Source organism: Entelurus aequoreus, linkage group LG05 (genome assembly GCF_033978785.1).
Source record: "Entelurus aequoreus isolate RoL-2023_Sb linkage group LG05, RoL_Eaeq_v1.1, whole genome shotgun sequence".
NCBI classification, from domain to species: Eukaryota; Metazoa; Chordata; class Actinopteri; order Syngnathiformes; family Syngnathidae; genus Entelurus; species Entelurus aequoreus.
This window is the reverse complement of record NC_084735.1, coordinates 6743443-6815531: the sequence shown is the minus strand read 5'-3', so window position 1 is coordinate 6815531 and position 72089 is coordinate 6743443. Positions and strand designations below refer to the sequence as shown.

Sequence of the window (72089 nt, the reverse complement as noted above, 5' to 3'; positions counted from 1 at the left end):
TTAAAATTGGGTTGTTGTTTTTTAGCCCAACAAATTTTTTAGTGTGCAAGAATGGATTGTTGCACCAGATTCTAATTGTATGAGGTTCACACGAATAATGGAAATGACTGAGTGAAAATGTAAAGAAAAAAAAAAAAAAGCGCAAATTTTCTCTGTCTACAATTGAACAATCACCTACCGAAAATCAGGAGCATGCACTGTGGCAAATGGGTAGGAGATTTTGACAACAAACTTAGTCACTGTTTATTTTTTCTTATTTTCAACACTTAAATCTTTAGATCAACTTCAGATCTAATCGTTGATTGCAAGTTTTTATTGCTTTTTTTAAACGTTGTTTTCTTTATTGTTGTATTCCTTTTTTGTCATAGGAAATAAAACATGCAAACTTTTACCCCCAAAAATATTTCAAAGTGGAATTTTTGATGTGACGTAATTGGAGTCTTGAAATGTCAATAATTAATAATAACAACTTTGATTTTGATTCATTATTATTTTTTGAGACTACTTTGAACCCAAAAAACAGCCTGCATGGTAGCTTTGTGTCATTAACTTTTTCTCGTGGCATTTCACCCGTTTTCTCTTTTATTGCACTTTTTGATGTTTTTTTCTTTTTCTGTGAGTGTTTTTAGAAAGTGCCAGCGAAGGGGAAGTCGGTGGACTTTAATGATCTGCTTGTTGTACACAGTAGCTCAGTTGCAAGATAAATTTGCCGGTGTTAAGAACACAACAGAAGCAAATTCCTGCGTAATAAGCGGGAAGTCATTTAATGCCAAGTCACAATGATGCCAATTATGGCAATTATGGCTGCCCTCAGACTTGCTTGGAACTGGGGCAGCACGGTGAGACAGGGGTTAGTGCATGTGCCTCACAATACGAAGGTCCTGAGTAGTCCTGAGTTCAATCCCGGGCTCGGGATCTTTCTGTGTGGAGTTTGCATGTTCTCCACCTGACTGCGTGGGTTCCCTCCGGGTACTCCGGTTTCCTCCCACCTCCAAAAACATGCGCCTGGGGATAGGCCCCTCCCACCTCCAAAGGCATGCACCTGGGGATAGGCCCCTCCCACCTCCAAAGGGGGATAGGTTGATTGGCAACACTAAATTGACCCTAGTGTGTGAATGTTGTCTGTCTATCTGTGTTGGCCCTGTGATGAGGTGGCAACTTGTCCAGGGTGTACTCCGCCTTCCGCCCGATTGCAGCTGAGATAGGCTCCAGCACCCCCCGCGACCCCAAAAGGGACAAGCGGTAGAAAGTGGATGGGATGGGGGCGACAATTTTGGCGAAATCCCTTCCTGTAACTGCGGGGCACGGGCCCCACCGCGCGACTAATTGATTAAAAACGGTGTTTGCATTGGGCATGGGGGCTGTGCAGTTTTTCTGCGTTCGGTTGCTGGTATGGACTCTGCAGGGTTGGGTTGGGGCGGGTGGGGGCTGGCTTTGTTTGGCGGGGGGTGGACTCGCGTGGCGTCACGTTAAAGTGGTCTGGTGTGGTTCACGGGCCGTGGGGGGAGGGGCAGGGGAGGTGGCGGCCTCCTGGCCGTAGTTCCTGGTTGTCGCCTGCATGGACTGGGGGGGGAAGGGGGTTGTCCGGGCCCTCTACTCCTCCTACTTATAGCACACACAGTCACACATATATAAGACTTTTGGGGATTGTCCTGCGGGGAGGCATGGCGGGGGGATGAGGATGCCTCCTATGGGACTCCAGTGAAGTGAAGTATATTTATATAGCGCTTTTCTCTAGTGACTCAAAGCACTTTTACATAGTGAAACCCAATATTTAAGTTACATTTAAACCAGTGTGGGTGGCACTGGGAGCAGGTGGGTAAAGTGTCTTGCCCAAGGACACAATGGCAGTGACTAGGATGGCTGAAGCGGGGATCGAACCTGGAACCCTCAAGTTGCTGGCACGGCCACTCTACCAACCGAGCTATACCGCCCCACAACAGTCCTCCTGTCTTGTCCCCTGCCCGTCCATCCCTCAATCTTAGCTGCATATTAGACACTTAGGATTTGGGGGGCTCAGCTTTGTTGGGACCCACCATGACCTTGATGTGCCCCAATTTTAATCGCATTATTAGTTCCCACAAGCATACATATCTCACTCACGCTACAGTACACACATCAATAGGGACGGGAGGTCGGCTGTAACGGCTCACCTCCTAATTTTAACTACACAGTAGACACTCTGGGGGCCTTGTACACATGCATGGGGGGGGGGGGGGTGTTGGGGTTCGGGAGTACGGCGCACCCCTCATTGCCTCCTCAGCCGGCGCGGGTTGCGGGTACTGTGGTCTGGTGACCTGCCAGGCTTTTATTCATTTAATTATTTGTATAAATTTTTTATTTATTTTATTTAATTTTTTTATTTTTTTATTTTTTTTTATTATTTTTTTTATTTATTATTTTTATTTGTGTTATTTACATATTTAATTTTAATTTATTTTTTAAAATTATTTTTAAAATCGTATTATTTATTTGTGGGTGGCGTCGCGCGGGTCTTGCTTCCTGTTGGGTGGGATCCGTGCCCGTGTGGCCCGACCTTGCGCTGTGGGGTCTCTGTTGGTGACTTGATGCGGTGGCGGCGCGGCCCCCATGTCTGGTCTGGATGCTGTGTCTCGGTTGTTTGGGCGGTGGTGTGTTTGGGCGGTGGTGTGTTTGTGCGTGTTTGGGTTGGGGTGGTGGGGTCTTTTGATGGGGGAGGTGTTAGTGTCTCTTGTTTGCATGTTGGCGTTTGGGCTGACTGGCGCTGGCTGGTCTCCGTGATCCTGTTGGCGTGTGGTTGCCGGTCGCAGTTTTTTCGATCGCTTTGATGTGATTGAGTGGTGCTGGCTGTCTCGGGGTATTGCAGCTGCTGTTTCTGCTGCCGTTTGTTTGTGGTGTGGGCGCCCGTGGCTGCTGGGTCTGGTGCAGGGGGGTGGCTGATGTTGTGACTGGTGGCAGCGCGCCCGCGTGGTGGTTGTCGGGGCTGACGAACTTGCCGGCCTCATACTCGTTTATTGTCGTGTTGGTTGGCTTGTCGGATGTAGGTATGTATGTGTATGTATGTATATGTGTGTGCATGTATGAGTATAGGTATGTGTGTGTTTATAGATGTGTGTGTGTATATGTATATATGCATGTGTGTATATGTATGTATATGTGTGTGTATGTGTTATTTATTTTTTTTAATTATTTTCTTTTTTTAATACTTGGGACTTCACGCGGGCCTGATTTTGGACGCTGGTGGGCCGGATGTGGCCCGTGGGCCGTAGTTTGGGGACCCCAGGACTAGACTCTCACACTATTATGTTAGATCCACTATAGACTGGACTCTCACTATTATGTTAGATCCACTATGGACTGGACTCTCACACTAATATGTTAGATCCACTATGGACTGGACTCTCACACTAATATGTTAGATCCACTATGGACTGGACTCTCACACTATTATGTTAGATCCACTATGGACTGGACTCTCACTATTATGTTAGATCCACTATGGACTGGACTCTCACACTAATATGTTAGATCCACTATGGACTGGACTCTCACACTAATATGTTAGATCCACTATGGACTGGACTCTCACACTATTATGTTAGATCCACTATGGACTGGACTCTCACACTATTATGTTAGATCCACTATGGACTGGACTCTCACACTATTATGTTAGATCCACTATGGACTGGACTCTCACACTATTATGTTAGATCCACTATGGACTGGACTCTCACTATTATGTTAGATCCACTATGGACTGGACTCTCACACTATTATGTTAGATCCACTATGGACTGGACTCTCACTATTATGTTAGATCCACTATGGACTGGACTCACACTATTATGTTAGATCCACTATGGACTGGACTCTCACACTATTATGTTAGATCCACTATGGACTGGACTCTCACACTAATATGTTAGATCCACTATGGACTGGACTCTCACACTATTATGTTAGATCCACTATGGACTGGACTCTCACACTATTATGTTAGATCCACTATGGACTGGACTCTCACACTATTATGTTAGATCCACTATGGACTGGACTCTCACACTATTATGTTAGATCCACTATGGACTGGACTCTCACTATTATGTTAGATCCACTATGGACTGGACTCTCACACTATTATGTTAGATCCACTATAGACTGGACTCTCACTATTATGTTAGATCCACTATGGACTGGACTCTCACACTAATATGTTAGATCCACTATGGACTGGACTCTCACACTAATATGTTAGATCCACTATGGACTGGACTCTCACACTATTATGTTAGATCCACTATGGACTGGACTCTCACACTATTATGTTAGATCCACTATGGACTGGACTCTCACACTATTATGTTAGATCCACTATGGACTGGACTCTCACACTATTATGTTAGATCCACTATGGACTGGACTCTCACTATTATGTTAGATCCACTATGGACTGGACTCTCACACTATTATGTTAGATCCACTATGGACTGGACTCTCACTATTATGTTAGATCCACTATGGACTGGACTCACACTATTATGTTAGATCCACTATGGACTGGACTCTCACACTATTATGTTAGATCCACTATGGACTGGACTCTCACACTATTATGTTAGATCCACTATGGACTGGACTCTCACTATTATGTTAGATCCACTATGGATTGGACTCTCACACTATTATGTTAGATCCACTATGGACTGGACTCTCACACTATTATGTTAGATCCACTATGGACTGGACTCTCACTATTATGTTAGATCCACTATGGACTGGACTCTCACACTATTATGTTAGATCCACTATGGACTGGACTCTCACTATTATGTTAGATCCACTATGGACTGGACTCTCACTATTATGTTAGATCCACTATGGACTGGACTCACACTATTATGTTAGATCCACTATGGACTGGACTCTCACACTATTATGTTAGATCCACTATGGACTGGACTCTCACACTATTATGTTAGATCCACTATGGACTGGACTCTCACTATTATATTAGATCCACTATGGACTGGACTGGACTCTCACTATTATGTTAGATCCACTATGGACTGGACTCTCACTATTATGTTAGATCCACTATGGACTGGACTCACACTATTATGTTAGATCCACTATGGACTGGACTCTCACACTATTATGTTAGATCCACTATGGACTGGACTCTCACACTATTATGTTAGATCCACTATGGACTGGACTCTCACTATTATGTTAGATCCACTATGGATTGGACTCTCACACTATTATGTTAGATCCACTATGGACTGGACTCTCACACTATTATGTTAGATCCACTATGGACTGGACTCTCACTATTATGTTAGATCCACTATGGACTGGACTCTCACACTATTATGTTAGATCCACTATGGACTGGACTCTCACTATTATGTTAGATCCACTATGGACTGGACTCTCACTATTATGTTAGATCCACTATGGACTGGACTCACACTATTATGTTAGATCCACTATGGACTGGACTCTCACACTATTATGTTAGATCCACTATGGACTGGACTCTCACACTATTATGTTAGATCCACTATGGACTGGACTCTCACTATTATGTTAGATCCACTATGGACTGGACTCTCACTATTATGTTAGATCCACTATGGACTGGACTCTCACACTATTATGTTAGATCCACTATGGACTGGACTCTCACTATTATGTTAGATCCACTATGGACTGGACTCTCACTATTATGTTAGATCCACTATGGACTGGACTCACACTATTATGTTAGATCCACTATGGACTGGACTCTCACACTATTATGTTAGATCCACTATGGACTGGACTCTCACTATTATGTTAGATCCCCTATGGACTGGACTCTCACTATTATGTTAGATCCACTATGGACTGGACTCTCACACTATTATGTTAGATCCACTATGGACTGGACTCTCACACTATTATGTTAGATCCACTATGGACTGGACTCTCACTATTATGTTAGATCCACTATGGACTGGACTCTCACTATTATGTTAGATCCACTATGGACTAGACTCTCACACTATTATGTTAGATACACTATAGACTGGACTCTCACTATTATGTTAGATCCACTATGGACTGGACTCTCACACTATTATGTTAGATCCACTATGGACTGGACTCACACTATTATGTTAGATCCACTATGGACTGGACTCTCACACTATTATGTTAGATCCACTATGGACTGGACTCTCACTATTATGTTAGATCCACTATGGACTGGACTCTCACTATTATGTTAGATCCACTATGGACTGGACTATCACTATTATGTTAGATCCACTATGGACTGGACTCTCACACTATTATGTTAGATCCACTATGGACTGGACTCACACTATTATGTTAGATCCACTATGGACTGGACTCTCACACTATTATGTTAGATCCACTATGGACTGGACTCTCACACTATTATGTTAGATCCACTATGGACTGGACTCACACTATTATGTTAGATCCACTATGGACTGGACTCTCACACTATTATGTTAGATCCACTATGGACTGGACTCTCACTATTATGTTAGATCCACTATGGACTGGACTCTAAGACTATTAACTAGATCCACTCCACATCCATTGCACCGGTCGCCTAGGGGGCTGTGGTCCCCCACATCTGCGGTCCCCTCCAAGGTTTCTCATTGTTCCCATTGGGTTGTGTTTCTTCTTGCCCTGATGTGGGATCTTAGCCGAGGATGCCATTGTGGCTTGTGCAGCCCTTTGAGACACTTGTAATTAAGGGCTGTATGAATAAACTTTGATTGATTTATTGATTGATCCAGCCATCTTCTTCCGCTTATCCGAGGTCGGGTCGCACGGGCAGCCCAGACCTCCCTCTCCCCATCCACTTAGTCCAGCTCTTCCTGGGGGATCTCGAGGCCTTCTCAGGTCAGCCGGGAGACAACGTGTCCCGGGTCTTCCGCGTGGCCTCCTACAGGTCGGTCGTGCCCTAATCACCTCCCTTTGGTCACCTATTTTAAAAATATCTTGTCCCTCGGGTTAGACGTCACAGTTCCGGCTCACCTGAAAAAAGGGTTATTATTAGAATCGTCAGCTATTGTCCGAAGGTATGCAGATGACAGTAAGTGACGTCAGTGCTGTGATAATTAGCATGCTAACAAGCGCTGAAGCAATTAGGGTTGCAGGTGTGTCTCCTTCATTTCCTTCCCTGCCTAACAATTTAGATAAGGTTGTTGAACTTCCCGAGAAAGGTCAGGAGTCAACATATCATTGATCATATCTGACTTATAGGCTAAGCTTTATTAGACGAGTATCCGTACTTGACTTGCAGTTCTTTGAGAACGTAGCCGTGAGAACAATTGGACCGACGTGGACTAAAAGTCTCGTGGAACTTTGAACAAGGAAATAAAACTTTGGCTTTAACGTATTTGGCCAGTGGCCAACATATTTATGGGTGTAACAACGAGGTCTGCCCAGCAGTCACAAGACGTTATCTGTACGTCAATCACCTGCTGAAATATGTCCTGACGTTGAGCGACTCAAATACAACGTTGAAACAACATGCTTTTTGACAACAATTAATCAACGTTGGGTTCTGACATTGATTTGACCATTGAAATTTGGTCATTTCCCAACCAATATTCTACAACATGAACATAACGTTGAAACAACATGCTTTTTGACGACGTTTAATCCATTTTCAGGTTGTGACGTTGATTTGACCATTGAAATTTGGTCATTTCCCAACCAATATTCAACAACTCAAATACAACGTTGAAACAACATGCTTTTTGACAACGTTTGATCAATATTTGGTTCTGACATTGATTTTACCATTGAAATTTGGTCATTTCCCAACCAATATTCTACAACATAGACATAACGTTGAAACAACATGCTTTTTGACAACAATTAATCAACGTTGGGTTCTGACATTGATTTGACCGTTGAAATTTGGTTATTTCCCAACCAATATTCTACAACATAAACATAACGTTGAAACAACATGCTTTTTGACAACAATTAATCAACGTTGGGTTGTGATGTTGATTTGACCGTTGAAATTTGGTCATTTCCCAACCAATATTCAACAACTCAAATACAACGTTGAAACAACATGCTTTTTGACAACAATTAATCAACGTTGGGTTCTGACATTTATTTGACCATTGAAATTTGGTCATTTCCCAACCAATATTCTACAACATGAACATAACGTTGAAACAACATGCTTTTTGACGACGTTTAATCCATTTTCAGGTTGTGACGTTGATTTGACCATTGAAATTTGGTCATTTCCCAACCAATATTCAACAACTCAAATACAACGTTGAAACAACATGCTTTTTGACAACGTTTCATCAATATTTGGTTCTGACATTGATTTGACCATTGAAATTTGGTCATTTCCCAACCAATATTCTACAACATAAACATAACGTTGAAACAACATGCGTTTTGACAACAATTAATCAACGTTGGGTTGTGATGTTGATTTGACCGTTGAAATTTGGTCATTTCCCAACCAATATTCTACAACATAAACATAACGTTGAAACAACATGCTTTTTGACAACAATTAATCAACGTTGGGTTGTGATGTTGATTTGACCGTTGAAATTTGGTCATTTCCCAACCAATATTCTACAACATGAACATAACGTTGAAACAACATGCTTTTTGACGACGTTTAATCAATTTTCAGGTTGTTACGTTGACTTGACCATTGAAATTTGGTCATTTCCCAACCAATATTCAACAAGTCAAATACAACGTTGAAACAACATGCTTTTTGACAACGTTTCATCAATATTTGGTTCTGACATTGATTTGACCATTGAAATTTGGTCATTTCCCAACCAATATTCTACAACATGAACATAACGTTGAAACAACATGCTTTTTGACGACGTTTGATCAATATTTGGTTCTGACATTGATTTGACCATTGAAATTTGGTCATTTCCCAACCAATATTCAACAACTCAAATACAACGTTGAAACAACATGCTTTTTGACAACGTTTGATCAATATTTGGTTCTGACATTGATTTGACCATTGAAATTTGGTCATTTCCCAACCAATATTCTACAACATAAACATAACGTTGAAACAACATGCTTTTTGACAACAATTAATCAACGTTGGGTTGTGATGTTGATTTGACCGTTGAAATTTGGTCATTTCCCAACCAATATTCTACAACATAAACATAACGTTGAAACAACATGCTTTTTGACAACGTTTGATCAATATTTGGTTCTGACATTGATTTGACCATTGAAATTTGGTCATTTCCCAACCAATATTCTACAACATAAACATAACGTTGAAACAACATGCTTTTTGACGACGTTTAATCCATTTTCAGGTTGTGACGTTGATTTGACCATTGAAATTTGGTCATTTCCCAACCAATATTGAACAACTCAAATACAACGTTGAAACAACATGCTTTTTGACAACGTTTGATCAATATTTGGTTCTGACATTGATATGACCATTGAAATTTGGTTATTTCCCAACCAATATTCTACAACATAAACATAACGTTGAAACAACATGCTTTTTGACAACAATTAATCAACGTTGGGTTGTGATGTTGATTTGACCATTGAAATTTGGTCATTTCCCAACCAATATTGTACAACATAAACATAACGTTGAAACAACATGCTTTTTGACGACGTTTAATCAATTTTCAGGTTGTGACGTTGACTTGACCATTGAAATTTAGTCATTTCCCAACCAATATTCAACAACTCAAATACAACGTTGAAACAACATGCTTTTTGACAACGTTTGATCAATATTTGGTTCTGACATTGATTTGACCATTGAAATTTGGTCATTTCCCAACCAATATTCTACAACATAAACATAACGTTGAAACAACATGCTTTTTGACGACGTTTTAATCCATTTTCAGGTTGTGACGTTGACTTGACCATTGAAATTTGGTCATTTCCCAACCAATATTCAACAACTCAATTACAACGTTGAAACAACATGCTTTTTGACAACAATTAATCAACGTTGGGTTCTGACATTGATTTGACCGTTGAAATTTGGTCATTTCCCGACCAATATTCCACAACATAAACATAACGTTGAAACAACATGCTTTTTGACAACAATTAATCAACGTTGGGTTGTGATGTAGATTTGACCGTTGAAATTTGGTCATTTCCCAACCAATATTCAACAACTCAAATACAACATTGAAACAACATGCTTTTTGACGACGTTTCATCAATATTTGGTTCTGACATTGATTTGACCATTGAAATTTGGTCATTTCCCAACCAATATTCTACAACACAAATACAACTACACAAATAATCATCCACTTTAGAATTTGATGGCAGCAACACGTGACAAAGAAGTTGGGAAAGGTGGCAATAAATACTGATAAAGTTGAGGAATGCTCATCAAACACTTATTTGGAACATCCCACAGGTGAACAGGCAAATTGGGAACAGGTGGGTGCCATGATTGGGTATAAAAGTAGATTCCATGAAATGCTCAGTCATTCACAAACAAGGATGGGGCGAGGGTCACCACTTTGTCGACAAATGCCTGAGCAAATTGTTGAACAGTTTAAGAACAACTTTTCTCAAGCAGCTATTGCAAGGAATTTAGTGATTTCACCATCTACGCTCCGTAATATCATCAAAGGGTTCAGAGAATCTGGAGAAATCACTGCACGTAAGCAGCTAAGCCCGTGACCTTCCATCCCTCAGGCTGTACTGCATCAACAAGCGACATCAGTGTGTAAAGGATATCACCACATGGGCTCAGGAACACTTCAGAAAACCACTGTCAGTAACTACAGTTGGTCGCTACATCTGTAAGTGCAAGTTAAAACTCTCCTATGCAAGGCGAAAACCATTTATCAACAACACCCAGAAACGCCGTCCGCTTGGCTGGGCCTGAGCTCATCTAAGATGGACTGATACAAAGTGGGAAAAGTGTTCTGTGGTCTGACGAGTCCACATTTCAAATTGTTTTTGGAAACTGTGGATGTCGTGTCCTCCGGACCCAAGATGAAAAGAACCATCCGGATTGTTAAATTAGATTGCAAAGTGTAAAAGGCAGCATGTGTGATGGTATGGGGGTGTATTAGTGCCCAAGACATGGGTAACTTACACATCTGTGAAGGCACCATTAATGCTGAAAGGTACATACAGGTTTTGGAGCAACATATGTTGCCAATCAAGCAACGTTACCATGGACGCCCCTGCTTATTTCAGCATGTTACATCAACGTGGCTTCATAGTAAAAGAGTGCGGGTACTAGACTGGCCTGCCTGTAGTCCAGACCTGTCTCCTATTGAAAATGTGTGAAGCCTAAAATAGCACAAGGGAGACCCCCGGACTGTTGAACAACTTAAGTTGTACATCAAGCAAGAATGGGAAAGAATTCCACCTGAGAAGCTTCAAAAATGTGTCTCCTCAGTTCCCAAACCTTTACTGAGTGTTGTTAAAAGGAAAGGCCATGTAACACAGTGGTGAACATGCCCTTTCCCAACTACTTTGGCACGTGTTGCAGCCATGAAATTCTAAGTTAATCCTGTAACTACTTGGTATCGGATCGATACCTAAATGTGTGGTATCATCTAAAACTAATGTAACGTATCCAAACAACAGAATAATTAATTATTATTAAAATAGATTAATAATCCATTTTCTACCGCTTGTCCCTGAAATTTGACAAAATAATAGGTGTATAAATGACACAATATGTTACTGCATACGTCAGCAGACTAATAAGGAGCCTAAAGATTTTCTGTTAAAATAAAGCCTTTTTTTTGTGGTCCTCTTTATTTTGAAAAATATTGAAAAGTATCTAAATACATATTGGTGCCGGACAACACTGTATGTTTGTATGTACAGTTTATGTACAGACCCAACCACCCAGAAAGCCCCACCTAAAACATCAGGTGCAACGCCCCGGGAAGCGAGGGACCACCAGCCCTATGCAAGCAGGCCGGCGACCGGACCCCCAGGACTGGGCCCACCGCGCTACCGGGCAGACCAGCGGCAGGCTGTAGATATACACGCCCGGACGAGAACAAGGCACGGGAGAGGCAAGACACAACCAGCCCCCAAGCCAGCCAGAGACCACACCCCACATGGGCAGAAAAATGACAAGTGACCGGGCTCCCTCGAGCCCACCCTCCACCCCCATGTGAGTGAGGCGGAGCCTCACCCAAGACAGCTGGCGCAGGACCGCAAAGCACGGGGCCACGGGAAGGAGATGCATTTAAGTCCCATCTTAAAACTCATTTGTATACTGTTGCGTCCCAGCAGATTTTCCTCCCAGGGAATTTAAGTTGACCCCCTTCAAAGACATAACGAGCCCAGAAACAGGGTGGGGTTGACCTTCTACAGCTCTAACAATGATGCGGGTGCATAGAGACTTAGCACAAGGGGCGATAAAGCAACCGCATGAGGCTATGATGGCCAAAAAAACTCCAATTGAGACCAGGACAGACTTAATTAGGTCAGTCCACCTGCCAAATGTGCTTTGGAGCCAATCTTTGAAGGGGTCAGAGACCCCTGAAACTTCAGTAAGTTCCTTAGACAGGGCCTGGAGGCCCTCTAGGGCCCTCTGAAGTGAGCCACCGGACGAGAATATCCCGGACGAGCCCCCAAATTGTTGCGTCCCAGCAGATTTTCCTCCCAGGGAATTTAAGTTGTGCTGGTCACTCCCAAGTTCTTTTTATGACAAATAAGCTGATTAGAAGGACCACCAGAAACAGAATAGGTATTTTGTAATTTATTTCCAAAGCTTTGGAAATAGAATGTGACACCAATCCAGTACAGAAGCGTTCACTAGCGCAGCTAAGATCGATCTCCCCCCCCCCCAAACCCACGGAAGTGCTGTTTTCTTCCATCTGTCCCTCGCTCCCACTCCCGTTGTTATGTCTACTCCCTGAGTTATCTCTACTCCCTGCAAACTATCAAGGCCGACACATGGTACTTGCAGACTAAAAGAGCACAATTGGAAGAACACTAGCTGTTTTGTAATATGACTATGAAAATAAAGAAGTAACACTTAAATATGCATATATGAAAAAAATCTTCTTCCGTCAATACTCTAGCCTTTAAATAGACCCCCTTTTTAGACCAGTTGATCTGCCGTTTCTTTTCTTTTCTCCTCTGCCCCCCTCTCCCTTGTGGAGGGGGTGGGGGCAGAGGTCATACATTGTTTAATGCATCCAGCGGGGCATCACAACAAAATTAGGCATAATGATGTGTTAATTCCAGGACTGTATATATCGGTATCCGTTGATATCGGAATCAGTAATTAAGAGTTGGACAATATCGGAATATCGGATATCGGGGAAAAAAGCCATTATCGGACATCTCTATTCCTTACTTTTGCAAAAATGGTAAAACTATGGCATAAGAGGTGTTTCACAACAGTGGTTAAGTAGTTATTTAAGTAATATATCTCAATATGTGGAAATGAAATGGTGTTAAATGGTGGAACAAGGTCAGTGATGAGTTGAAGACATATAGTTCTTTGTTGAGGTTTAAGAAAACCTTGAAAATGATAAAATATAGTAACAATTACCTTCATCCCATTGATTTTTTTTTAACTTTGATGTTGTCATGATCCGTGGTCCGGATCATGTTTTGGTTATGTTCTGTTAGTTTTAGACTCCACAAGTTCCTGTTTTTGTGTGCACCCTTGGTTGTTTTAGTTACCATGGCGACTTGTGATTTTCACCTGCCTCTGGTGTTCGGGTCACGCACTTGTTTCCAATCAAGAGACATGATTTAAGCCCACCTTTGCCAGTCAGTCGTCCTGGCGTCATTATTGGTTTCATGCCACGGTTTCATGTTGTTCCATGCCATAGTTCACGTTAGTTGTTTCATGCCACAGTTTGATGTTAGTTGTTTCATGCCACAGTTTGATGTTGTTCCATGCCATGGTTCATGTTAGTTGTTTCATGCCACAGTTTCATGTTGTTCTATGCCATAGTTCATGTTAGTTGTTTCATGCCACCGTTTCATGTTGTTCTATGCCATAGTTCATGTTAGTTGTTTCATGCCACAGTTTGATGTTGTTCCTAGCCATGGTTCATGTTAGTTGTTTCATGCCACAGTTTCATAGTTGTTCCATGCCATGGTTCATGTTAGTTGTTTCATGCCACAGTTTCTTAGTTGTTCCATGCCATAGTTCATGTTAGTTGTTTCATGCCACAGTTTGATGTTGTTCCTAGCCATGGTTCATGTTAGTTGTTTCATGCCACAGTTTCATAGTTGTTCCATGCCGTGGTTCATGTTAGTTGTTTCATGCCACAGTTTCCTAGTTGTTCCATGCCATAGTTATGTTAGTTGTTTGTTTCTTGCTATGGCTATAGTTTATGCTAGTTGTTTGCTTCACGCTATTGTCACGCAACCCTCTACGTAAGTCTTGTTTATTTCATGCCACAGTTAAGAGAGTTTTTGCCTGTTATTTTGTAGTTGGATTAATAAATGTGTTCCTACCTGCTACCCTTGTCCGGAAAAGTCAGTTTGCATCCCGGGAGAACAAACTTCGCAGCAAGCTGCGACCCCCCCGTCCGTCCGTCCGTCATGACAGATGTTCCAGGCAATCTAATTTTCAGTGAAGGTATAGGATAGGCAAACATAAGCTTTGGCTTCAGCCTATTCCTTTTTCGGTCATTCTTTTTCTTTTCTTTTTGTGTGTAAATGTGTATGATTGTTAAATATGTATCATCTGTACTGTTAAACTGGTCACACAAAATGGTTGACGGTTGTTTATATGACCGAAATTAACTTATTTCATTCATTCATTCATTCATTCAACTGCCTGAAAAGAATGATGATAATTAGCTGACCACGTGACATCAGAGGAGATGAAACTCCTCCATAATTAAAGTTTGCCATGACGACTGACGCTTTAATGTTGGTATCAACCCAAGTATGAAGTAATTACACCATCGGTATTGTCTACGTAAGAACATTTATTTTGAGCACTCTAGGACAGGGGTCGGCAACCTTTACCACTCAAAGAGCCATTTTGACAAGTTTCACAAATTAAAGAAAACAATGGGAGCCACAAAACTCTTTTGAAAATTTTAAATGAAATAACACCGCATACAAAGCTTTTTTTGCTTTGTGCTATGTTTTAACCAGGGGTCTCAGACACCCGCACCCTAATATGAAAATGTAATGTTAGTGCGGCCCGCGAGTTTGAAATGAATGGCGCTTGATAGCGTCATACTTGCCAACCCTCCCGAATTTCAGGGCTTGATGGCACTGCTTTTAGCGCCCTCTACAGCCTGCTCAAACAGCGTACCTGCTCGGCCACATGTTGAATGCAGCTTCTGCTTGCGCGCGTAAGTGACAGTGTAGTGGATTGTCCGAAGCTTAAACAGCAACAAAAGTGAGTTTAGTACAAAAAGTTTATTTACCCATAGTCAAAATTACCCAGGTGCAAAGTTGGATTAAGCTGTCCATGCAGACAAACAAACGTTCTACGGAGGACACAAGAATCAAGCAATCTCCCAGAGTCCTGGTCTCCTGGCCATTTTATCTGTTTCCCCATGCCCCAAGGTCCCGTTGTTTTCGACATGTTTGTTTTGCAACATCCTTGAATCCCTTAGTCAATCAATCAATCAATCAATGTTTATTTATATAGCCCTAAATCACAAGTGTCTCAAAGGGCTGTACAAGCCACAACGACATCCTCGGTACAGAGCCCACATACGGGCAAGGAAAAACTCACCCCAGTGGGACGTCGGTGAATGACTATGAGAAACCTTGGAGAGGACCGCATATGTGGGTAACCCCCCCCCCCCCCCCCCCTCTAGGGGAGACCGAAAGCAACGGATGTCGAGTGGGTCTGACATAACATTGTGAATGTCCAGTCCACAGTGGATCCAACACATCAGCGGGAGTCCAGTCCACAGCGGGGCCAACAGGAAACCATCCCGAGCGGAGACGGGTCAGCAGCGCAGAGATGTCCCCAACCGATGCACAGGCTAGTGGTCCACCCGGTGTCCCAGCTCTGGACAGCCAGCACTTCATCCATGGCCACCGGACCTATGCAACTCCCCCTCGCAAGGGACAGGGGAGAAGAGGAGAGAAGAAAAGAAACGGCAGATCAACTGGTCTAAAAAAGGGGGGGTCTATTTAAAGGCTAGATTATACAAATTAGTTTTAAGATGGGACTTAAATGCTTCTAGTCATGCTTAGACAATCAAAACATTTTGTAGAATGGTCAGAGCGACTCTATATTCAACGTTGTCCTACATCTGGTCCTTCAGTGGTATAGAATAGAAGAGAAATGAAATGGGCAGACATTCTTAATAGACACGAAATATAGTTCAAAGGTCAGAAATTCTACTACAACAGCAAGGCATAGTTGCTCAACAGCCACACAGCTTACACTTAAAACAACTTTAGCACTGTTACGTTACAAATATGCGCCACACTGTGAACCCACACCAAAAAAGAATGACAAACACATTTCTGGAGAACATCCGCACTGTAACACAACATAAACACAAGTCTACATTATACACCCCCCCCCCCACTACCACCAACCCCAACCCCTCCCGCTACCACCAAACCCCGCCCACCTCAACCGACGCACGGAGGGGGGCGGGGGGGTTGGTGGTAGCGGGGGCGGGGGGTGTATAATGTAGACCGGAAGAGTTAGGCCTGCATGGGATTCTGGGAATTTATTTTGTTGTGTTTATGTGTTACAGTGCGGATGTTCTCCAGAAATGTGTTTGTCATTCTTTTTAGGTGTGGGTTCACAGTGTGGCGCATATTTGCAACGTAACAGTGTTAAAGTTCTTTTATACGGACACCGTCAGTGTAAGCTGTGTGGCTGTTGACCAAGTATGCCTTGCTGTCTCCTACGTGTGCAAGTAAAAGCTACGTGCAAAATGTGGCCGGGCTGGCATGCTGGTTGTACAGGCTATAGAGGACAATAAATGCAGTGCCATTAGGGCACGCCCTTAATTTAGTTGTTAGGGTGAAAATCGGAGAATATTTGCCCCGGGAGATTTATAGGAGAGGCACTGAGATCCGTAAGTCTCCTGGGAAAATCGGGAGGGTCAGCAAGTATGCTGGGAAAATTGGGAGGGTCGGCAAGTATGCAGCTGAGCCGCATCAGAGTGGTCAAAGAGCCGCATGCGGCTCCGGAGCCGCGGGTTGCCGACCCCTGCTCTAGGATTTATGCACATGGGCGTAGCAACAAATTCTGGGCCCTCAGGCGAAAGAATCCTGAAGACCCCCAGCCCACCCTAAAGCCAGCGTTGCCGCCCCACACTAACACACGTGTTATGTTTGCCTGCACTAAAAAGTCATTGCTGTGTTTTCCTATTTCCACATTCACCCATTCACACACACAATCACACACTGATGGTGGGAGCTGCCATGCAAGGCCCTGACCAGGACCCATCAGGAGCAAGGGTGAAGTGTCTTACTCGAGGATTGATTGATTGATTGATTGATTGAAACTTTTATTAGTAGATTGTACAGTTCAGTACATAATCCGTACAATTGACCACTAAATGGTAACACCCCAATAAGTTTTTACACTTGTTTTAAGTCGGGGTCCACGTAATCAATTCATGGTAAGAATTTGAACCCAGTTTTACTGACTGAGAGGCAGCAGTCTTAACCATTGAGCTATCCTGAGTCAAACACAACGGACGTGACTAGGATGCTAGAAGATGGGGATTGAACCAGGAACCCTCAGGCTGCTGGCACGGCCACTACCCCAACTGCGCCACACCGTCCCTGGGTGGGTGAAAGGAGCTTTCTAAAAACACATACACAGCAGTAAAAAAAAAACTTAATTCGGTTCAGAGTCTCATTGCCGGCAGTAAGTCGGATCAGTTTCCAGTGAAGTTTGGACTCCGGCAGGGCTGCCCTTGTCACCGATTCTGTTCGTAACATTTACGGACAGAATCTATAGGCGCTGTCGGCGCGTTGAGGGGATCCGGTTTGGTGGCTGCAGGATTAGGTCTCTCTGCTTTTTGCAGTTAGTGTGGTCCTGCTGGCTTCATCTGACCAGGATCTTCAGCTCTCACTGGATGGGTTTTGCAGCCGGCTGTGAAGCGACTGGGATGGGAATTAATTTACCGGTCGATCTACGTTCCCATCCTCACCTATGGTCATGAGCTTTGGGTTATGACCGAAAGGATAAGATCACAGGTACAAGCGGCCGAAATGAGGGTTGGGGAGGGGATCTTGCCCCAAGTGGAGGAGTTCAAGTACCTCGCAGTCTTGTTCACAAGTGAGGGAAGCGTGGGTCGTGAGATCGACAGGCGGATCGGTGCGGCGTCTTCAGTAATGCGGACGCTGTATCGATCCGTTGTGGTGAAAAAGGAGCTGAGCCGGAAGGCAAAGCTCTCAATTTACCGGTCGATCTACGTTCCCATCCTCACCTATGGTCACGAGCTTTGGGTTATGACCGAAAGGACAAGATCACGGGTACAAGATCTACGTTCCCATCTTCACCTATGGTCATGAGCTTTGGGTTGTGACCGAAAGGACAAGATCACGGGTACAAGCGGCCGAAATGAGCTTCCTCTGCGGGGTGGCGGGGCTCTCCCTTATAGATAGGGTGAGAAGCTCTGTCATCCGGGAGGAGCTCAAAGTAAAGCCGCTGCTCCTCCACATCGAGAGGAGCCAGATGAATTGGTTCGGGCATCTGGTCAGGATGCCACCCGAATGCCTCCCTAAGGAGGCCACGGGGAAGACCCAGGACACGTTTGGGAAGACTATATCTCCCGGCTGGCCTGGGAACGCCTTGGGATCCCCCGGGAGGAGCTGGACCAAGTGGCTGGGGAGAGGGAAGTCTGGGCTTCCCTGCTTAGGCTGCTGCCCCCGCGACCCGACCTTGGATAAGCGGAAGAAGATGGATGAATGGATGGATGGGAGGTGAGGGAAAGAGCGCTGACCAGAAAATAAACAGAAAACATGACAGTAGGGTGAGACCTGATATGACCGGTTGTCACACTATTGTTATGCGCAATGAAATGCAAAAGTGAAACTTCAAAATAACTTCCAATTGATTTCAAGCAACCAAATTCCAATGGTGGGAAAGAAAACAATCTTCAGGATTTAAAAAAGCCCTGTGCTTGGAGTCTTTTTTTGACTTTCATGGGAAAAGGCTCCTTTGCGGGGTACTTTGGGACTATTTTGGGTCCTTAAGGGTAGAGACGGTCCTTTTTGTGGTACTTTGAGACGTGGGGACTATTTTGGATCTTTAAGGGGAAAGAAGGTCATTGTTGGGGTACTTTAGGACGTTAGACTATTTGTTGTCCTATGGGACCTCAAGGGGAAGATGGTCCTTTATGGGGTACTTTCGGACACTAAGACTATAATGGGTCCTTAAGGGGGATAGACGGTCTTCTTTAAAATACTTTGAGACATTGGGACTATTCACAATCATTCAGAACTTTTAGGGGGAACATGGTCCTTGTTGGGGTACTTTGGGACCTTGAGACTTTTAGGGGGCCTTTGACACTTTTAGGTGGAGGTGGTCCTTTTTGGGGTACTTTGAGACATTGTCACTATTTTGGTTCCTCAAGGGAGAAGATGGTCCTTTTTGTGGTACTTTGAGACACTGGGACTATTTTAGGTCTTCTGGGACCTTCAGGGGCAAGATGGTCCTTTCTGGGGTCCTCTGGGACCTTGGGACTATTTGAGGTCCTTTGGGACTTTTAAGGGGTGGATGGTCCTTTGTGGGATGCTTTGAGACATTGGAACTATTCACAATCATTCAGAACTTTTAGAGGGAATATGGTCCTTGTTGGGGTAGTTTGAACCTCGAGACTATTTTGGGTCATGAAGGGGGAAGACGATCCTTTTTGTGGTACTTTGGGACACTGGGACTATTTTGGGTCTTCTGTGACCTTTAGGGGGAAGAGAGTCCTTTCTGGGGTCCTCTGTGAACTTGAGACTATTTGAGGTGCTTTGGGACTTTTAAGGGGTAGATGGTCCTTTGTGGGATACTTTGAGACATTGGAACTATTTTGTTTGCTGAAGGGGGAAGTTGGTCATCTTTAAGATACTTTGAGACATTGGAACTGTTTGCAATCATTCAGGACTACTAGGGGGAATATGGTCCTTGTTGGGTTACTTTGGGACGTTGGGACTTTTGGGGGGCCTTTGATACTTTTAGGGGAAGATGGTTTTTTGGGGGGTACTTTGGTTCATTGTCACTATTTTGGTTCCTTAAGGGAGAAGACGGTCCTTTTTGTGATACTTTGAGACACTGGGACTATTTTAGGTCTTCTGGGACCTGTAAGGGAAATATGGTCCTTTCTGAGGTCCTCTGGGACTTTGGGATTATTTGAAGTCCTTTGGGACTTTTAAGTGGAAGATGGTCCTTTGTGGGGTACTTTGAGACATTGGAACTATTCACAATCATTCAGAACTTTTAGAGGGAATATGGTCCTTGTTGGGGTAGTTTGAACCTCGAGACTATTTTGGGTCATGAAGGGGGAAGACGATCCTTTTTGTGGTACTTTGGGACACTGGGACTATTTTGGGTCTTCTGTGACCTTTAGGGGGAAGAGAGTCCTTTCTGGGGTCCTCTGTGAACTTGAGACTATTTGAGGTGCTTTGGGACTTTTAAGGGGTAGATGGTCCTTTGTGGGATACTTTGAGACATTGGAACTATTTTGTTTGCTGAAGGGGAAGTTGGTCATCTTTAAGATACTTTGAGACATTGGAACTGTTTGCAATCATTCAGGACTACTAGGGGGAACATGGTCCTTGTTGGGTTACTTTGGGACGTTGGGACTTTTGGGGGGCCTTTGATACTTTTAGGGGAAGATGGTTTTTTGGGGGGGTACTTTGGTTCATTGTCACTATTTTGGTTCCTTAAGGGAGAAGACGGTCCTTTTTGTGATACTTTGAGACACTGGGACTATTTTAGGTCTTCTGGGACCTGTAAGGGAAATATGGTCCTTTCTGAGGTCCTCTGGGACTTTGGGATTATTTGAAGTCCTTTGGGACTTTTAAGTGGAAGATGGTCCTTTGTGGGGTACTTTGGGACATTAAAGCGATGTTGGGTCCTTAAAGGGCAAGGTGGTCTTTTTTAGGCCACTTAGAGACATTGGTACTATTTGCAATCATTCAGGATTTTTAGGCACAATACGGTCCTTGTTTGGGTACTTTGGGACCTTGGGACTAATTTGCGTCCTTAAGGGGGTCATTTTAGGGTACTCTGGGACACTGGGACTATTATGGGTTTTCTAGGACAGTCAGGGGGAAGACCGTTCTTTCTGGGGTCCTCTGGAACTTTGAGACTATGAGATCCTTTAGGACATTTGAGTCAAAGATGGTCTTTGTGGGGTAATGTGGGACATTGGAACTATGTCGAGTCATTAAGATGGTCCTTTCTAAGGTACTTTGAGACATTGGGACTATTTTCAATTATTCAGGGCTTTTAGGGGGAATATCGTCCTTGTCGGGGTACTTTGTGACATTGGGACTATTTTGGGACCTTGACGGGGAAGGTAAGGTGGTCCTTTTTGTGGTACTATGAGAGACTGGAACTAGTTTGGGCGTTCTGGGACTTTAGGGGGAAGAGAGTCTTTTCTGGGGTACTCTGAGACCTTGGGACTATTTGAGGTCGTCAGCGAAACAAATTTGAGGACTTTCAAGTGGAAGATGGTTCTTTGTGTGGTTCTTTGGGACCCTGGGATTATCTGGGGTATGACTTGGAGGAGATGATGGTCCTTTTTGAGGTATTTTGGGATATTCAGGTATTTTCCCAGTAAAAGTAGATAGGCCCCAATCCCTTTGTCAACACTTCTGGTCCAAAAAAAAATGTGTAAGATGAAATGTTTTTCATAACTAGGGTGTCTGTAAAATACTGTCATTTAAATCTATGTGCACTAACAGGATGTGAGCACACGCTGAGAAGACATGACCTGTGAAAACACCGGTTCTCGTGGTTAGTTTGTTGTTTTTTTTATCTTTTGTCCCGTGCTGCCTGCCCGCAATAAAGTGACTCAACTGAATTTTGTCATCTTGCTTCGCTTCTTTTTGTCTTCCTCAAATCCTTTCTAATCCGCCTGTGTCCAATGGCGGGTTCTTTACCTTCTGAACAGTAAATACATTCAATAATGCAACTAAAACAATTCAGGGTGTGAAGCGCGTGCCATTGTGAAAGGGACAATGACAAATGCCAATGACACCCGCACACACCTATTTGGGCGTCACAGTGAACCTAAATGTGCATGTGGATGTAGCCAATGACAGGCATGTTTGGTCTAACTCAGCATGTAAACGAGCCCACCCACAGCAGGAGGCACACTCTTAACTTGATCACTTCTAAGGGTCTTGATATTCCAAACGTGAATGTTGTCGTTGCTGCTTTATCGGATCGTTTCTGGGTGTCTGTTAGACCCAAACCAACAGTTGGGTCTGCGGTTGTTAGGGGAAGACTCATAAATGATAGCGTACGCACACAGTTTGTGTGAAATGATTAGGTTTGAAAACACCATCCATCCATCCATCTTCTTCCGCTTATCCGAGGTCGGAAGGAAGCCCAGACTTCCCTCTTCCCAGCCACTTCATCCAGCTCCTCCCGGGGGATCCCGAGGCGTTCCCAGGCCAGCCGGGAGAAATAGTCTTCCCTACATGTCCTGGGTCTTCCTCGTGGCCTCCTACCGGTCGGACGTGCCCGAAACACCTCCCTAGGGAGGCGTTCGGGTGTCATCCTGACCAGATGTCCGAACCACCTCATCTGGCTCCTCTCGATGTGGAGGAGCAGCGGCTTTACTTTGAGCTCCTCCCGGATGACAGAGCTTCTCACCCTATCTCTAAGGGAGAGGGCGGAGGAAACTCATTTCGGCCGCTTGTACCCGTGATCTTGTCCTTTCGGTCATAACCCAAAGCTCTTGACCATAGGTGAGGATGGGAACGTAGATCGACCGGTAAATTGAGAGCTTTGCTTTCCGGCTCAGCTCCTTTTTCACCACAACGGATCGATACTGAAGATGCCACACCGATCCGAGATCCTGTCGATCTCATGATCCACTCTTCCCTCACTCGTGAACAAGACTCCGGGGTACTTGTACACCTCCAGGTTTGATACCAACCCCATGTTAATTTTGAGGATCTCTTGAACTCGTACACATCAAGTGTCAGAAATGTCTTAGTTACCATTGTTCCTGTCAAGGTTGGAATGGTTAAGAGTCGGCAAAAGACACCATGGGGAAATGAAGACACGGTCTGGGCACAGAAATGGGAGTGCCGCAGAGCCCAACGGAAATGGCGCAAGTCAACTCTGAGTTCATTATGAGCTTTAGAAAGAAAAGTTCAATGTGTTTAAACATGGAAAATATGTTTTGGAAATCATACCAAACTGTAGTAACAACTCTCGGGTCCAACCTCTCCAATTTCACTTCCAATCGACCTCATTTCTACATCAAAGGGTAATTAGTTTGCAAAATGACTTCATGCTAAAGTTCAAGCCATTTAAAATGCAATAGTTCCTGGAAAACAAGTACAGTAGCTACTCCTCAGCCAGTTGGCAGTTAAAGCTGATACTGACAAAAGACTCGAAAAGTACAGTCTGAGTCCATCAACATGCTGTCTTGATGAGTGACCCACTAGATTTCTAAAGTCTGTCTAGTTAATATCTCACTTCCGACTGGAACATTTCCAAAGGCCTTAAAAACTGCTGTCATTAAGCCCCTCCTATAGAGGAGCAGTCTTGATGCCACAGCACTGAAGAACTATCGGCTCGTATCAAACCTGCCATTTTTGGGCGAAGTCCTAGAAAAAGTTGTACACGAACAGCTTAGTGACTTTCTCCTGTTGAACAAAGTGTTTGATACCTTCCAATCAGGCTTGATACCTTCCAATCAGGCTTTAGTCCCCACCACAGGGTTAGGAGTTAGGGTTGGGTTGGGTAGCCACATGCTGCCTGGGTGTCTACAGGGAGAGTCCCTACGACCTCAGAGGTTCAGCTGTCTTCCAGAAAGCAAACATAAGAACGAGCTTAAAAAGTAGATGTGTTTCTGTCAGGGGGGTTCATCTGTGGAACAGCTTGGATGATTCCTTAAAATGTTCCAGTTCCAATCACACATTTAATCAATCAATCAATCAATGTTTTCTTATATAGCCCTAAATCACGACCGGTGCAATGGCTATGAGTGAGAGTCCAGTCCATAGTGGATCTAGTTATTAGTGTGAGAGTCCAGTCCATAGTGGATCTAACATAATAGTGAGAGTCCAGTCCATAGTGGCTCTAGTTATTAGTGGGAGAGTCCAGTCCATAGTGGATCCAACATAATAGTGAGAGTCCAGTCCATAGTGGCTCTAGTTATTAGTGGGAGAGTCCAGTCCATAGTGGATCTAACATAATAGTGTGAGAGTCCAGTCCATAGTGGATCTAACATAATATTGTGAGAGTCCAGTCCATAGTGGCTCTAACATAATAGTGTGAGAGTCCAGTCCATAGTGGATCCAACATAATAGTGAGAGTCCAGTCCATAGTGGATCTTACATAATAGTGAGAGTCCAGTCCATAGTGGATCTAACATAATAGTGAGAGTCCAGTCCATAGTGGATCTAACATAATAGTGTGAGAGTCCAGTCCATAGTGGATCTAACATAATAGTGTGAGAGTCCAGTCCATAGTGGGGCCAGCAGGAGATCATCTTGAGTGGAGACAGGTCAGCAGCACAGAGACGCCCCCAACTGATGCACAGATGAGCTGTCCACCCTGGGTCCCGACTTTGGACAGCTAGCGCATCATCTGTGGTCACCGAATCTGTGCCCCGGGAGAAACGGCAGATCAACTGGTCTAAAAGGGGGGTCTATTCAAAGGCTAGAGTATACAAATTAGTTTTAAGATGGTACTTAAATGCTTCTACTGAGGTAGCATCTCTAACTGTTACCGGGAGGGCATTCCAGAGTACTGGAGCCCCAATAGAAAATGCTCTATAGCCCGCAGACTTTTTTTGGGCCCCGGGTGACCGGTGCAATGGACGTCGAGTGGATCTAGTTAATAGTGTGAGAGTCCAGTCCATAGTGGATCTAGTTAATAGTGTGAGAGTCCAGTCCTCAGTGGATCTAGTTAATAGTGTGAGAGTCCAATCCATAGTGGATCTAGTTAATAGTGTGAGAGTCCAGTCCTCAGTGGATCTAGTTAATAGTGTGAGAGTCCAATCCATAGTGGATCTAGTTAATAGTGTGAGAGTCCAGTCCATAGTGGATCTAGTAACAGTTAATAGTGTGAGAGTCCAGTCCATAGTGGATCTAGTAACAGTTAATAGTGTGAGAGTCCAGTCCATAGTGGGGCCAGCAGGAAGGTAAGTGTTCAACTTCAGCCTAAACCCTTTCGGTCCGCAACATTGTCAATTTATGAGTGTACAACTGTTTGTTTATGTAAAACTGTTTATTTTGTTGACCACTGACCGAAGAAAAAATAAACTAAACTAAACTCTGTGAAGTGCTTTGCTCTAGAAAAGCGCTACATAATCCATGATTATTATTATTATTATTATTATTATTATCTTGATCACAGGACATTTTTTGTTGGAATTAGTAACTGTGTCACTGAGCAAATGGCTATGACCTGTGGCGTTCCTCAGGGCTGGATTTTGGGACGCCTATTGTTCGACTTGTACAAGCTGCAACTTGTCTCCAGCTGTTATGCAGCTTCGATTTGTCCTAGCACAAACTAGGCAGATGACACTCAGATCTACGTTTCACTGACGACAGGTGAACGCCAGTCTGTTGACTCACTTTGTCGCTGCATGGAACAGATCAGTGTGCGGATGCCAAACTATTTTCTTCAGCTAAACCCAGACAAAACTGAGATCATTGTCTTTGGCCCGCAAAGCAACGGGGAACTATTATTAGTCAGCTTGGGACCCGCTCACTGAAACCTAATAACCAGGGGCCGTACTTATCGAGCTTCTTAGAATTACTCCTAAGAAGTCTGCTAAGAGTTGACTTAAGAGTAAATAAATTATTCGCTGAAAGCTGCACTTAAAAGTTAGTTACCAAGCGTCTTACTCACACTTTCAGCGAAGTGTAGGACTGAATCTTAAGTGTCACACTCAGAGCTGAATTACGACATTACTATGTGCCGTAAATGGAATTTTAGGTGACGTCATTTCTGTGTCCATAGAAATGACCAATCACGGAAGGGAATCCGTTGTCTAAGAATAAAGAAATATCTTGGAAATATTTAAGTGGACAATGGGAGTGTATATTTTGACAATAAACTACAAAATAATACAAAACAAACTAGTCCCCGCCGGCACTCACGCTACCGCTCCCTCTCTTCTATCGCCCACACACTCACTGACGTCACTCACCTCACGGCCACACACATACGCTACTGTCATAACATTTTCTTTCCAATTCATTAATTAGGCAACTAATTTGAAACTGGTGTGGGTGGCTCTATATATACTAGCCCACTGCAGACACATGCAGAAATCAACAAGGAATCGAAAAGTATTAAATCTGTGACAAAAATAACACCCTCTCTGTCTAAACGATACCGTTTGATCAGCTGCTCGTCATCAAACAAATCCAGGACATCGTTCCGCTCCCTGAACGTTCGCGCACGTCTCTCTCGCCTCAGTGCCATCCCCTGCTGGCAACTCCTAACCACTTAAGACACCTCTGAAGGTCTCTTAAATATCGTGGAGAGTAGGAGTGATTCTTAGACTTAAGAACGTTGATAAAAAGCTTTTATTCTTAAGTTTGAGAGTAGGACTAAATTTCGCAAATTCTCAGGACTTAAGTGTAAAATGGCACTCTAAGAAGCTTGATAAGTACGGCCCCAGAAATCTAGGAGTAATAATGGACTGGGACTCGAACTTTATCAGCCACATTAAGTCAATACCATCCGCAGCTTTGAACCACCTGAAAAACATCAGAGGAATATTGTCTAAACCAGATTTAGAAAGACTAATCCATGTCTTTGTGTCTAGCAGGTTAGACTATTGTAATGGTCTTCTGATTGGGCTCTCTAAACCCGCTGTAAAGCAGCTGCAGTACATCCAGAATGCCGCTGCTCAAGTCAGAATCAGAATCAGAATAGTTTTGACATGTTAGAACCATATGAACCATCTCCAGCTCTGAGAACCACGAGGAGTGGTCTCCTGTTGGCATGTTAGAACCATAGGAACCATCTCCAGCTCTGAGAACCTCAGAGAGTGGTCTCCTGCTGTTGCCCACAGTCAGGACCAAACGTGGTGGCGCTGTTTTCCACTTTTATGCTCCTAAAATCTTCCAGAAGATGTGAGATAGGCCTTGACGTTGGCAATGTTCAAATCCAGGCTGACACTTGTATTTTATTGTGCATACCAGAACTGAAATATTTGTATCTACACTGTACCCTGTTATTTATTTTTAGGATTATTGTCATTTTCTGCACAGCGCTTTGAATTGCCGTTTATGAATTGTGCTCTGTAAATAAACTTGCCTCACCTAGACGTATTCTGTTGTGTTCTGTGCCAAAGAACATCGCATCGTTTAAGACTTCTTGCTAATTGAAGCTTCTGGGCAGGGTTGCTCAGATGGTAGAGCAGCCTGGCCAGGAACTACAGGGTTCCTGATTCGAATCAGTCACGCTTCTGCCACCCTAGTCTTGTCCCGCTGTGTCCTCGGGCAAGACCCTTCACTCACCTTGGTCCTGATGTGTGAATGGGTCATTGAGGTGCATAAAGTATTACAAAATTCCCGGGAAGAGCCAAAATGTGAAAAATGTCAAAAATACTTCCCGGGATTACCATGAATTGATTAACGTGGACCCCGATTGAAACAAATTGAAAAACGTATTCGGGTGTTACCATTTAGTGGTCAATTGTACAGAATATGTACTGTACTGTGGCCATGGATGAAGTGCTGGCTGTCCAGAGTCGGGACCCGGGGTGGACCGCTCGCCTGTGCATCGGTTCAATCAATCAATCAATGTTTATTTATATAGCCCTAAATCACAAGTGTCTCAAAGGGCTGTACAAGCCACAACGACATCCTCGGTACAGAGCCCACATACGGGCAAGGAAAAACTCACCCCAGTGGGACGTCGGTGAATGACTATGAGAAACCTTGGAGAGGACCGCATATGTGGGTAACCCCCCCCCCCCCCCTCTAGGGGAGACCGAAAGCAATGGATGTCGAGTGGGTCTGACATAACATTGTGAAAGTCCAGTCCACAGTGGATCCAACACATCAGCGGGAGTCCAGTCCACAGCGGGGCCAACAGGAAACCATCCCGAGCAGAGACGGGTCAGCAGCGCAGAGATGTCCCCAACCGATGCACAGGCTAGTGGTCCACCCAGGGTCCCGACTCTGGACAGCCAGCACTTCATCCATGGCCACCGGACCTATGCAACTCCCCCTCGCAAGGGACAGGGGAGAAGAGGAGAGAAGAAAAGAAACGGCAGATCAACTGGTCTAAAAAAAGGGGGTCTATTTAAAGGCTAGATTATACAAATGAGTTTTAAGATGGGACTTAAATGCTTCTACTGAGGTAGCATCTCTAACTGTTACCGGGAGGGCATTCCAGAGTACTGGAGCCCGAATAGAAAACGCTCTATAGCCCGCAGACTTTTTTTTGGCTCTGGGAATCACTAATAAGCCGGAGTTCTTTGAACGCAGATTTCTTGTCGGGACATATGGTACAATACAATCGGCGAGATAGGCTGGAGCTAAACCGTGTAGTATTTTATACGTAAGTAGTAAAACCTTAAAGTTGGGGACATCTTTGCGCTGCTGACCCCTCTCCGCTCGGGATGGTCTCCTGCTGGCCCCACTATGGACTGGACTCTCACTATTATGTTGGATCCACTATGGACTGGACTCTCACTATTATGTTAGATCCACTATGGACTGGACTCTCACTATTATGTTAGATCCACTATGGACTGGACTTTCACAATATTATGTCAGACCCACTTGACGTCCATTGCATTCGGTCTCCCCTGGGGGGGGGGGGGGGGGGGGGGTCACCCACATATGCGGTCCTCTCCAAGGTTTCTCATAGTCATTCTCATCGACGTCCCACTGGGTTGTGAGTTTTTCCTTGCCCTTATGTGGGCGCTGAACCGTGGATGTCGTTGTGGCTTGTGCAGCCCTTTGAGACACTTGTGATTTAGGCTATATAAATAAACATTGATTGATTGATTGATTGATTGATTGATACCGTGCAATCTACTAATAAAAGTTTCAATCAATCAATCAAGGGATGACTCACAGGGGAGCCGGGAAGAAAAGGGCAAAAACAGGCCAAAATGTGGAAAAATTGTCAAAATGGTCAAAATTCCCTCCCAGGGAATGACTACCACAAGTCCCGGGAAGAGCCAAAATGAAAATAAAACCAACCCAGGATGACTCACAGGGGAGCCGGGAAGAAAAAGGCAAAAACAGGCAAAAATGTGGAAAAAATAGAAAAATGTCAAAAATGGGAGTAGGTAAGACAACTTACCTACTTTCATTTTGTACTGTACTGTAAAAAATCAGCCTTTCTCTAAAATGTTTCCCAAGTATAAAATAGAAGTAGGTAAAAGGTTTTACCCTCTTTTGATTTTGTTGTTTTTTTCCCGGTTGACCAAAACGCCTTTACCACGCCATGAGGTGCCCCATGATTTGAGAGGCTGAATCATCAGGAAATGTGTCCGAGACTAAGTGAGCTATTTTGGGACACAATTTTGACAAATTTCCCCAGCCCGGCCCGGCCCGGTCCTCATTTCTGACGGCTTCCAGGACCTGAGCGACAGGAGCTCATCCCGACACGCTTGTCCGCTTAGGGGGGGGGGGGCGCTGTCTCGGACACGTTTTAGCATTTCCTTTGTAAATAAAATCCTGGAACTGATTCCACCCATGTACTTAGGGCTTCCAGGACTTGAGCGACAGGGGCTCATCTCGACATGCTTGTCTGCCAAGGGGACGCATTCCCAGACACATATTTGAGCATTTCCCTTATAAATAAATCAAAATCAAAGTTTATTTATATAGCCCTAAATCATAAGTGTCTCAAAGGGCTGCACAAGCCACAACGATATCCTCGGCTCAGATCCCACATGAGGGCAAGAAAAAACTCAACCCAATGGGATACAATTAGAAACCTTGTAGGGGATGTGGGGACCCCCCCCCCGGGCGACCGGTGCAATGGACGTCGAGTGGATCTAGTTAATAGTGTGAGAGTCCAGTCCATAGTGGATCTGGTTAATAGTGTGAGAGTCCAGTCCATAGTGGGGCCAGCAGGAGATCATCTTCAGTGGAGACAAGTCAGCAGCGCAGAGACGTCCCCAACTGATGCACAGATGAGTGGTCCACCCCAGGTCCCGACTTTGAACATCTGTGGTCACCTGATAACCTCTCCAAGCAGGAGAGGGGGGCAGAGCAGAAAAGAGAGACGGCAGATCAACTGGTCCAAAAGGGGGGTCTATTTAAAGGCTAGAGTATACAAATGAGTTTTAAGATGGGACTTAAATGCTTCTACTGAGGTAGCATCTCTAACTGTTACCGGGAGGGCATTCCAGAGTACTGGAGCCCGAATGGAAAACGCTCTATAGCCCGCTGACTGTTTTTGGGCTCTGGGAATCACTAATAAGCCGGAGCTCTTAGAACGGGGACATATGGTACAATGCAATCATCAAGATAGGATGGAGCAAGACCTTTAAGTATTTTATACGTAAGTAGTAAAACCTTAAAGTCGCATCTTAAGTGCAAAGGAAGCCAGTGCAGGATAGCCAGTATAGGTATATACTGTATATATACAGTATATAGGTATGTATATAAAGGTATATACAGTATAGGCGTAATATGATCAAACTTTCTTGTTCTTGTCAAAAGTCTAGCAGCCGCATTTTGTACCAACTGTAAATAAAATCCTGGAACTGATTCCACCCATGTACTTAGGGCTTCCAGGACCTGTGCGATAGGGGTTCGGTCCGACAGGCTCATCCGCCTAGGGGGGGCGCTGTCCCGGACACATATTTTAGCATTTCCCTTATAAATAAAATGTATATACAATGCAAATACAAACCCTTGACCATGAAATCTGAGCTTCAAACTGAGATACAGTAGAAGGTTTCTGTATCAGAAGAGTAACAGAACGCTTCTTGTTTGGTTGGCATTGCTAAAACAGTATCGTTTCAATCAGAGCCATGATGATGAAAATGTGTCAAATATATTGTTCGCTCTGCTGAGATATGGACGATGAAAACTGAATGGATTCCAGTTTCTTGAAGCACATCAAAGCAATCAAGAACAACTGAAACTGTGCCATCTTAGATCTGATACCAGCCTGACTGACGCCAACTCTTTCTACCTACACCAGTCATGGTACTATTATGAAAGATGCCAATAATAAACAAGTCATGTGCTGATGGACACACCTTTCAGTGAGTGATGTGAAAACATCATGGGTTCACGCGGGCGTGTGCTGGAGAGCAGGAATTTGTACACGCTTCGTCAATTAATCCTGTGCGTCATGTAAGCTGTTGAGCGAGAAATAATTGAAAAGATATTTGGTCCCTAGTGTGTGAATGTTGTCTGTCTGTGGTGGCCCTGCGATGGGGTGACGACTTGGCCCGGGTGTACACCGCCTTCTGCCTCCCGTTCGGAGTCGCGGGGGGGTGCTGGAGCCTATCTCAGCTGCATTCGGGCGGTAGGCGGGGTACACCCTGGACAAGTGTCCACCTCATCACAGATAGACAACATTCACACTCACATTCACACACTAGTGTTGCCAATCAACCTATCCCCAGGTGCATGTCTTTGGAGGTGGGAGGAAGCCGGAGTACCCGGAGGGAACCCGGGGGAGAACGTGCAAACCACACCAAATTTTTTCTATTGCTCCATCCAATGTTTTCACACCCCCATGCAGACAGCTTCTCCTAGTGGACACAATTAAAGAGACGATGTTTGGAAAGTTGAACAGCTGGGTGAGGTTTAGCAGGGCTTGTCACAGAATAACACTTGTCAAACTTTGGAAGAGAGTTGAGACACTACATATTTCCTCTCTCTTTCCTCTTTTTAATGATTGTCACACACACACTAGGTGTGGTGAAATGATCCTCTGCATTTGCCCCATCACCCTTGATCACCCTCTTTGGTGATTTAAAGGCCTACTGAAACCTACTACTAGCGACCACGCAGTCTGATAGTTTATATATCAATGATGAAATCTTAACATTGCAACACATGCCAATACGGCCGGGTTAACTTATAAAGTGACTTTTAAAACTTCCCGGGAAATATCCGGCTGAAACGTCGCGGTATGATGACGTATGCGCGTGACGAAGTCAGAGTAACGGAAGTTATGGTACCCGTAGAATCCTATACAAAAAGCTCTGTTTTCATTTCATAATTCCACAGTATTCTGGACATCTTTTGCAATTTGTTTAATGAACAATGAAGGCTGCAAAGAAGACAGTTGTAGGTGGGATCGGTGTATTAGCAGCGGACTACAGCAACACAACCAGGAGGACTTTGTTGGAGCGCTAGCCGCGCTAGCCGCCGACCTCACCTTGACTTCCTACGTCTCCGGGCCGCCAAACGCATCGGGTGAAGTCCTTCGTCCTTCTGCCGATCGCTGGAACGCAGGTGAGCACGGGTGTTGATGAGTAGATGAGGGCTGGCTGGCATAGGTGGAGAGCTAATGTTTTTAGCATAGCTCTGTGAGGTCCCGTTGCTAAGTTGCTAAGTTAGCTTCAATGGCGTCGTTAGCACAGCATTGTTAACCTTCGCCAGCCTGGAAAGCATTAACCGTGTATTTACATGTCCACGGTTTAATAGTATTGTTGATTTTCTATCTATCCTTCCAGTCAGGGGTTTATTTTTTTGTTTCTATATGCAGTTAAAGCACGATGCTATCACGTTAGCTCGTAGCTAAAGCATTTCGCCGATGTATTGTCGTGGAGATAAAAGGCACTGAATGTCCTTTTTTGCGTTCTCGACTCTCATTTTCAAGAGGATATAGTATCCGAGGTGGTTTAATATACAAATCCGTGATCCACAATAGAAAAAGGAGGGTGTGGAATCCAATGAGCCAGCTTGTACCTAAGTTACGGTCAGAGCGAAAAAAGATACGTCCATCACTGCCTCTCAAGTCCTTCACTGTAACGTTCCTCATCTACGAATCTTTCATCCTCGCTCAAATTAATGGGGTAATCGTCACTTTCTCGGTCCGAATCTCTCTCGCTCCATTGTAAACAACGGGGAATTGTGAGGAATACTAGCTCCTGTGACGTCACGCTACTTCCGCTACAGGCAAGGCTTTTTTTTATCAGCGAGCAAAAGTTGCGAACTTTATCGTCGATTTTCTCTACTAAATCCTTTCAGCAAAAATATGGCAATATCGCGAAATGATCAAGTGTGACACATAGAATGGATCTGCTATCCCCGTTTAAATAAAAAAAAATCATTTCAGTAGGCCTTTAACCCCCAATTCCAACCCTTGAGTGCCAAGCAGGGAGGTAACGGGTCCCCTTTTTATAGTCTTTGGTATGACTCGGCCGGGGTTTGAACTCACGACCTACCGATCTCAGGGCGGACACTGACCGCTTGCTTGTATCGCGGATGAGTTTCCTCAGAAGGGTGGTCGGCATCTCCCTTGGAGATAGGGTGAGAAGTGGAGGAGTTGAAGTATCTCAGAGACTTGTTCACGAGTGAGGGAAAGATGGAGAAGGAAATCAGCCGGAGAATCGGCGCAGATGGGGCAGTATTGCAGTCTCTCTGCCGCACTGTTGTGACGAAACGAGAGCTGAGCCAGAAGGCAAAGCTCTCGGTCTACCGAGCTATCTACATTCCTACTCTCACCTATGGTCATGAAGTGTGGGTCATGACCGATAGAATAAGATGGCGGATACAAGCAGCCGAAATGAGTTTCCTCAGAAAGGTGGCTGGCATCTCCCTTAGAGATAGTGTGAGAGGTTCAGTCACCCGAGAGAGACTCGGAGTAGAGCCGCTGCTCCTTCGCCTGGAAAGGAGCCAGTTTAGGTGGTTCGGGCATCTCGTGCGGATGCCTCACGAGCGTCTCCCTAGGTAGGTCCTCGTTGCACGTCCCACTAGGAGGAGACCCCGGGGCAGGCCAAGGACCAGATGGGGGGGTTACATCTCCTCTCTGGCCTGGGAACGCTTCGGGATCCCCCAGGAGGAAGTTGCTAATGTTGCTTTGGAGAGGGAAGTCTGGGGGTCTTTGCTGGAGCTGTTGTCCCCGCAACCCCAGTCCGGATAAGCAGTTTAAGATGGATGGATGGATGGCCGGTTCAAAGACAAGATCGGGACCAAAACAGGAAAATGTAGGACTTGTTAGAAGTGAACATTATCCATAACTCATAAGCTAATAGTCTTATTGTGAAGGACTTGAAACTGGACAATGTTGTGGAGAATGTTGCCATATATAAGACGCACTGGAGTATAAGTCGCAGATATATATCCGTTGTGAAATACACAAACACACCCCTGCACACACACACACACAAAAACACAACCACATGCACACACGTGTACACAAACACACACAGGCAGACACACACACACACGTACACAAACACAGACATGTACACAAACACATGCACACACACACGAAACACACAAAAACACAACCACACGCACACAAAACAACCTTTCACTGATACGCGCACAAAGACATACACACACATCCACGCAGGCACACAAATACAAACACACTTGCACAGACACACACACGCACACAAATACAAAAACCCAAACACACGCACACACAAACAATTGCACAGACCTACATATACACACAAACGCACGCAAACTCACACACTGCCTCACAAATACACAAACACACACATGCACACACACAAACAAGTACACATTTAAACACATATGCACACAGAAACACACACACACTAATGCACGCACACACACGCAAACAATTGCATATACACACAAACGCACGCAAACCCACACACTGTCACATACAGACACACACAGGCACACAAATACACAAACACACACGTGTGCACACACAAACACATGCACACACACACACACATGTACACAAACACACACAGGCAGACACACACGCACACACGTACACAAACACAGACATGTACACTAACACATGCACAGACACACACATGTATACAAACACACTAGGGAAAACACACACACACGTACACAAACACACACCTACACACACACACACAAACACATGCACAGACACACACAGGCAGACACACACAAACACGTACACAAACACAGACATGTACACAAACACACACATGCACACAAACACAGAACACACACAAAAACACAACCACACGCACACAAACACACTTGCACTGACACGCGCACAGACACACACACACATCCACACACGCACACAAATACAAACACACTTGCACAGACACACGCACACAGACACGCACACACATCCACACACACACAAATACAAAAACGCAAACACACGCACTCAAACAATTGCACAAACCTACATATACACAAACGCACGCAAAATTACACACTGTCTCACAAATACACAAACACACACATGCACACACACAAACACACACACTAATGCACGCACACACACACAAAAAATTGCACAGACGTACATACACACACAAACACACACAAATGCATGCAACCCCACACACTGTCACATACAGACACACACAGGCACACATATACACAAACACACACATGTGCACACACAAACACATGTACCCACACACACACACACACACACAAACACACACACAAACAATCACACAAACATACGTATACACACAAATGCACACAAACCCGCACACTGTCACATACACGCACACACGGACACACAAATACACAAACACCTACAAGCACACACACACTCACACGCACACACAAACACGCACACCCACACACGTACACATGTGCAGGCAGACACACGCACACATGAACCACACAAAATCTAGAACCCACGCAAGCAAACACACACACATACAAAAAAACACACACACAGGCACACACACAAATAATCGCACAGACATACAAGTACACACAAACCCACACACAACAATCACATTCAGACACGCACACAAATACACGCACACGCACATCTACACAAATACAAAAACACAAACGCATGCAAACCCGCACACAGTGACATACAGACACACACATATGCACATGAAAACAAAACCAAACAATCACGCACACCCATGCACATGTACACAAACACACACACGCATACACTTATGTGCACATGTACACAAACACACACAGGCATACACACACACGTGCACATGTACACAAACACACACTGGGATACACACGCGTGCACATGTACACAAACACACACAGGCAAACACACACGTGCACATGTACACAAACACACACAGACATACACACATGTGCACGTGTACACAAACACACACAGGCATACACGCACGTGTACACAAACACACACAGGCATACACACAAGTGCACATGAACACAAACACACACAGGCATACACACACGTGCACAAGTACACGAACACACAAAGGCATACACACACATGTACATGTACACAAACACACGCAGGCATACACACACGTGCATGTGTACACAAACACACACAGGCATACACACACGTGCATGTGTACACAAACACACACAGGCATACACACACGTGCATGTGTACACAAACACACACAGGCATACACACGCGTGCACATGTACACAAACACACACAAGCAGACACACAAATACAAACAACACACACATGTGGAACTAGTTAGTATTTCAATTGTTTTGATTTCACCAATAATTAATTAGTGTTCCAAATATGTGTGTGTATATATATATATATATATATATATATATATATATATATATATATATATATATATATATATATATATATATATATATATATATATATATATATATATATATATATATATATATATATATATATATATATATATATATATATATATATATATATATATGTATATATAATATGTATATTATGTTATGTATATATTAATATATAAATATGTATATTATGTTCCTAAATGTTCCGTTTATAAGCGGTCTCTATTTTATTTATTTATTTTATTTTCATGGCGTGAACGTCATTTCCTGTTCCGGTTGCCTTCGCGCGGTCTGCTCCAGTCGCTTCCGGCCTGTGACGAGGTAGGCTGGCCGTCATCTCCGCTCCTGTGTTGAATGTGACCAGACGTGTGTAAATAAGGTGTATTGTGCACTTTATTCGACATACAGCCCATCAAAGTTATGTTTGTGGAAATAATTGGTCTTATGGAGACGTTTTTTTTCGTGTGGTTTCTTTTCTCCTTGAAGGTGTGTGACAAACATTGTCCTCTCCCGGATGTTGTGCACGGGGAGTGGGCGCCCCCTGCTGGTCGGGGAGGGTTTTTGCTTGATTGAGAGGTTTATTGACGTCTTAAAGGTCATTGTTTATCTATAAATAACAATACATAAATATCTTTCAGTGTTTATCTGTAAATAAAAATACATAAATAAATGTCAGTGTTGATCTGTAAATAATATATACATAAAACATGTCAGTGTTTATTCGTATATAACAATATTTGAATAATAAATGTCAGTATTTATCTGTCAATAACAATATATAAATATGTGTCAGTGATTATCTGTAAATAACAATATATAAATAACAATAATAAAGTTCAGTGTTTATCTGTAAATAACAATAAATCAATATTAAATGTCTGTGTTTATCTGTAAATAATATTTGAATAAATGTCAGTATTTATCTGTAAATAACAATATATAAATAATGCATGTCAGTGTTTATTTGTCAATAACAATACATAAATATGTGTCAATGATTATTTGTAAATAACAATATATAATTAACAATAATAAATGTCAGTGTTTATCTGTAAATAACAATATATTGATAATAAATGTCAGTGTTTACCTGTAAATAACAATACATCCATATTAAATGCCTGTGTTTATCTGTAAATAATACATACATAATAAATGTCAGTGTTTATCTGTAAATAAAAATATATGAATAATTCATGTCAATGTTTGAATGTAAATAACAATATATAAAAAATACATGTCAGTGTTTATCTGTAAATAACAATTTATTAATAATAAATGTCAGTGTTTATCTGTAAATAACAATGTATAAATTATAAATGTCAGTGTTTATCTAAATAAAAATATATAAATAATAAAGGTCAGTGTTTATCTATAGATAACAATATAGGAATAATACATGTCGGTGTTTCTGTCAATAACAATACATAAATATGTGTCAGTGATTAATAATAAATGTCAGTGTTTATCTGTAAATAACAATGTATAAATTATAAAGGTCAGTGTTTATCTGTAAATAACAATATATTAATAATAAAGGTCAGTGTTTATCTGTAAATAATATATCAATAATAAAGGTCAGTGTTTATCTGTAAATAACAATATATAAATAATAAATGTCAGTGTTTATCTGTAAATAACAATGTATAAATATTAAATGTCAGTGTTTATCTGTAAATACAAATATATAAATAATAAAGGTCAGTGTTTATCTGTCAATAACAATACATAAATATGTGTCAGTGTTTATCTGTAAATAAAAATATATAAATAATAAAGTTCAGTGTTTATCTATAAATAACAATATATTAATAATACATTTCAGTGTTTATCTGTAAATAACAATATATAAATAATTGTCAGTGTTTGACTGTAAATAACAATATATAAATAATACATGTCAGTTATTATGTTTAAATAACAATATATAAATAATAAATGGCAGTGGTGATCTGTAAATAACAATATATTAATAATATGTCTGTGTTTATCTGTAAATAATATATACATAATAAATGTCAGTGTTTATCTGTAAATAAAAAATATATGAATCATTAATGTCAGTGTTTGACTGTAAATAACAATGTATAAATAATACATGTCAGTGTTTCTCTGTAAATAACAATATATTAATAATAAATGTCAGTGTTTATCTTTAAATAACAATATATTAATAATAAATGTCAGTGTTTATCTGTCAATAAAAATATATAAATAAATGTTAGTGTTTATCTGTAAATAACAATATATAAATAATAAAGGTCAGTGTTTATCTATAAATAACAATATATTAATAATAAATGTCAGTGTTTATCTGTAAATAATATATAAATAATACATGTCAGTGATTATCTGTAAATAACAATATATAAAAATGTGTCAGTGATTATTTGTAAATAACAATATATAAATAATAAAGGTCAGTGTTTATCTATAAATAACAATATATTAATAATAAATGTCAGTGTTTATCTGTAAATAACAATATATTAATAATAAATGTCAGTGTTTACATAATACATAAATATGTGTCAGTGATTATCTGTAAATAACAATATATAAATAATAAAGGTCAGTGTTGATCTGTAAATAACAATATATTAATAATAAATGTCAGTGTTTATCTGTAAATAACAATATATAAATAATACATGTCAGTGATTATCTGTAAATAACAATATATAAAAATGTGTCAGTGATTATCTGTAAATAACAATATATAAATAATAAAGGTCAGTGTTGATCTGTAAATAACAATATATTAATAATAAATGTCAGTGCTTATCTGTAAATAACAATATATTAATAATAAATGTCAGTGTTTACATAATACATAAATATGTGTCAGTGATTATCTGTAAATAACAATATATAAATAATAAAGGTCAGTGTTTATCTATAAATAACAATATATTAATAATAAATGTCAGTGTTTATCTGTAAATAACAATATATAAATAATACATGTCAGTGATTATCTGTAAATAACAATATATAAAAATGTGTCAGTGATTATTTGTAAATAATATATAAATAATAAAGGTCAGTGTTTATCTATAAATAACAATATATTAATAATAAATGTCAGTGTTTATCTGTAAATAACAATATATTAATAATAAATGTCAGTGTTTACATAATACATAAATATGTGTCAGTGATTATCTGTAAATAACAATATATAAATAATAAATGTCAGTGTTGATCTGTAAATAACAATATATAGATAATAATGTCAGTATTTATCTGTAAATAACAATATATACATAATAAATGTCAGTGTTTATCTGTAAATAACAATATATTAATGATAAATGTCAAAAGTGTTTACCTGTAAATAACAATAAATCAATAATAAATGTCAGTGTTTAACTGTAAATAATATATACATAATAAATGTCTGTGTTTATCTGTAAATAACAATATATGAATAATTAATGTCAGTGTTTGAATGTAAATAACAATATATAAATAATAAATGTCAGTTTATCTGTAAATAAGACATAAATATGTGTCAGTGATTATCTGTAAATAACAATATATAAATAATAAATGTCAGAGTTGATCTGTAAATAGCAATATATGAATAATAATGTCAGTATTTATCTGTAAATAACAATATATCAATAATACATGTCACTGTTTATCTCTAGCCGACAACACAAACATCAGATTTAGCATTAGCTTGTTAGCATTAGCATTTGGTTTACTCTGGTTGAGTTCATTAACTACACAAATGGCGTGTCAATGACTATTTTATGATACATATTTCTGTTTAGTACGGTAGCATCGCTAACCCAACGAGGGACTCCTCCCAGTAGCTCCACCCACTCGGCAGATGACTTAATGAATTTCTTTAATAAGAAAATTGAAGTCATTAGAAAAGAGATTAAAGACAACGCATCTCAGCTACAACTGGGTTCTATTAACACAAATACGACTGTATATACGACGGATACCGCCCTCCAAAATAGCTTCTCTCTCTTTGATGAAATAACATTGGAGGAATTGTCAAAATGTGTAAATGGGACAAAACAAACAACATGTTTACTTGACCCAATTCCTGGGAAACTTATCAAGGAGCTTTTTGTATTATTAGGTCCATCAGTATTAAATATTATAAACTTATCACTTTCCTCTGGCACTGTTCCCCTAGCATTCAAAAAAGCGGTTATTCATCCTCTACTCAAAAGACCTAACCTCGATCCTGACCTCATGGTAAACTACCGGCCTTCCGTTTATCTCGAAAATCCTCGAAAAAATTGTAGCACAGCAGCTAAATGAACACTTAGCGTCTAACAATCTCTGTGAACCTTTTCAATCCGGTTTCAGGGCAAATCACTCTACGGAGACAGCCCTCGCAAAAATGACTAATGATCTTCTGATGCGTCATCTATGTTGCTGCTTCTTGATCTTAGCGCCGCTTTCGATACTGTTGATCATAATGTTTTATTACAGCGTATCAAAACGCGTATTGGTATGTCAGACTTAGCCTTGTCTTGGTTTAACTCTTATCTTACTGACAGGATGCAGTGCGTCTCCCATAACAATGTGACCTCGGACTATGTTAAGGTAATGTGCGGAGTTCCCCAGGGTTCGGTTCTTGGCCCTGCACTCTTTAGTATTTACATGCTGCCGCTAGGTGACATCGAACGCAAATACGTTGTTAGCTTTCACTGTTATGCTGATGACACCCAACTCTACATGCCCCTAAAGCTGACCAACACGCCGGATTGTAGTCAGCTGGAGGCGTGTCTTAATGAAATTAAACAATGGATGTCCGCTAACTTTTTGCAGCTCAACGCTAAGAAAACGGAAATGCTGATTATCGGTCCTGCTCAACACCGACATCTATTTAATAATACCACCTTAACATTTGACAACCAAACAATTAAACAAGGAGACTCTGTAAAGAATCTGGGTATTATCTTCCACCCAACTCTCTCGTTTGAGTCACACATTAAGAGTGTTACTAAAACGGCCTTCTTTCATCTCCGTAATATCGCTAAAATGCGTCCCATTTTGTCCACAAGCGATGCTGAGATCATTATCCATGCGTTCGTTACATCTCGTCTCGATTACTGTAACGTTTTGTTTTCGGGCCTCCCTATGTCTAGCATTAAAAGATTACAGATGGTACAAAATGCGGCTGCTAGACTTCTGACAAAAACAAGAAAGTTTGATCATATTACGCCTATACTGGCTCACCTGCACTGGCTTCCTGTGCACCTAAGATGCGACTTTAAGGTTTTACTACTTACGTATAAAATACTACACGGTCAAGCTCCTGCCTATCTTGACGATTGTATTGTACCATATGTCCCGGCAAGAGATCTGCGTTCAAAGAACTCCGGCTTATTAGTGATTCCCAGAGCCCAAAAAAAGTCTGCGGGCTATAGAGCGTTTTCTATTCGGGCTCCAGTACTATGGAATGCCCTCCCGGTAAAAGTTAGAGATGCTACCTCAGTAGAAGCATTTAAGTCTCATCTTAAAACTCATTTGTATACTCTAGCTTTTAAATAGACTCCCTTTTTAGACCAGTTGATCTGCCGTTTCTTTTCTTTTCTACTCTGCTCCCAACCCGGGGTTTACCGCTAGCCTGTCCATCAGATGGGGACATCTCTACGCTGCTGACCTGTCTCCACTCGGGATGGTTCCTGCTGGCCCCACTATGGACTGGACTTTCGCTGATGTGTTGGACTTTCACAATATTATGTCAGACCCACTCGACATCCATTGCTTTCGGTCTCCCCTAGAGGGGGGAGGGGGGGGGGGTTACCCACATATGCGGTCCTCTCCAAGGTTTCTCATAGTCATTCACATTGACGTCCCACTGGGGTGAGTTTTTCCTTGCCCGTATGTGGGCTCTGTACCGAGGATGTCGTTGTGGCTTGTACAGCCCTTTGAGACACTTGTGATTTAGGGCTATATAAATAAACATTGATTGATTGATTGATATATTTACACATGTAAATCTTACCTGTTAATTTTATGTTAGCAATAAATATGAATGAATATCCATATTTAGGAGCGAGGACACCTGATTGTCATCATTTGGATGGGTGGACACCATACTTTTGGCAATCTAGTGTATGTGTAACTTGAAGTAAAACAGCCCAGTGGTGTAGAACCACATGGACTGGGTAGAGGGCGCCAAAGCACGTACTAGAAGTACTGCAGTACAGGATTATCATCAGAATATTTACACCCTGGCCCCTTTTAAGACATTGCTTAGCGACCATTTTTACTTTTCCTGCACATCTATGCACAATTAATGTTTATTTTGCTTTATTGTCGAGTCTTTACGTAAACGTTGGGATCGCGCCTGCTCTACAGGTCAGGATGGAAGAGTCTAGAATGGACTTGACAATATTCACATGTTTTATTTTTGTTCTCTGACACTTTGCGGGTGTCGTTTGCAAGCAGGCGTTCATTTCAATTTGTCCTAGGTGTGTTGCCGCAGTCAAGAAGTAGTCTTTGTCATTAAGTGCAATAATGCCAGTCTTGTCCTTTGTTGAGTCCTACAAAATGTGTTTGTCATCAGCATCATCATCAGCAGCAGCCGTTGTCAGTCCACTGCTGGACGAAAGCCTCAGCATGTTTCTGCCATAGTGAACGATCTCTCTTGGCGTACTCTTCATGCTGGTTATTAGCCTACACCTTCCACGCTGGCTTGGTGCGGGTTGGAAGGGGTATTTTATATCAGAGATCCTTCTCCTAGACTAATTGCCTTACTGGGCTGTTGAACTTAGTCTGTCCTGTTGGTTGTCCGTGCCCCAATTACCCAGGGACCCGCTCAGCTTTATGGCGCTGACCGCCCGCCAGTCACAAGAGAAGGTGCAAACGGTTCTTTGTGTGCATTTTATAGACGTTAGTTGGGACTCACTAACCCCACACACAACCTCCCATCTCATGCCTGGATGTAGTTTAACGTCATACCCAGGACATTAACGTCATACCCAGGACTTATTACGCACCTTCTTAGTTGTGTTTTTCCTTTAACAAATTTAGAGGTGTGGAAATTGCCATGTAAAATTGTTAATGCTAATCACTACCATGTCTATGGCATATCTTATGTAAATTAGCATGACGCTAGCACATTTGGTTTTGATTGATTGATTGATTGAGACTTTTATTAGTAGGTTGCACAGTGAAGTACATATTCCGTACAATTGACCACTAAATGGTAACACCCGAATAAGTTTTTCAACTTGTTTAAGTCGGGGTCCACTTAAGTTGATTCATGATACAGATATATACTATCAGATATACTATCATCATAATACAGTCATCACACAAGATAATCACATTGAATTATTTACATTATTTACAATCAGGGGTGTGGAGGTGGGGGGGTGGGGGGGGGGGGTGGACATCAAGTAGTGGACATAGAGAGAGAGAGAGAGAGAGAGAGAGAGAGAGAGAGAGAGAGAGAGAGAGATCAGAAGGCATAAGAAAAAGAAAACGTATCTGCATTTGATTGTTTACATTTGATTATTAACAATCCGGGGAGGGTGTTAGTTTAGGGTTGTAGCTGCCTGGAGGTGAACTTTTATTGCGGTTTTGAAGGAGGATAGAGATGCCCTTTCTTTTATACCTGTTGGGAGCGCATTCCACATTGATGTGGCATAGAAAGAGAATGAGTTAAGACCTTTGTTAGTTCGGAATCTGGGTTTAACGTGGTTAGTGGAGCACCCCCTGGTGTTGTGGTTATGGCGGTCATTTACGTTAAGGAAGTAGTTTGACATGTACTTCGGTATCAGGGAGGTGTAGCGGATTTTATAGACTAGGCTCAGTGCAAGTTGTTTAACTCTGTCCTCCACCGGGTTTAAAAGCGTTTATTGTATGTTGTGATGTCACAGTGGTTATTTAGTGTTTATATTGCCACATTGTACAATGTTTTGAAGTGTATAAAGCTTTCAAAGATAACATGCTATCTGTCTGCTAAGATAGCAGTTTGTATCAAAGTTCTTACTTAGAAAATTCCGGTCCATATAGTCGCTTTCTGCGACCGCCGATATCAACATTGGGATCGGTTTCCTAACATTTTTGACCTCGTGGCCCAACTTTTCCACTCCAATTGGGCCCCGGGGCCCCCACTCAAAAATTGACAATAAATTACTAGTCTTAATCTGGATTTTAATCCTATTTTAAAAATACAGTAAATACAAATTTGGGGGCGGTATAGCTCGATTGGGGGACGGTGTGGCGAAGTTGGGAGAGTGGCCGTGCCAGCAATCTGAGGGTTGCTGGTTCAATCCCCACCTTCTACCATCCTAGTCACGTCCGTTGTGTCCTTGAGCAAGACACTTCACCCTTGCTTCTGATGGGACTGGTTAGCGCCGTGCATGGCAGCTCCCGCCATCAGTGTGTGAATGTGTGTGTGTGAATGGGTGAATGTGGAAAATAGTGTCAAAGCGCTTTGAGTTCCTTAAAAAAAGGTAGAAAAGCGCTATACAAGTACGACCCATTTACCATTTACCATTTACCATTGGTAGACGGGCCATGCCAGCAACTTGAGTGTTCCAGGTTCGATCCCCGCTTCCGCCATTCTAGTCACCGCCGCTGTGTCCTTGGGCAAGACACTTTACCCACCTGCTCCCAGTGCTACCCACACTGGTTTAACTGTAATTTAGATATTGTGTTTCACTATATAAAGCGCTTTGAGTCACTAGAGAAAAGCGCTATATAAATATAATTCACACTTCAAATAAATGTCCATCCATCCATCCATCCATCTTCTTCCGCTTATCCGAGGTCGAAGCCCAGACTTCCCTCTCCCCAGCCACTTCGTCCAGCTCTTCCCGGAGGATCCCAAGGCGTTCCCAGGCCAGCCGGGAGAGATAGTCTTCTGAACGTGTCCTGGGTCTTCCCCGTGGCCTCCTACCGGTCGGACGTGCCCTAAACACCTCCCTAGGGAGGCGTTCGAGTGGCATCCTGACCAGATGCCGGAACCACCTTATCTGGCTCCTCTCCGTGTGGAGGAGCAGCGGCTTTACTTTGAGCTCCTCCCGGATGACAGAGCTTCTCACCCTATCTCTAAGAGAGAGACCCGCCACCCGGCGGAGGAAACTCATTTGGGCCGCTTGTACCCGTGATCTTGTCCTTTCGGTCATAACACAAAGCTCATGACCATAGGTGAGGATGGGAACGTAGATCTTGTACCTGTGATCTTGTCGTTTCGGTCATAACCCAAGGCTCATGACCATAGGTGAGGATGGGAACGTAGATCTTGTACCTGTGATCTTGTCCTTTGGTCATAACCCAAAGATCATGACCATAGGTGAGGATGGGAACGTAGACCTTGTACCCGTGATCTTGTCCTTTCGGTCCTAACCCAAAGATCATGACCATAGGTGAGGATGGGAACGTAGATCTTGTACCTGTGATCTTGTCCTTTGGTCATAACCCAAAGATCATGACCATAGGTGAGGATGGGAACGTAGACCTTGTACCCGTGATCTTGTCCTTTCGGTCCTAACCCAAAGATCATGACCATAGGTGAGGATGGGAACGTAGATCTTGTACCTGTGATCTTGTCCTTTGGTCATAACCCAAAGCTCATGACCATAGGTGAGGATGGGAACGTAGATCGACCGGTAAATTGAGAGCTTTGCCTTCCGGCTCAGCTCCTTCTTCACCACAACGGATCGATACAGCGTCCGCATTACTGAAGACGCCGCACCGATCCGCCTGTTGATCTCACCATCCACTCTCCCCTCACTCGTGAACAAGACTCCGAGGTACTTGAACTCCTCCACTTGGGGCAAGATCTCCTCCCCAACCGGAGATGGCACTCTACCCTTTTCCGGGCGAGAACCACAAGTGCCACAAGTGGCGGAATGTGTGTATTACAACTGAGTACTGCTGAGAAACTCGTTTTTTTGGCGGCCTACGGTTAAGGCCCCTTCTGCACTAAGCCGGCTAAGATGATCCAGGGTATATCCCACTTAACCTTATCCTTGTCCACACGCACACAATGCCGTTGTTTAAGACTCCTCCCCACTCCATCCGCCGGCGCAACGCGACCTAGTACCCATGCGCGGAGAATAGTCACCTCCAGTGTTGCTTTGTGTGCAACTTCTTAATTGTAGCTTATCTGAACAATATCCAGTGTTGTGGTATTTCAATGAACTGGAATCCAGTGTGACTATTGTAGTGAATCACACCTGAGCCATCCTAAATTAATCAAATCTTTAATGGACACGTGAAAGTAAACAATGTGATAAAGAACATTTTGCATCAATTAATCTAGGGATGTAGATATCTGGTCAGGACACTCCTCACTCTTTTGCCATCCATCCATCTATTTTCTACGGCTTGTCCCTTTTGGGGTTACGGTGGGTGCTGGAGCCTATATCAGCTGCATTCGGGTGGAAGGCGGGGTACACCCTGGACAAGTCGCCACCTCATCACAGGGCCAACACAGATAGACAGACAACATTCACACTCTAGGGCCAATTTAGTGTTGCCAATCAACCTATCCCCAGGTGCATGTTTTTGGAGGTGGGAGGAACCCGGAGTACCCGGAGGGAACCCACGCAGTCACGGGGAGAACATGCAAACTCCACACAGGACCTTCCTATAGTGGGGCACATGCGCTAACCCATTAATTGTCCATTCCTTTTTGGTGACTTAATATACTCTGGACCTTTGAGTCTGTGACATACATGGCGGACAATAACTGATACAGTCTGCTTTGCCAGTCCAAACCGCAGTCTTCCCTCGATGGCCAGGTAATACAAAGAGCACGCTACCTTTTTTATCACATCCACAGGAGCCCGCATTCTCGTTGACTCTCCTTAGACAAATGGACAAAGTTTTTCGGTGAGTAGAATCCCAGCTGACCTGGACATTGGAAAGTTCTCTTGCCGTCTGAGAAATGTTGTATCCCGAATAGCTGCAATCACTTTCTCTTAAGGTATTCATGTGTGATTTCCACAAGCGTCAGTACGTGTAGAAGAAGGTCAAACACGGGCATGTCTGGACGACTCGCCTCCATCTTTCCAGTGGTTACCTCCGAGTTACGAAACCGGTTGTTATTAAGCTGGCTGTGGCGCGTTCTTTCTGACGTCACTTCCTGTGCGGGGTGCGGTCTTTCTGGCATCACTTCCTCGCCGAACTCTCACGTACTCGTGTAAAAAATTATCCCAGGAAGGGAACCTTAATCGAGTCATGAGCTTTGGGTACAAGCGGCTGGAATTAGTTTCCTCCGCCGGGTGACTGGGCTCTCCCTTAGAGATAGGGTGAGAAGCTCTGCCATCCGGGAGGAGCTCAAAGTAAAGCCGCTCAAAACAGACAGATGAGGTGGTTCAGGCATCTGGTCAGGATGCCACCCGAACGCCTCCCTAGGGAGGTGTTTAGGGCTTGTCCGAGCGGCAGGAGGCCACGGTTAAGACCCAGGACACGTCTCTCGGCTGGCCTGGGAACGCCTCGGGATCCCCCGGGAGGAGCTGTACGAAGTGGCTGGGGAGAGAGAGAAGTCTGGGCTTCCCTGCTTAGGCTGCTGCCCCCGTGACCCGACCTCGGATAAGCAGAAGAAAAAGGATGGATGGATGGGAACCTTAAACGATAGGTTAGTGAGGCTGACACGGGGCTTAGGCTAAATTATTATTTGTTTGAGGAAGCTTAATGAAGACAGGGCTTCCGAAACGCTGATCTGAATTCTACTCGACTTTTTTCCTCTGATGTCTTTGATCCCAATGAGCTGCTGCTTCCCCCCTGTGGTCAGCGCTGGTAACGCTGGCTGACATGCAGGAATGTTTTTGTGTGGAAGACACACGTTTGCTTGTTGTGGAAGGTGGAAGGTCAACCTGCAGGGATGCAGAAACATAAAAGGTGTGCGGGTGTGTCTTCCTCACAACAAAAGGTAGGAAGCAACATTCCTGCTCGACAACTTCTGTCTTAGTGGCCCCCAAGCCCCGCCCCCCAGCCTTAAACTGACATGAAGTCACCTGCCCCCTGATTGGCTGAAGGTGCTCCCCAGTCAGTCACCAAGGCAACAAGAGCAGGGCAAACACGTTCCAACGTTTGTGATGCGTTCAGGGAGCGTTAGGAGGGTTTCGAGTGCCAACTTGTTGCGACACCAGGGGCGAGGCAAGAACGCACACAAGTCTGTTGTTTCATATTGTACTTTTTATTCTTTGAAAGTGTTGACAAAAACATCCCCAGTGAGCAAAGTGTCAACAACAACAACATGGAGTTATCAAAGGTTACATTTACACAATTCTGAGTTCTGATGTGCGTGCGTTTCCAAATCATGTGACATCTTTATTTACATAAGAAAAGCAAACACGCCATCGCACACCAGCGAGGATTTTCAGCTTAAGTTTGTAAAAACAATAAATACTTTCCCTGTAGGTCAGTGCACGTACGGGTCTGACACACACACGCGCACGCACACACACACACACACACACACAACATGAAATCCTCCCAAGGATCCAAGAAAATGTCAAACGTTGGAAGATCTCCCTCCAAAAGTCAAACGTGCGTCGCCGCCCTCAGCAAGTTCCGTCTTGTCGGAAACATTCCACTGAGCTGGAGGCCCCCATGACCACCTGAGAGGCGGCAGGTAGCCATAGCAACGCTTCATCTTCCTCATCACTGTCCCCGCCGGAGCCGAGTGGAGCGAGAGGTCAGCTGCTTGTGGCGACAAAGTCAACCTTAAAAACATTTTAATGTCGCCATTATTGAATGACGACCGCTACTAAATAATCAAAATATAAATCCCATTCTTTGGAATGTGCAGGAGCTTAGACTCCGCCCACCACGGTTTCACTGTGTGTGTGTGTGTGTGTGTGTGCGCGTGTGTGTGTGTGTGTTTGTCAGGTTTCCAGAACGGAAGCAAGAGTGTAGTCAATGAAGTAAGAGTGCGGTCAAAAGGAATTAACAGTGTTGTCAAAAGGAAGTAAAACTGTGGTCAAAAGGAAGTAACAGTGTTGTCAAAAGGAAGTAAGAGTGCGGTCAAAAGGAATTAACAGTGTTGTCAAAAGGAAGTAAAACTGTGGTCAAAAGGAAGTAAGAGTGTGGTCAAACGGAAGTACAACTTCAAAAGGATGTAAGACTGCGGTCAAAAGGAATTAAGAGTGCGGTCAAAAGGAAGTAAGACTGCGGTCGAAAGGAAATAAGACTATGGTCAAAAAGAATTCAGACTGCGGTCAAAAGGAAGTAAGACTACAGTCAAAAGGAATTCAGACTGCGGTCAAAAGGAAATAATAGTGCGGTCAAAAGGAAGTAAGACTACAGTCAAAAGGAATTCAGACTGCGGTCAAAAGGAAATAATAGTGCGGTCAGAAGGAAGACTGCGGTTAAAAGGAAGTAAGAGTGGTGTCGAAAGGAAGTAGGACTGCGGTCAAAAGGAAGTAAGAGTGTTGTCAAAAGGATGTAAAACTGGTCAAAAGGAAGTAAGAGTGTTGTCAAAAGGAAGTAAGAGTGTGGTCAAACGGAAGTACAACTTCAAAAGGATGTAAGACTGCGATGGAAAGGAAGTAAGACTGCGGTCAAAAGGAAATAAGACTATGGTCAAAAAGAATTAAGACTGCGGTCAAAAGGAAGTAAGACTACAGTCAAAAGGAATTCAGACTGCGGTCAAAAGGAAATAATAGTGCGGTCAAAAGGAAGTAAGACTGCGGTCGAAAGGAAATAAGACTATGGTCAAAAAGAATTCCGACTGCGGTCAAAAGGAAGTAAGACTACAGTCAAAAGGAATTCAGACTGCGGTCAAAAGGAAATAATAGTGCGGTCAAAAGGAAGTAAGACTACAGTCAAAAGGAATTCAGACTGCGGTCAAAAGGAAATAATAGTGCGGTCAGAAGGAAGACTGCGGTTAAAAGGAAGTAAGAGTGGTGTCAAAAGGAAGTAGGACTGCGGTCAAAAGGAAGTAAGACTACAGTCAAAAGGAATTCAGACTGCGGTCAAAAGGAAATAATAGTGCGGTCAAAAGGAAGTAAGACTACAGTCAAAAGGAATTCAGACTGCGGTCAAAAGGAAATAATAGTGCGGTCAAAAGGAAGTAAGACTACAGTCAAAAGGAATTCAGACTGCGGTCAAAAGGAAATAATAGTGCGGTCAGAAGGAAGACTGCGGTTAAAAGGAAGTAAGAGTGGTGTCAAAAGGAAGTAAGACTGCGGTCAAAAGGAAGTAAGACTACAGTCAAAAGGAATTCAGACTGCGGTCAAAAGGAAGTAATAGTGCAGTCAGAAGGAAGTAAGAGTGCAGTTAAAAGGAAGTAAGAGTGGGGTCCAAAGGAAGTTAGAGTGTGGTCAAAAGGAAGTAAGACTGCGGTCAAAAGGAAGTAAGAGTTCAGTTAAAAGGAAGTAAGAGTGCGGTCAAAAGGAAGTAAGAGTTTGGTTAAAGGGGAGATAAAATGTGGTCAAAAGGAAGTAAAAATGTGGTCAAAAGGAAGTATGAGTGCGGTCAAAAGGAAGTAATATGATGTGCTATAATAAACACTAGTAAACAATCAAAATATATTTCAAATTTTTTGGAATGCGACGAGGCTTAGACTCCGCCCACCACAGGGTGTGTGTCTCCTCGGGATCAAAATACATTTCAAATTCTTTGGAATGTGACAAGGCTTAGACTCCGCCCACCACAGGGTGTGTGTGTCTTCTGGCTTCCAGACAGTCACAAAGTCCATCATCGATGCAACGGATTGGTTCGGCATCCTGCCCAGCTGTGGGCGGGGCCAAATAGGCGGTGAGGTGGTGAAGGCAAATATCAGATGATTGACAGCCGCTCAGCCCAGCAAACGAGCTACGTTTCTGTCGACAGGGACGGGGGGAGGGAGACGGGGGGTCTGGACCAGTGCCTCCTGTGGACGCAACACAAACATCCCGTATCAGCCCTCATGACCACACACACCATGGGACTTTGTCATGTGACTTACCGGCATCAGCGTGCACGACGCTCACTAGTACGGGGACTCCACCCTACACACACACACATAAAGTCAGTGAAAGGGCCACGCAAGGACTTCATAGTGTGTGTGTGTGTGTGTGTGTGTGTGTGTGTGTGTGTGTGTGTGTGTGTGTGTGTGCACAAGGCCAACATGTTGCAAGACGCCACAGCGGCGGAGGAATGAGGAGAATTCAATCCAAGATAATTCGTGGTGTGCGAGCGAGCCAATAAAAAAAACAAGCTGCTTCTTGTGCGTGGAGTGAGTCCATCAGGACAACGTGCCAGAAGGCGGACGTCGGCCACAAGGTGGCGCTCGGAGCCCCGCCCCCACACAAGCGGAGTACTTACGGAACTTTCTGTCTGCAGTATAAGATGACGCCGATGGCCAGGCCCAAGGCCACCAGGATGCCGATGATGATTCCGGCGATGGCACCGTCCGACAGGACACCTTGCAGCGTGCCCTCCTCTGTGGCGACAACACAGGAAGTGAGAAAACTTTCAGGTGGAAACCCCTCCCACGGCACTGCGCCTCACCTTTGACGGACAGGTTGTGCGTGTGCATGGCGGTCTTGCCGGTGGCGGCGTTGTGGGCCTGGCACATGTAGGCGCCCGTGTTCTTGTACACGGCCTCGCCGATGACGTACGTCGCCGTTTTGACCTCGGTCAGCGTGCCGTTGAACTTCCACGTGAAGTTGGCAGGGGGAACGGAAGCAGCCGAGCAAGTGAGCGTCACGGCGTCCTTCACCTCCACCGCACTCTTGCCGCTCACCGCCACCGCCTCAGGGCCAACTGCAGACAGGAAGCCACATTCATGTAATGCCACTGCACTCCTCAAGGGGGCGTGTCATGGAGTGGCCATCCTTGTGGCTAATGCTAAGGAAGTTAGCGTTCCACTGACACGTGACCCCTGAGGGCCACAATGTGTGATGACCAAGTAAACACTTACAGATGACCACCATTTTGTACGAAGCTTTCTGGCTGCTGACTGGGTTGGCGAACTGACACTGGTACTCGCCGTTGTCCTCCTTTTGCAGCGGCGCAATCATCACTGAGCCGCCGTCGGCTGCCAGCGTCACGCGCCCGCCGCCCACCACTGGCTTACCGTCCTTCAGCCAAGTCCGGGTCGTCACTGTGCCCGCTGTTGCCCGACAACTGAGGTTGGCAGTACTGTTGCCCGCCATCAACACGCCGCTTGGACCGCTCATATTGACGCCCAACACCGGTTCTGGAAGTAAGAGGAAGAGTGTGGTATAAAAAAAGTAAGTGTGGTCAAATTAAAGTAAGAGTGGGGCAAAATAGAAGTAAGAGTACGGTCAAAAGGAAGTAAGAGTGCGGTCGAAAGGGAGTAAGAGTGCAGTCAAAAGGGAGTAAAAGTGCGATCAAAAGGGAGTAAGAGTGCAGTCGAAAGGAAGTAAAAGTGCGGTCAAAAGGAAGTAAGAGTGCGGTCAAAAGGAAGTAAGAGTGCAGTCAAAAGGGGGTAAGAGTGCAGTCAAAAGGGAGTAAGAGTGCGGTCGAAAGGGAGTAAGAGTGCGGTTGAAAGGGAGTAAGAGTGCGGTCGAAAGGAAGTAAAAGTGCGGTCACAAGTGAGTAAGAGTGCGGTCAAAAGGGAGTAAAAGTGCGATCAAAAGGGAGTAAGAGTGCGGTCAAAAGGAAGTAAAAGTGCGGTCAAAAGGAAGTAAGAGTGCGGTCAAAAGGGAGTAAGAGTGTGGTCAAAAGGAAGTAAAAGTGCGGTCAAAAGGAAGTAAGAGTGCGGTCAAAAGGAAGTGAGAGTGCGGTCGAAAGGAAGTAAAAGTGCGGTCAAAAGGAAGTAAGAGTGCGGTCAAAAGGGAGTAAGAGTGCGATCAAAAGGAAGCAACAGTGCGGTTAAAAGGAAGTAAGAGTGCGGCCAAAAGGAAGCAACAGTGCGGTTAAAAGGAAGAAAGAGTGCGGCCAAAAGGGAGTAAGAGTGCGGTCAAAAGGAAGCAACAGTGTGGTTAAAAGGAAGTAAGAGTGCGGCCAAAAGGGAGTAAGAGTGCGGTCAAAAGGAAGTGAGAGTGCGGTCAAAAGGAAGTGAGAGTGCGGTCAAAAGGAAGCAACAGTGTGGTCAAAAGGGAGTAAGAGTGCGGTCAAAAGGAAGCAACAGTGCAGTCAAAAGGAAGTAAGAGTGCGGTCAAAAGGAAGTAAGAGTGTGGTCAAAAGGGAGTAAGAGTGCGGTCAAAAGGAAGCAACAGTGCGGTCAAAAGGAAGTAAGAGTGCGGCCAAAAGGGAGTAAGAGTGCGGTCAAAAGGAAGCAACAGTGCAGTTAAAAGGAAGTAAGAGTGCGGCCAAAAGGGAGTAAGAGTGCGGCCAAAAGGGAGTAAGAGTGCGGCCAAAAGGGAGTAAGAGTGTGGTCAAAAGGGAGTAAGAGTGCGGTCAAAAGGGAGTAAGAGTGCGATCAAAAGGGAGTAAGAGTGCGGTCAAAAGGAAGTAAGAGTGCGGTCAAAAGGAAGTAAGAGTGCGGCCAAAAGGGAGTAAGAGTGTGGTCAAAAGGGAGTAAGAGTGCGGTCAAAAGGGAGTAAGAGTGCGATCAAAAGGGAGTAAGAGTGCGATCAAAAGGGAGTAAGAGTGCGGTCAAAAGGAAGTAAGAGTGTGGTCAAAAGGGAGTAAGAGTGCGGTCAAAAGGGAGTAAGAGTGCGATCAAAAGGGAGTAAGAGTGCAGTCAAAAGGAAGTAAGAGTGCGGTCAAAAGGAAGCAACAGTGCGGTTAAAAGGAAGTAAGAGTGCGGCCAAAAGGGAGTAAGAGTGTGGTCAAAAGGGAGTAAGAGTGCGATCAAAAGGGAGTAAGAGTGCGGTCAAAAGGGAGTAAGAGTGCAGTCAAAAGGAAGTAAGAGTGCGGTCAAAAGGAAGCAACAGTGCGGTTAAAAGGAAGTAAAAGTGCGGCCAAAAGGGAGTAAGAGTGTGGTCAAAAGGGAGTAAGAGTGCGATCAAAAGGGAGTAAGAGTGCGATCAAAAGGGAGTAAGAGTGCGGTCCAAAGGGAGTAAGAGTGCAGTCAAAAGGAAGTAAGAGTGCGGTCAAAAGGAAGCAACAGTGTGGTTAAAAGGAAGTAAGAGTGCGGCCAAAAGGGAGTAAGAGTGTGGTCAAAAGGAAGCAACAGTGCGGTCAAAGGGGAATAAGAGTGCGGTCAAAAGGAAGTAAGAGTGCGATCAAAAGGAAGCAACAGTGCGGTCAAAAGGGAATAAGAGTGCGGTCAAAAGGAAGTAAGAGTGCGATCAAAAGGGAGTAAGAGTGCGGTCAAAAGGAAGCAACAGTGCGGTCAAAAGGGAATAAGAGTGCGGTCAAAAGGGAATAAGAGTGCGGTCAAAAGGAAGTAAGAGTGCGATCAAAAGGAAGCAACAGTGCGGTCAAAAGGGAATAAGAGTGCGGTCAAAAGGAAGTAAGAGTGCGATCAAAAGGGAGTAAGAGTGCGGTCAAAAGGAAGCAACAGTGCGGTCAAAAGGGAATAAGAGTGCGGTCAAAAGGAAGTAAGAGTGCGATCAAAAGGAAGCAACAGTGTGGTCAAAAGGGAATAAGAGTGCGGTCAAAAGGAAGTAAGAGTGCGGTCAAAAGGGAGTAAGAGTGCGGTCAAAAGGGAATAAGAGTGCGGTCAAAAGGAAGTAAGAGTGCGATCAAAAGGGAGTAAGAGTGCGATCAAAAGGGAGTAAGAGTGCGATCAAAAGGGAGTAAGAGTGCGGTCAAAAGGAAGTAAGAGTGCGGTCAAAAGGAAGTAAGAGTGCGGTCAAAAGGAAGTAAGAGTGCGATCAAAAGGGAGTAAGAGTGCGATCAAAAGGCAGTAAGAGTGCGATCAAAAGGAAGTGAGAGTGCGGTCAAAAGGGAGTAAGAGTGCGGTCAAAAGGAAGTGAGAGTGCGGTCAAAAGGGAGTGAGAGTGCGATCAAAAGGAAGTAAGAGTGCGATCAAAAGGGAGTAAGAGTGCGGTCAAAAGGAAGCAACAGTGCGGTCAAAAGGGAATAAGAGTGCGGTCAAAAGGAAGTAAGAGTGCGATCAAAAGGAAGCAACAGTGTGGTCAAAAGGGAATAAGAGTGCGGTCAAAAGGAAGTAAGAGTGCGATCAAAAGGGAGTAAGAGTGCAGTCGAAAGGAAGTAAAAGTGCGGTCAAAAGGAAGTAAGAGTGCGGTCAAAAGGAAGTAAGAGTGCAGTCAAAAGGGGGTAAGAGTGCAGTCAAAAGGGAGTAAGAGTGCGGTCGAAAGGGAGTAAGAGTGCGGTTGAAAGGGAGTAAGAGTGCGGTCGAAAGGAAGTAAAAGTGCGGTCACAAGTGAGTAAGAGTGCGGTCAAAAGGGAGTAAAAGTGCGATCAAAAGGGAGTAAGAGTGCGGTCAAAAGGAAGTAAAAGTGCGGTCAAAAGGAAGTAAGAGTGCGGTCAAAAGGGAGTAAGAGTGTGGTCAAAAGGAAGTAAAAGTGCGGTCAAAAGGAAGTAAGAGTGCGGTCAAAAGGAAGTGAGAGTGCGGTCGAAAGGAAGTAAAAGTGCGGTCAAAAGGAAGTAAGAGTGCGGTCAAAAGGGAGTAAGAGTGCGATCAAAAGGAAGCAACAGTGCGGTTAAAAGGAAGTAAGAGTGCGGCCAAAAGGAAGCAACAGTGCGGTTAAAAGGAAGAAAGAGTGCGGCCAAAAGGGAGTAAGAGTGCGGTCAAAAGGAAGCAACAGTGTGGTTAAAAGGAAGTAAGAGTGCGGCCAAAAGGGAGTAAGAGTGCGGTCAAAAGGAAGTGAGAGTGCGGTCAAAAGGAAGTGAGAGTGCGGTCAAAAGGAAGCAACAGTGTGGTCAAAAGGGAGTAAGAGTGCGGTCAAAAGGAAGCAACAGTGCAGTCAAAAGGAAGTAAGAGTGCGGTCAAAAGGAAGTAAGAGTGTGGTCAAAAGGGAGTAAGAGTGCGGTCAAAAGGAAGCAACAGTGCGGTCAAAAGGAAGTAAGAGTGCGGCCAAAAGGGAGTAAGAGTGCGGTCAAAAGGAAGCAACAGTGCAGTTAAAAGGAAGTAAGAGTGCGGCCAAAAGGGAGTAAGAGTGCGGCCAAAAGGGAGTAAGAGTGCGGCCAAAAGGGAGTAAGAGTGCGGCCAAAAGGGAGTAAGAGTGTGGTCAAAAGGGAGTAAGAGTGCGGTCAAAAGGGAGTAAGAGTGCGATCAAAAGGGAGTAAGAGTGCGGTCAAAAGGAAGTAAGAGTGCGGTCAAAAGGAAGTAAGAGTGCGGCCAAAAGGGAGTAAGAGTGTGGTCAAAAGGGAGTAAGAGTGCGGTCAAAAGGGAGTAAGAGTGCGATCAAAAGGGAGTAAGAGTGCGATCAAAAGGGAGTAAGAGTGCGGTCAAAAGGAAGTAAGAGTGTGGTCAAAAGGGAGTAAGAGTGCGGTCAAAAGGGAGTAAGAGTGCGATCAAAAGGGAGTAAGAGTGCAGTCAAAAGGAAGTAAGAGTGCGGTCAAAAGGAAGCAACAGTGCGGTTAAAAGGAAGTAAGAGTGCGGCCAAAAGGGAGTAAGAGTGTGGTCAAAAGGGAGTAAGAGTGCGATCAAAAGGGAGTAAGAGTGCGGTCAAAAGGGAGTAAGAGTGCAGTCAAAAGGAAGTAAGAGTGCGGTCAAAAGGAAGCAACAGTGCGGTTAAAAGGAAGTAAAAGTGCGGCCAAAAGGGAGTAAGAGTGTGGTCAAAAGGGAGTAAGAGTGCGATCAAAAGGGAGTAAGAGTGCGATCAAAAGGGAGTAAGAGTGCGGTCAAAAGGAAGCAACAGTGCGGTCAAAAGGGAATAAGAGTGCGGTCAAAAGGAAGTAAGAGTGCGATCAAAAGGAAGCAACAGTGTGGTCAAAAGGGAATAAGAGTGCGGTCAAAAGGAAGTAAGAGTGCGGTCAAAAGGGAGTAAGAGTGCGGTCAAAAGGGAATAAGAGTGCGGTCAAAAGGAAGTAAGAGTGCGATCAAAAGGGAGTAAGAGTGCGATCAAAAGGGAGTAAGAGTGCGATCAAAAGGGAGTAAGAGTGCGGTCAAAAGGAAGTAAGAGTGCGGTCAAAAGGAAGTAAGAGTGCGGTCAAAAGGAAGTAAGAGTGCGGTCAAAAGGGAGTAAGAGTGCGATCAAAAGGGAGTAAGAGTGCGATCAAAAGGAAGTGAGAGTGCGGTCAAAAGGGAGTAAGAGTGCGGTCAAAAGGAAGTGAGAGTGCGGTCAAAAGGGAGTGAGAGTGCGATCAAAAGGAAGTAAGAGTGCGATCAAAAGGGAGTAAGAGTGCGGTCAAAAGGAAGCAACAGTGCGGTCAAAAGGGAATAAGAGTGCGGTCAAAAGGAAGTAAGAGTGCGATCAAAAGGAAGCAACAGTGTGGTCAAAAGGGAATAAGAGTGCGGTCAAAAGGAAGTAAGAGTGCGGTCAAAAGGGAGTAAGAGTGCGGTCAAAAGGAAGCAACAGTGCGGTCAAAAGGGAATAAGAGTGCGGTCAAAAGGAAGTAAGAGTGCGATCAAAAGGGAGTAAGAGTGCGATCAAAAGGGAGTAAGAGTGCGGTCAAAAGGGAGTAAGAGTGCGGTCAAAAGGAAGTAAGAGTGCGATCAAAAGGGAGTAAGAGTGCGATCAAAAGGGAGTAAGAGTGCGATCAAAAGGGAGTAAGAGTGCGATCAAAAGGGAGTAAGAGTGCGGTCAAAAGGGAGTAAGAGTGCGGTCAAAAGGAAGTGAGAGTGCGTTCAAAAGGAAGTGAGAGTGCGGTCAAAAGGGAGTAAGAGTGCGGTCAAAAGGGAGTAAGAGTGCGGTCAAAAGGAAGTGAGAGTGCGGTCAAAAGGGAGTGAGAGTGCGTTCAAAAGGGAGTAAGAGTGCGGTCAAAAGGAAGTGAGAGTGCGGTCAAAAGGAAGTAAGAGTGCGGTCAAAAGGAAGTGAGAGTGTGGTCAAAAGGAAGTAAGAGTGCGGTCAAAAGGAAGTGAGAGTACGGTCAAAAGGAAGTAAGAGTGCGGTCAAAAGGAAGTGAGAGTACGGTCAAAAGGAAGTAAGAGTGCGTTCAAAAGGAAGTGAGAGTACGGTCAAAAGGAAGTAAGAGTGCGGTCAAAAGGAAGTGAGAGTGTGGTCAAAAGGAAGTAAGAGTGCGGTCAAAAGGAAGTGAGAGTACGGTCAAAAGGAAGTAAGAGTGCGGTCAAAAGGAAGTGAGAGTGTGGTCAAAAGGAAGTAAGAGTCCGGTCAAAAGGGAGTGAGAGTACAGTCAAAAGGGAGTAAGAGTGCGGTCAAAAGGAAGTGAGAGTGCGGTCAAAAGGGAGTAAGAGTGTAAAAATGGAAAAATGTTATATAAAGAAAGGTAAGAAAAACATGCAAGTGCCACACCTGTGTGTTAGGGTTGGGTATCGAGTATCGAGTATCGATTGGAACCGGGATTAACTTTCCGATTCTCCCGGAATCGTTCAAAAGTTTAAATTTCGATTCCTATTTTCGATACCCAGTCCGCCGACCGGAAAAAAATATGTCCGCCGAACCGGAAGAAGAAGCCGCTGAACACCAACGAAGAAGCGCCCACCGCCGGAAGTGTTAGCTAGCCGAGCGAGTCAGTCAAGCTCAAGCATGGATAGCGGGCGTCGGCGGTCCAAAGTGTGGCTTTACTTTACAAAAAAAACGCGAAATAACAGATCTCCATGTCCATCAAGAAAGGAGTGGAGAGAGAGCTGCAGATGTACCAGAACGTTCCCCCGATACTTATGTCTGACGACCTTGCTGCATGCTGGTGGAACCAACAAAAAACGTATCCTTTGCTGTCAGATCTCGCTTTCTCCTATTTATGCGTTCAAGCTTCTTCCACACCCAGTGAACGTGTATTTTCCACAGCAGGAGACACTATCTGTCCAGAACATCCTGCCTGAGAAGGCGGGTATGCTCATTTTCCTAAACAAGAACTGTCTCTGATTTTATACTGTACCTGCTGCTAATCTGGACTGGCTTTTGCAAGTTGTTTCTTATTGTTTATTTGCTTTTCTGCACCAGGTTAGCCCATCAGTGGGAGCACGGTAACATGTTTAAGTACCTGCAGCATGTGTGTGTAAATGTGTTTTCATGAGGTTTCCTGCAGCATCATACACTTATGTGTGTAAATGTGTTTTCATGAGGTTTCCTGCAGCATCATACACTTATGTGTAAAGGTGTTTTCATGAGGTTTCCTGCAGCATCATACACTTATGTGTAAAGGTGTTTTCATGAGGTTTCCTGCAGCATCATACACTTATGTGTAAATGTGTTTTCATGAGGTTTCCTGCAGCATCATACACTTATGTGTAAATGTGTTTTCATGAGGTTTCCTGCAGCATCATACACTTGTGTGTGTAAAGGTGTTTTCATGAGGTTTCCTGCAGCATCATACACTTATGTGTAAAGGTGTTTTCATGAGGTTTCCTGCAGCATCATACACTTATGTGTAAAGGTGTTTTCATGAGGTTTCCTGCAGCATCATACACTTATGTGTAAAGGTGTTTTCATGAGGTTTCCTGCAGCATCATACACTTATGTGTAAAGGTGTTTTCATGAGGTTTCCTGCAGCATCATACACTTATGTGTAAATGTGTATTTATGAGGTTTCCTGCAGCATCATACACTTATGTGTAAATGTGTATTTATGAGGTTTCCTGCAGCATCATACACTTATGTGTAAATGTATTTTCATGAGGTTTCCTGCAGCATCATACACTTATGTGTAAATGTGTATTTATGAGGTTTCCTGCAGCATCATACACTTATGTGTAAAGGTGTTTTCATGAGGTCTCCTGCAGCATCATACACTTATGTGTAAAGGTGTTTTCATGAGGTTTCCTGCAGCATCATACACTTATGTGTAAAGGTGTTTTCATGAGGTTTCCTGCAGCATCATACACTTATGTGTAAAGGTGTTTTCATGAGGTTTCCTGCAGCATCATACACTTATGTGTAAATGTGTATTTATGAGGTTTCCTGCAGCATCATACACTTATGTGTAAATGTGTTTTCATGAGGTTTCCTGCAGCATCATACACTTATGTGTAAAGGTGTTTTCATGAGGTTTCCTGCAGCATCATACACTTATGTGTAAATGTGTATTTATGAGGTTTCCTGCAGCATCATACACTTATGTGTAAATGTGTTTTCATGAGGTTTCCTGCAGCATCATACACTTATGTGTAAAGGTGTTTTCATGAGGTTTCCTGCAGCATCATACACTTATGTGTAAATGTGTTTTCATGAGGTTTCCTGCAGCATCATACACTTATGTGTAAAGGTGTTTTCATGAGGTTTCTTGCAGCATCATACACTTATGTGTGAATTTTTTTTTATGAGGTTTCCTGCAGCATCATACACTTATGTGTAAATGTGTTTTCATGAGGTTTCCTGCAGCATCATACACTTATGTGTAAAGGTGTTTTCATGAGGTTTCTTGCAGCATCATACACTTATGTGTGAATTTTTTTTTTGAGGTTTCCTGCAGCATCATACACTTATGTGTAAATGTGTTTTCATGAGGTTTTCAAAAATAAAGCTCTCTTGAGGAAAGTGTGCCCCTGGGAAAATGTATTCATAATTTATAATATTTATATTCAAGTTCATAGATTTGATCATAAAAAGTTAATAGAATTAAAATTGATGGAGAATGTCAGACTATTTCATTCAGAAAGACTGCAGGTTAGCTAGCTCATTTAAAATATCCTAAACTTTTTTTTGACCCTGCCTCTTAAAAGAATCGGAATCGAAATCGAAACAAAGAATCGGAATCGGAATCGTTCGAATTCAAACGATACCCAACCCTGGTGTGTGTGTGTGGTCATGTGGTCAGGTGACATCATTTCATTGAAGTGAGATAGTAGAACTAGTGTACACACTGTGTGTGTGTGTGTGTGTGTGTGTGTGTGTGTGTGTGTGTGTGTGTGTGTGTGTGTGTGACTCTCGCCCTGAAGCAGTCACATGACTCACCGATGACTGAGAAGGGGGCGCCGCGCGAGGAGACTTGGCGCAGAGTCTTGGCGTTGGCGGCCCTGCAGGTGTAGGTGGACATGTGCTGCCACAGGGGGTGCTGCTGCACCACACTCAGCGGCAGGACGGGCCCCGCAATCTCCAGCACGGTCTGGTTCCGGTACCACGTGATGGTGGCGGCCGGGCTGGACCGCGTGGAACACGTCAGATTGAAGTCGGCGCCGGCTCGGACGAACCGCGGCACGTCCGCGGGCGTGAGGGCGATGGGGTCGGGGCCGTCTGTAGGCCACGTGGTCATGTGACATCATTTCATTGAAGTGAGATAGTAGAACTAGTGTGCACACTGCGGGTGTGTGTAAGCTGAGGTGTGGCAAAGGTGTTGCAATATTAACAGTCACATGATCTGCACCCGGGCCAGCCATTGTGAAGCAGAAACGTGCACACTCTTACACAAACCTACGTACGCACCTACTTGTTTGTCAGTTTGAACATCAAATATGTTGTCTTTGTAGCATATTCAACTGAATATGGCTTGAAAATGATTTGCAAATCATTGTATTCCGTTTATATTTACATCTAACACCATTTCCCAACTCATATGGAAACGGGGTTTGTAGCAAGGTACTAGCCCCACAACTAGCTGATAACATGATTACTTAAGCAGCTAGCCAATTGTCTATCAATGTGATAATGCAGCTAGCGGTTAGCTCAGAAACATACTAGCAGAATGCTAGAGTAGCCCGCTGCTAGCCCAACAAAATGCTTTGACAGCTAGCTGATAACCCGGTTACCTAAGCAGCATGCTAAAGCGGCTAGCCACCATTCCATTGTTGTGGCAGATAGCAATGGTTAGCTTAGAAACATGTTAAAGCGGCTAAAATGTTGGATTGGTAGCATGTTAGCGCGGCTAGCTGCTAGCCCGGCAACATGCTCGTACAGCTCCCTGATAACATGGTTACCTAGGTAGCATGCTAAAGCAGCTAGCCACGAGTCCATCAATGCGATAAAGCACGATAGAAACATGATAAAGAAGTTCGCGTGTTAGCTTAGCAGCATGCTACAGCTGCTAGCTGATAACATGCTTAACTGAGCAGCACGCTTATGCATGCAGTCAATCGTCCAGCAGCATAACAATGCCAAAAAGATAGCATGGTTAGCTTATAAACATGCTAAAGCAGCTAGCATGTTAGCTTATGAGCATGTTAGAGCTGCTTGCCCAACAAAATGCCTTTACAGCTAACTGATAACCTGGTTACCTAAGCAGCTAGCAGATGGCATGGTTAGCTTGGTAGCATCAACATGCTAGTACAGCTAGCTGATAACATGGTTACCTAAGCAGCATGCTAAAGCAGCTAGCCACTAGTCCATCAATTGAATAAAGCAACTTAGAAACATGACGCGGCAGTTAGCATGTTAGCTTAGCTAGCTGCCAGCCCAGCGACATGCTAGTACAGCTAGCGGTTTACATGGTTACCTAAGCAGCCTGCTAAAGCAGCTAGCCACTAGTCCATCAATTGAATAAAGCAACTTAGAAACATGACGCGGCAGTTAGCATGTTAGCTTAGCTAGCTGCCAGCCCAGCAACATGCTAGTAACAGCTAGCGGATAACATGGGTACCTAAGCAGCCTGCTAAAGCAGCTAGCCACTAGTCCATCAATTGAATAAAGCAACTTAGAAACATGACGCGGCAGTTAGCATGTTAGCTTAGCAGCATGCTAAAGCAGCTAGCCACTAGTCCATCAATTGAATAAAGCAACTTAGAAACATGACGCGGCAGTTAGCGTGTTAGCTTAGCAGCATGCTAAAGCAGCTAGCCACTAGTCCATCAATTGAATAAAGCAACTTAGAAACATGACGCGGCAGTTAGCGTGTTAGCTTAGCAGCTTGCTAAAGCAGCTAGCCACTAGTCCATCAATTGAATAAAGCAACTTAGAAACATGACGCGGCAGTTAGCGTGTTAGCTTAGCAGCATGCTAAAGCAGCTAGCCACTAGTCCATCAATTGAATAAAGCAACATAGAAACATGACGCGGCAGTTAGCGTGTTAGCTTAGCAGCATGCTAAAGCAGCTAGCCACTAGTCCATCAATTGAATAAAGCAACTTAGAAACAAGACGCGGCAGTTAGCGTGTTAGCTTAGCTAGCGGCAGTTAGCGTGTTAGCTTAGCTAGCTGCCAGCCCAGCCACATGCTAGTACAGCTAGCTGATAACATGGTTACCTAAGCAGCATGCTAAAGCGGCTAGCCACTAGTCCATCAATTGAATAAAGCAACTTAGTAACATGATGCGGCAGTTAGCATGTTAGCTTAGCAGCATGCTAAAGAGGCTAGCCACTAGTCCATCAATTGAATAAAGCAACTTAGAAACATGACGCAGCAGTTAGCGTGTTAGCTTAGCAGCATGCTAAAGCAGCTAGCCACTAGTCCATCAATTGAATAAAGCAACTTAGAAACATGATGCGGCAGTTAGCGTGTTAGCTTAGCTAGCGGCAGTTAGTGTGTTAGCTTAGCTAGCTGCCAGCCCAGCCACATGCTGGTACAGCTAGCTGATAACATGGTTACCTAAGCAGCATGCTAAAGCGGCTAGCCACTAGTCCATCAATTGAATAAAGCAACTTAGAAACATGATGCGACAGTTAGCATGTTAGCTTAGCAGCATGCTAAAGAGGCTAGCCCCTAGTCCATCAATTGAATAAAGCAACTTAGAAACATGATGCGACAGTTAGCATGTTAGCTTAGCAGCATGCTAAAGAGGCTAGCCCCTAGTCCATCAATTGAATAAAGCAACTTAGAAACATGATGCGGCAGTTAGCATGTTAGCTTAGCAGCATGCTAAAGCAGCTAACCACTAGTCCATCAATTGAATAAAGCAACTTAGAAACATGACGCGGCAGTTAGCATGTTAGCTTAGCAGCATGTTAAAGCAGTTAGCCACCATACATAAGCAGCTAGTGTGGTTAGCATTGCAGAAGCCAAGGTGCAGTACTTACAGTGGACCAGGAGGCTAAAGGGGGCGCTCTTCTCCGTGTCCACCTTATTTGTGGCCGTGCAGTAGACGGGTCCCGGCAGGTCGGTCCGGAGAACGCCGGCGATGGTCAGCTGGCTGGACGTGTCGTTCTGCGCTGGCAAAGACAAGAGGTCTCAGGCGGGTCCAGGGGGGGGGGGGGGGGCGGGACAAGTCCATGGACACACTGACCTCATTGAGCACCAGGCGCTTGCCGTCCACGACCATGGGCGTGGTCCCGTTGAGCCAGGTGAACTTCTGGAAGGAGCCGATGGCGGCGCAGGTCAGGACCACCGTGTCGTTGTGTTCCACGGCCTCGGTGACGCTGGATCTGATGACCAAGGACTCTGCGTGCAGGTGCGTGACGTCATGAGATCGCCATCAACTCTGTGATTGGCTGTCAACTTGAGACTTTTAAAGTCATTTTGATAGTAGGCTAATATAGACACTTACACCATGTGTTGCCTTCATTATAACACTTATATAAGACTTTTAAAGTCATTTTGATAGTAGGCTAATATAGACACTTACATCATGTGTTGCCTTCATTATAACACTTATATAAGACTTTTAAAGCCATTTTGATAGTAGGCTAATATAGACACTTACATCATGTGTTGCCTTCATTATATCACTTATATAAGACTTTTAAAGTCATTTTGATAGTAGGCTAATATAGACACTTACATCATGTGTTGTCTTCATTATAACACTTATATAAGACTTTTAAAGTCATTTTGATAGTAGGCTAATATAGACACTTACATCATGTGTTGTCTTCATTATAACACTTATATAAGACTTTTAAAGTCATTTTGATAGTAGGCTAATATAGACACTTACATCATGTGTTGTCTTCATTATAACACTTATATAAGACTTTTAAAGTCATTTTGATAGTAGGCTAATATAGACACTTACATCATGTGTTGCCTTCATTATAACACTTATATAAGACTTTTAAAGTCATTTTGATAGTAGGCTAATATAGACACTTACATCATGTGTTGTCTTCATTATAACACTTATATAAGACTTTTAAAGTCATTTTGATAGTAGGCTAATATAGACACTTACACCATGTGTTGCCTTCATTATAACACTTATATAAGACTTTTAAAGCCATTTTGATAGTAGGCTAATATAGACACATCATGTGTTGTCTTCATTATAACACTTATATAAGACTTTTAAAGTCATTTTGATAGTAGGCTAATATAGACACTTACACCATGTGTTGTCTTCATTATAACACTTATATAAGACTTTTAAAGCCATTTTGATAGTAGGCTAATATAGACACTTACACCATGTGTTGCCTTCATTATAACACTAATATAAGACTTTTAAAGCCATTTTGATAGTAGGCTAATATAGACACTTACATCATGTGTTGTCTTCATTATAACACTAATATAAGACTTTTAAAGCCATTTTGGTAGTAGGCTAATATAGACACTTACACCATGTGTTGTCTTCATTATAACACTTATATAAGACTTTTAAAGTCATTTTGATAGTAGGCTAATATAGACACTTACATCATGTGTTGCCTTCCTTATAACACTTATATAAGACTTTTAAAGTTATTTTGATAGTAGGCTAATATAGACACTTACACCATGTGTTGCCTTCATTATAACACTTATATAAGACTTTTAAAGTCATTTTGATAGTAGGCTAATATAGACACTTACATCATGTGTTGCCTTCCTTATAACACTTATATAAGACTTTTAAGGTCATTTTGATAGTAGGCTAATATAGACACTTACATCATGTGTTGCCTTCCTTATAACACTTATATAAGACTTTTAAAGTTATTTTGATAGTAGGCTAATATAGACACTTACACCATGTGTTGCCTTCATTATAACACTTATATAAGACTTTTAAAGTCATTTTGATAGTAGGCTAATATAGACACTTACATCATGTGTTGCCTTCCTTATAACACTTATATAAGACTTTTAAAGTTATTTTGATAGTAGGCTAATATAGACACTTACATCATGTGTTGCCTTCCTTATAACACTTATATAAGACTTTTAAAGTCATTTTGATAGTAGGCTAATATAGACACTTACACCATGTGTTGCCTTCATTATAACACTTATATAAGACTTTTAAAGTCATTTTGATAGTAGGCTAATATAGACACTTACATCATGTGTTGCCTTCCTTATAACACTTATATAAGACTTTTAAAGTCATTTTGATAGTAGGCTAATATAGACACTTACACCATGTGTTGCCTTCATTATAACACTTATATAAGACTTTTAAAGTCATTTTGATAGTAGGCTAATATAGACACTTACATCATGTGTTGCCTTCCTTATAACACTTATATAAGACTTTTAAAGTCATTTTGATAGTAGGCTAATATAGACACTTACATCATGTGTTGTCTTCATTATAACACTTATATAAGACTTTTAAAGTTATTTTGATAGTAGGCTAATATAGACACTTACACCATGTGTTGCCTTCATTATAACACTTATATAAGACTTTTAAAGTCATTTTGATAGTAGGCTAATATAGACACTTACATCATGTGTTGCCTTCATTATAACACTTATATAAGACTTTTAAAGTCATTTTGATAGTAGGCTAATATAGACACTTACATCATGTGTTGCCTTCCTTATAACACTTATATAAGACTTTTAAGGTCATTTTGATAGTAGGCTAATATAGACACTTACATCATGTGTTGCCTTCCTTATAACACTTATATAAGACTTTTAAAGTTATTTTGATAGTAGGCTAATATAGACACTTACACCATGTGTTGCCTTCATTATAACACTTATATAAGACTTTTAAAGTCATTTTGATAGTAGGCTAATATAGACACTTACATCATGTGTTGCCTTCCTTATAACACTTATATAAGACTTTTAAAGTTATTTTGATAGTAGGCTAATATAGACACTTACATCATGTGTTGCCTTCCTTATAACACTTATATAAGACTTTTAAAGTCATTTTGATAGTAGGCTAATATAGACACTTACACCATGTGTTGCCTTCATTATAACACTTATATAAGACTTTTAAAGTCATTTTGATAGTAGGCTAATATAGACACTTACATCATGTGTTGCCTTCCTTATAACACTTATATAAGACTTTTAAAGTCATTTTGATAGTAGGCTAATATAGACACTTACATCATGTGTTGTCTTCATTATAACACTTATATAAGACTTTTAAAGTTATTTTGATAGTAGGCTAATATAGACACTTACACCATGTGTTGCCTTCATTATAACACTTATATAAGACTTTTAAAGTCATTTTGATAGTAGGCTAATATAGACACTTACATCATGTGTTGCCTTCATTATAACACTTATATAAGACTTTTAAAGTCATTTTGATAGTAGGCTAATATAGACACTTACATCATGTGTTGCCTTCATTATAACACTTATATAAGACTTTTAAAGTCATTTTGATAGTAGGCTAATATAGACACTTACATCATGTGTTGCCTTCCTTATAACACTTATATAAGACTTTTAAAGTCATTTTGATAGTAGGCTAATATAGACACTTACACCATGTGTTGCCTTCATTATAACACTTATATAAGACTTTTAAAGTCATTTTGATAGTAGGCTAATATAGACACTTACATCATGTGTTGCCTTCCTTATAACACTTATATAAGACTTTTAAAGTCATTTTGATAGTAGGCTAATATAGACACTTACATCATGTGTTGTCTTCATTATAACACTTATATAAGACTTTTAAAGTTATTTTGATAGTAGGCTAATATAGACACTTACACCATGTGTTGCCTTCATTATAACACTTATATAAGACTTTTAAAGTCATTTTGATAGTAGGCTAATATAGACACTTACATCATGTGTTGCCTTCATTATAACACTTATATAAGACTTTTAAAGTCATTTTGATAGTAGGCTAATATAGACACTTACATCATGTGTTGCCTTCCTTATAACACTTATATAAGACTTTTAAGGTCATTTTGATAGTAGGCTAATATAGACACTTACATCATGTGTTGCCTTCCTTATAACACTTATATAAGACTTTTAAAGTTATTTTGATAGTAGGCTAATATAGACACTTACACCATGTGTTGCCTTCATTATAACACTTATATAAGACTTTTAAAGTCATTTTGATAGTAGGCTAATATAGACACTTACATCATGTGTTGCCTTCCTTATAACACTTATATAAGACTTTTAAAGTTATTTTGATAGTAGGCTAATATAGACACTTACATCATGTGTTGCCTTCCTTATAACACTTATATAAGACTTTTAAAGTCATTTTGATAGTAGGCTAATATAGACACTTACACCATGTGTTGCCTTCATTATAACACTTATATAAGACTTTTAAAGTCATTTTGATAGTAGGCTAATATAGACACTTACATCATGTGTTGCCTTCCTTATAACACTTATATAAGACTTTTAAAGTCATTTTGATAGTAGGCTAATATAGACACTTACATCATGTGTTGTCTTCATTATAACACTTATATAAGACTTTTAAAGTTATTTTGATAGTAGGCTAATATAGACACTTACACCATGTGTTGCCTTCATTATAACACTTATATAAGACTTTTAAAGTCATTTTGATAGTAGGCTAATATAGACACTTACATCATGTGTTGCCTTCATTATAACACTTATATAAGACTTTTAAAGTCATTTTGATAGTAGGCTAATATAGACACTTACATCATGTGTTGCCTTCCTTATAACACTTATATAAGACTTTTAAGGTCATTTTGATAGTAGGCTAATATAGACACTTACATCATGTGTTGCCTTCCTTATAACACTTATATAAACCCCGTTTCCATATGAGTTGGGAAATTGTGTTAGATGTAAATATAAACAGAATACAATGATTTGCAAATCCTTTTCAACCCATATTCAGTTGAATATGCTACAAAGACAACATATTTCATGTTCAAACTGACAAACAAGCATGTTCACCACTGTGTTACATGGCCTTTCCTTTTAACAACACTCAGTAAAGGTTTGGGAACTGAGGAGACATTTTTGAAGCTTCTCAGGTGGAATTCTTTCCCATTCTTGCTTGATGTACAGCTTAAGTTGTTCAACAGTCCGGGGGTCTCCCTTCTGCTATTTTAGGCTTCACACATTTTCAATGTCTGGACTACAGGCAGGCCAGTCTAGTACCCGCACTCTTTTACTATGAAGCCACGTTGTTGTAACACGTGGCTTGGCATCGTCTTGCTGAAATAAGCAGGGGCGTCCATGGTAACGTTGCTTGGATGGCAACATATGTTGCTCCAAAAGCTGTATGTACCTTTCAGCATTAATGGCGCCTTCACAGATGTGTAAGTTACCCATGTCTTGGCCACTAATACACCCCCATACCATCACACATGCTGGCTTTTACACTTTGCGCCTAGAACAATCCGGATGGTTCTTTTCCTCTTTGGTCCGGAGGACACGACGTCCACAGTTTCCAAAAACAATTTGAAATGTGGACTCGTCAGACCACAGAACACTTTTCCACTTTGTATCAGTCCATCTTAGATGAGCTCAGGCCCAGCGAAGCCCACGGCGTTTCTGGGTGTTGTTGATAAACGGTTTTCGCCTTGCATTTGAGAGCTTTAACTTTCACGTACAGATGTAGCGACCGACTGTAGTTACTGACAGTGGTTTTCTGAAGTGTTCCCGAGCCCATGTGGTGATATCCTTTACACACTGATGTGGCTTGTTGATGCAGTACAGCCTGAGGGATGGAAGGTCACGGGCTTAGCTGCTTACGTGCAGTGATTTCTCCACATTCTCTGAACCCTTTGATGATATTACGGAGCGTAGATGGTGAAATCCCTAAATTCCAAGGTTTTTCTTAAACTGTTCAACAATTTGCTCAGGCATTTGTTGACAAAGTGGTGACCCTCGCCCCATCCTTGTTTGTGAACAACTGAGCATTTCATGGAATCTACTTTTATACCCAATCATGGCACCCACCTGTTCCCAATTAGCCTGTTCACCTGTGGGATGTGTTTCAAATAAGAGCATTCCTCAACTTTCTCAGTCTTTTTTGCCACCTTTCCCAACTTCTTTGTCACGTGTTGCTGCCATCAAATTCTAAAGTTAATGATTATTTGCAACAAAACAAAAAATGTTTATGAGTTTGAACATCAAATATGTTGTCTTTGTAGCATATTCAACTGAATATGGCTTGAAAGGGATTAGCAAATCATTGTATTTTGTTTATATTTACATCTAACACCATTTCCCAACTCATATGGAAACGGGGTTTGTATAAGACTTTTAAAGTCAATTTGATTACATCATGTCTTATACAACTTTAAAAAAAATTGCGAGAATTTTTGGGAGATTTGTTAAGAACTACAGAGCATTAAAAAAAATTTTAAAAATGTAAAAAAGGCGCGTTATTTTAATTTTCACACAGGTGCTCTTTACCGGAAGTGACGCAAGCGTCGCCCCGGGGAATTCTGAGAAGAAAGCGGACTACATTTCACTTGTGCGTAAAAGTGCGCGTGAGGGGGCGGAGCCACGCCCTGAGCGCGCACGTCCGCCTGTGGAATGTCCCAACTTCCCTCCGCCGAGAAAAGTAGTCCCGACCGAAAGTCGTCGCGCACTCACCGGCGACGCGCAGCTGGATCCCGTCGGTGTCCGTGGCGCCGTCCGCGGACACGACGGACACGCTGTAGTCCCCGCTGTCGTCCTTGGTGAGCGCGCCCAGGTGCAGCGAGCCGTTCTGCTCGTCCACGGACACGCGGCCCTCGTAGGGCTTGTTCACGAGGACGGAAGTGGCGCTGAGGGTGAGGACGTGGGTGTTTTCGAAGTTCCAGATGATGAAGGTGAAGGCGGGCTTGTCCAGCAGGGTGAGGAACGTCACGTTCTTTCCCACGACGGCGTCCACGGGGCCCGGCGGCAAAATGTCCTGCGCCGCGCAACATCCTGGAGGAGGGAGAGAGAGAGGGGGGGGTCACCTGTGCACGACTCACCTGTCCGAACCCGGATGTGCGTCTTACCCAAGAAGAAGAGCAGCACCGACACGACGCGCGCCATCGTCCACGCAGCTGAGAACCAAAATGCGGCACTACCTGCTCCCACCGGCGGACACACCCAGGCGAGGTGAGCGCGCGCGCGCATGCGCACTCCGCCGTCCGCGCATCGACAACCGAACGCGCTCCACTGACACAACGCACAAGTGCTGCCGCCCCGCGGCCACGTGGGGTAATGCCTTTAAGGCCGTGGGCTGTGACGTCACGGGCAGGGGGAAGAGAAGCGAGTGAGTCCAAACCAGGGGCGTCACTAGCTTTTAGGGACAGGGGGGGGGGGGGGGCTTAGCCCCCAGGAGATGCACAGGATGCGAGCGAACGTAGCGCACAAGCACAAAACTTCACTGGGTTTTTCTTTTATATATATATATATATATGTGTATATATATATATGTGTATATATATATATATATATATATACATATATATATATATATATATATATGTGTATATATATATATGTGTATATATATATATATA

The 72089-nt window shown here is 43.0% G+C and overlaps 1 protein-coding gene across 1 annotated transcript; it reads right to left on the bottom strand.

Moving 5' to 3' along the window:
- Positions 1-48891: 48891 nt before the first annotated feature.
- On the bottom strand, positions 48892-71778 carry LOC133650098 (carcinoembryonic antigen-related cell adhesion molecule 2-like). The gene is made up of 10 exons (XM_062046924.1): positions 71580-71778; positions 71188-71505; positions 64727-64881; positions 64521-64647; positions 61533-61811; positions 52616-52894; positions 52204-52458; positions 52018-52135; positions 51659-51701; positions 48892-51583 (listed from the first exon to the last, which is right to left on the bottom strand). Exons 1-9 carry the CDS (start codon positions 71698-71700, stop codon positions 51683-51685), a joined length of 1671 nt encoding a protein of 556 aa, XP_061902908.1. The 5' UTR covers positions 71701-71778; the 3' UTR covers positions 48892-51583; positions 51659-51682.
- Between the last annotated feature and the right edge of the window lie 311 nt (positions 71779-72089).

Bases quoted from the DNA above. Each gene is read 5' to 3' on its own strand.
- LOC133650098 (XM_062046924.1), bottom strand. From the start codon at position 71,700: ATGCGCGCGCGCGCTCACCTCGCCTGGGTGTGTCCGCCGGTGGGAGCA. The intron at 71,506-71,579 runs GTAAGACGCACA...TCCCTCCTCCAG, and splicing joins GGTGCTGCTCTTCTTCTTGG to GATGTTGCGCGGCGCAGGAC. The intron at 64,648-64,726 runs GTCAGTGTGTCC...TTGCCAGCGCAG, and splicing joins AGCGCCTGGTGCTCAATGAG to AACGACACGTCCAGCCAGCT.